Source organism: Euphorbia lathyris, chromosome 3 (assembly GCF_963576675.1).
Source record: "Euphorbia lathyris chromosome 3, ddEupLath1.1, whole genome shotgun sequence".
In the NCBI taxonomy this organism is placed as follows: Eukaryota; Viridiplantae; Streptophyta; class Magnoliopsida; order Malpighiales; family Euphorbiaceae; genus Euphorbia; species Euphorbia lathyris.
In genome coordinates this window covers 92,938,467-93,010,555 of record NC_088912.1, presented here as the reverse complement: position 1 = coordinate 93,010,555, position 72,089 = coordinate 92,938,467, and the positions used below count along the sequence as shown (strand labels likewise).

General features: G+C 35.8%; 3 protein-coding genes across 6 annotated transcripts; 2 read left to right on the top strand and 1 right to left on the bottom strand.

Moving 5' to 3' along the window:
- The first annotated feature begins 26,313 nt into the window (after positions 1 to 26,313).
- LOC136223338 (transcription elongation factor SPT6 homolog) lies at positions 26,314 to 38,166 on the top strand. Of its 2 annotated transcripts, none has more exons than XM_066011271.1 (17): positions 26,314 to 26,412; positions 26,546 to 26,620; positions 27,935 to 28,040; positions 28,127 to 28,217; positions 28,414 to 28,495; positions 28,604 to 28,721; positions 28,839 to 29,049; positions 29,148 to 29,339; positions 29,419 to 29,541; positions 29,783 to 30,166; positions 30,428 to 30,538; positions 30,624 to 31,403; positions 32,076 to 32,214; positions 32,286 to 33,430; positions 33,523 to 33,732; positions 34,629 to 35,016; positions 35,470 to 38,166. In XM_066011271.1, exons 1-17 carry the CDS (start codon positions 26,379 to 26,381, stop codon positions 37,956 to 37,958), a joined length of 6,678 nt encoding a protein of 2,225 aa, XP_065867343.1. In that variant the 5' UTR covers positions 26,314 to 26,378; the 3' UTR covers positions 37,959 to 38,166. The 2 variants fall into 2 exon arrangements, with proteins under 2 accessions (XP_065867343.1, XP_065867342.1); XM_066011270.1 differs by having other exon boundaries at positions 28,402 to 28,495.
- Positions 38,167 to 54,219: 16,053 nt separating this feature from the next.
- LOC136224433 (nascent polypeptide-associated complex subunit alpha-like protein 1) lies at positions 54,220 to 56,351 on the top strand. The gene is made up of 4 exons (XM_066012763.1): positions 54,220 to 54,350; positions 55,348 to 55,441; positions 55,535 to 55,668; positions 55,777 to 56,351. The coding sequence occupies exons 1-4, from the start codon at positions 54,291 to 54,293 to the stop codon at positions 56,107 to 56,109; spliced, it is 621 nt and encodes a 206-aa protein (XP_065868835.1). The 5' UTR covers positions 54,220 to 54,290; the 3' UTR covers positions 56,110 to 56,351.
- A 10,229-nt stretch (positions 56,352 to 66,580) lies between these two features.
- Positions 66,581 to 70,229, bottom strand: LOC136221951 (transcription termination factor MTERF8, chloroplastic-like). 3 transcript variants are annotated; one of them, XR_010685413.1, is made up of 3 exons: positions 68,958 to 70,229; positions 67,668 to 67,792; positions 66,581 to 67,550 (listed from the first exon to the last, which is right to left on the bottom strand). XR_010685413.1 is itself a non-coding variant. In XM_066009428.1 (2 exons), exons 1-2 carry the CDS (start codon positions 70,098 to 70,100, stop codon positions 67,790 to 67,792), a joined length of 1,146 nt encoding a protein of 381 aa, XP_065865500.1. In that variant the 5' UTR covers positions 70,101 to 70,229; the 3' UTR covers positions 66,581 to 67,789. The 3 variants fall into 3 exon arrangements, 1 of the variants encoding a protein (XP_065865500.1); XR_010685414.1 differs by having other exon boundaries at positions 66,581 to 67,792; positions 69,722 to 70,229; XM_066009428.1 differs by having other exon boundaries at positions 66,581 to 67,792.
- Positions 70,230 to 72,089: the final 1,860 nt, after the last annotated feature.

Here is a 72,089-nt window from a genome sequence, read left to right as displayed (position 1 = left end):
AGCGGACGCAGTCGGAGCCTCGACGCAGGATCTCTCTGAATTCGGAAGCACCATTTTGGATTGTCAACAAATTCTATTAAGTCGACCTGATTATCAAGTTTCTTTTTGTCCTAGATTAGCGAATGGAGCAGCTCATACTTTAGCTAGGAGTGCCATTTCCAATGCTAATCCGTTTGTTTCTTTAGTTTATCCGAGTTTCTTGGAGTCTGTACTTCTAAAAGACAGTTCTTCTTCTTAATAAAGCTCTGAGTTTTTTCTCTTCAAAAAAAAATTTCATAAAATTTATTATTCTATTTAAAACAATGAAGAAATAGAATAATCAAATTCATAACATATTTACAATTTTTTTTTCAAAATTTCTATTGTGGGTTCTGCCGGTAAACAATAGAGTGTACTTTCCAAAATGATACATTAAGGGACTAAGAACTAGTCTCCAAGTCGTTTTGGAACAAAAGAATTTGTTGAGAAGTTTGTGAATTTAACATTTTGGTTATTTCTAAGATTTTTGCATTGGGTGCCTACAACATTGTAAATGTCTGAATCCAAGCTAAAATAGAACAAACATATTAATAAAAATGTGTTATATTAACTAACAACATGTACATACAGTTGAAATTACTTATTGGAATTAGATCAACAAACCACAAAATCATAAACTCATGTTAATCCATCAAGATCCAAAGCATAAGCGTACCTGAATCCATAGCACATCGGATTGAAAAGAATCAGAGGCGCCTTAGTTTGATTGGTCTTCTAGGGTTAGAAGCAACTAGCACATCTACACTTAATGGGAGGGTTGTAGATTTAGAATGTTAATGCCTTAGGGACTATAACCCTCTATTTATAGTGAAAACTCAATTGTTGCAATTACTATTCTGCCCATCATAGAATAGTATACTACAATTGGATATCTACACACAAATAAGCTCATACCCATTATATATGTCGTAGGTCCATAAACTAAATTAGATCACTCAATAAACTAATATATGATAGCCCATAATTTACTATAGTATATATGTAAAGCTCATATTGTTGGATTTTAATCCAACAATGTCCCACTTGGACGAAACATGTATATACATGTAATTATGAAACCTAAAAAACGTCAAAATATGTTATCAATTTTACTATAGGCATATATCAACAATTTCATCCATTAATCATGCCAATATAGAACCAAATCAGAATTAGTCACCTTTATTGTAAACTTCGGTATTTATTTAATTATATTAATATTTTGGTTATAAATTTTTTTTTGTAACAATTTCAATACTCATTCCTTATGTTAATATTTTGGTTATAAAAAGTTTTATAACAATTTCAGTATTTATTACTCCACGTATAAAATAATACTAATATAAACTTAACGTTTACAAAATAGTACCAATTTAGGTTTGGATAACGAAACATGACACATCATTCATATTATTACATTAAGTTCTGACCTCTCTCTCCATGTAGAGTTGGTAGAACGTAATATGGTTGTTGATGGTTGATCATGTTGGTATTCATTTATAATAGCCATATTTTGACATTTATATTACTCATATACTTGGTAATAACAACAAGTAGGTTAGGCCAAAATCAAAATATACATATATAAAATTATTAAAAAAAATATGTATATAGAATCAATGGACAAGCTACTCCCTCCATTTTTTATTATATGTCTTTTTAGCCTTTTTAATTTATTCATTTTTATATATCTTTTTTGCATTGCATATGCACTTTTGGTAATCTCGAATTTATCCTTATTTGTGGTATGAGAGAGGTTTAGTATTAATGGAAATAATCTAAAGTAAGCCATAAAAATTAAGAAAAGTGAGAATTTTTGCCTAGAATGTAGAGATTTAGGAGAGATGTATCAAGAATAAATTAAGTCTTTTTTGCATAGTGTTTTCACCTATAATTAATTTTGGACTAATTGGGTAATTATATCACCTAATTTGGTCCGGATTTGAGAAGATGGGAAAGAAGGAGGTGCAAAAGCTATGTTAGAGCATGGTGGAGGGCTGATTGTGTAATTTCAAGAACTTTCCAGCCAAATAGCTGAAATCAAATTAAGGGGAAATGAGTTATTTATCTTAAAACATCTAAACTGAAAATTTCAAATACCTGAAGTGTGATGGATATTAATCAATTAGCAATTGATGTTCTCATGTTTCCATACATATATAATAAAACATCTAAAGTAAAAAATTTCAAATACCTAAAGTGAGATGGATATTAATTAATGAAATTCCAAAATTGTAATCTATTTTTTTAGGAACCAATTGTGTAGTCTATTAATATATTAAAAGATGGATACTAAGGTTGCTGACATGACTGAAGTTTAGAGCTTTTGCTTATGTGGCTTTTTTCTAAATAATTTTTTTATTTTCGTACATTTTCATTTATTATTCAATTAAATTAAAATCTTATTTTACCAATTCTGCTTATTTCCACGTTCTTCCCTCATCATTCTTTATCAACTTTTTTTGTTTTTATTTTTATTTGATATATTGGCTAACTGCTTCTGTCAGCTCTTAACTCACGATCGCTCTCTATTAACAGTTTCTAACCCACGTTCCTTTCTCTTTATCAACTCAATTCTCCACCCTTTCTCGATTGAAATTATCAGTGATCAAACTCCTCCAATGTTGAGGTTCATTCTTCCTCTACCTAGCTATTGCTCCTCTCTCCTCTCTCCTCGCTTCTTATTTGTTATTTTTCCTTAGACGATGGTACTTATGGTGCTTCTCCAATAGTGATTAATCTTACTTGGGTTCTCTTGTGATGAATTATTCTTTTTATAGATTTCATCACGTGGGTAAGAAATTTCACATCTTTTATTAATTTGCTTTAATTTTGTTCTGATATGTGATTGTTAAAAGTGTTAATTTCTCTTAACATAAAGGGTTTGCCAGTTCAGTTATAATTACTTAATTTTGCATAATCGATTTTCTAATTCTGAAACTTGTGTAAAAATTTCTACATGGTCATGATTCAGGTCGTACTAACACACAGATTACAAACAGGGTCTTGAACAATGGTGATTTATGAAGCAATGTTTGTGTTTCACTTTGATTTTTGTTGGATCGGTGTTTCAAATCACCTAAAATGCTTCATCAGAATGTAGATCCAAAGAATGGTGAAGTTACATGGTTAGGCCCCTTCATGGATTACTTTTTTTCTATTGTATTTACTTTATTCTTTCTTTTTCCTTCTATGGTCAAGGTCGTGTAAGTGATATTTGAGGTATGTGAAAAACTATCAAATGGTAGTATATTATTTTCATATCAATTATTGGATGAAAATGGATTAAAGTACAATATTTTGCATAATTAGGTTGTAGTTTTAAAGTTTTGTAGTTTTAACAATGGTCTTAGAAATGAAATATATTTTATGTGCTTTCATTTTTGTTTATATAAGCATTGTGAAAGGAAGCAAGATGTTTTTATTATTTTTTTACTGTTATTTGATTTTTAGATTGTTTCCAATACCTTTAATGTAGTTAATTAATGGTTGGATTCCATCTACGTTCCTTCAATTTTACACACTAAGATTTGCTTTTCAACTTGTAGGAGTATGGATTGTTGCTTATATTTTGAATGAATTTCATATGATGGCTTCAAGTTGCATCTTGATTTTTTCTTTTATCCACAATATGTTTATGGTCTAATTTCTTGTCTATTTTAGGTGTTGTTCAAGTTATTGATTTTTATCATTGTTTTTTATTTGGTTTGTAGATGCAATTTTAATTGGGCTCAATCTCTAAGTTTATTCCTTTCTTAGATTCTTGCATTATGTGTTAGCAGATTATTTATCAACATCAAGCACCTGTCGACATCTCGCCATTTTCCCCTATGTTTACAGAATAATTAGTAATTGCTTTTGTATGAGTTTATTTTTGTCATCTCTTATCTATGTGAGATTTTTATATTTTTGTAATATATTAAGTTCTTACTTGAACATAATCTGATTTTAATTGTGATTGGTTATGAAGATCAAAGATGAGTATTAATTGATTTCTCTTTGGTTTGATTTATTTTCTTTCTTCAAATTGAAGCACCAAATGGTAAGTCGGCGTGCAGCTAGCATTTGTATCATCATATTAGACATTCATTTAAACTCTATATTCAGTACATCATGGACTTCTATTTTCTTTTGTTGCATTTTCTGTTAATTAATTTGGAATTTAAGTTTGATTTTTAATCTTATTCGCTTTTTTATTTAGTTTTATTATATCTATATTTAATTTGTTTCAACAGCACTATCTCCATTTAGTTACGCAGTGGATGCACCTTGTGAAGATGTAATTTATTTTTGTTCACACTTATATTAGTATTTTGTTTTAACCTTTATATTGTTACTGCCATAAATACATCAGGAGTAAACATGCAACTAGATTCACAAGGGAAGAAAACTCTACTCTTTTCATACATTTTGCTTAGGATCTGATGATTTTAGTTCATTATGATGATTGAACAATTATTTATTCTGTTCAATTATAATCATTAAGCATCACCAAAGAAGTTTTCCCTCATTCCATTTTTGGCGAATATATTCTGAATTGGTTCTATTCATTTAGTGGTTCTTTCTATATAAAATTGAAGTGTGTTTGCAGGTCCAACGCTTCATATTTTTTAGTCACAAATCATGATTTTTACATAGCTTCCCACTTTAGAAGTACATAATTAACTTTGTGCCTTATTGAATTATCTGTACGCTTTTGCTCCCATTTTCATAACCTAATCTGGTGCAAGTTGGTGTTGTGTAACAAGAAATTTGTCTTCAATTTAGTAGTACTACAGAATTTGGCGATATTTATCCAAAATGTAGGGATGTCACTAGCGAAATTGGTGTGTAAATACATTATCTATATACATTTAGAAGAATAGTGTAGTAAAAAATAATTTTTTAACAATATAATGGAAATATATTTAGTAGCAAAACTGGATATGGATCATATGGTATAATAATTAAAACTATATTTGCATTTTTTTTTCTTATTTCAAGTTTAATTATGTAAGATCGTAAGTGCATATATTTTTTTCAACGGAATATTATAAAGGTACCCCGTGCATTGCACGGGGTTTCATGCAAGTGTAAGGAAAGCAAAAAAAAAAAAAACAAATTCAAATAAACTCTCATTTGCTATACAAGGTGGAATGAGTTTAAATAAAAATATTAAAACAAAAAATCTAAGTAACCAACAATCATCATCATCCAACACCATTTATATTAATTATATTATCAATATTAACTAATAATTATCTATATTTAATTCGGTCGGTTCAGTTAATTTAGGGGGGTTTGGTTGAAGCCAATGAATGTATAGAATGAGAATGGAAATAATTTTTTTCATTTGTTAATGTTTGGTTAGTTAATATTTATTAGGAATGAGTGATTCCTCCGTCGTACCTCATCAATTAACTTTGATTCCCTCCCTTATTAATTTATCATGTAACTAATTTTTTCATTATTCAAAACCCACGTCTACCCTTTTCTTTTAACAATCCATTTTCTTCTTTTTTGGATCCATTAATTTTTTTCCCAATGTGAGTTGGTATAATGGCTATTAATTTCTAAATTATATATATATATATATATATATATATATATATATATATATATATATATATAAAATATAGTCCCATAACCTTTAATTCTTTTTTAACAAAAATATTTCATTTTAATTTTTCTCAAAAAAGAAAGAAAGTAAACTTCATTTTAAATACTTATTTATATATATATGCTATATATGAAATTTGATGTTGTTTTTATTCGATTTAAATAGATTGTTTTTCGTTTTTCTTTTCCTTTTCTACCAAAAAAAAAACTATTATTATTTAATAAATTATTTTTAATGAATATTATATTCGATTCTGATAATTAGATAACCAAACACGTCCAAAAGGAATTAGATTCTGATCCAAATTGAACCAAACAGAATAAATGATTAGTCATTCTGATTCTCATTCCGTCTTATTCCGATTCCGAAATTCAAACCAAATGCCTCATTAGTACTTTTGCTATAAAAACTAAACCGACTGAAATTATCGAAATACTACAAAAATTTAAACCGAAACCAAATCTAATAGACCGATAAACCAAAATTCATCAGTTCGGTCAGTTGTTTCGGTTTGGTTCAGTTTTTTAACACCCCTAGTCTGTAGAAGGGATCTGCAAAAAAGAAGAAGAAGAAGAAGAAATCATGGTATGAAAAGACAAAAGATAATCAGTGCGGAAGTTAAAAAGCTGTTGGACTACAACCACATTGGAAGCATCCAATATTTGAAGTGGACACCCAATGTGGTACTAGTGAAAGAAGCAAACGAGAAATGACGACTATGTGTGGATTTCACATATCTAAACAAGGTGACTCCGAAGGATTCACAGCCTTTGTCATGCATAGACACTCTCATTGATTCTACACCTGGTTATGCAATCCAATCCTTTAGAGATGCGGCACATGGATATCATCAAATCCCTATGAATCCTGAGGATACGGAGAAGACGAACTTTATCACTCATGAATGTACTTACTGTTATAATGTAATGCATTTCTGTTTGAAAAATGCAGGGGAGACATACTAGAGGCTCATGAATGAAATCTTCAAAGACCTCATAGGAGACAAAGTCTAGGTATAAATTGACGATATGATCATTCAAAACTAAACTAAAAAATAGCATGCTAAGGAACTCCAGCTTGTTTTTGATACCCTCAAGCAATACAATCTGAAGCTAAACCCTAAAAAATGCACTTTGGGTGTAGAATCACGAAAATTACTGACCTTTATGATTTCTCAGAGAGGGATTGAGGCCAATCCTGATAAGACTCACACCATCATTAACATAGAGCCGCCACGAAAGCTTAATGACGTTAAAAGTTAAACAGTAAGATCAATGCGCTAGGAAGGTTCTTTTCCTATTCGGCAAAAAGATGTTTGCCCTTCTGTAAAAGTTTGAAGGACCTCCAATGGACAGCTGAAAGCCAAACATCCTTCGAAGGTTTAAAGCAATTTTTATCTAGCCCACCACTCTTAAGCAAACTGAACCGAACTGAATCAAATAATTCGGTTCGGCTCGATTCAGTTTTCAGTCTATACACATGTTTTTAATATCTTAACATAAAACATATATAAAAAATTAATTAATTTAGTTTAATCTAAAACATAAAATACAATTAGTCATAAAATTAATAGTACAGTGATTTGAATAAATATAAAGTACATTTGTATGTTTTAATATATAATTAGCTCTAGTTTGATTTGATGTTTCCATACATATATAATAAAACATCTAAAATGAAAATTTCAAATACCTAAAGTGGGATGGAAATTAATTAATTAGCAATTGATTTTCTCATGTTTTCATACATATATAATAAAACGTCTAAAGCGAAAAATTTCAAATACCTAAAGTGGGATGAACATTACAACAACAACAACAAAGCCTTAGTCCCAAAATGAACATTAATTAATGAAATTCCAAAATTATAACGTAAGAAAAGCAAAAAAAAAATCAAATAAAACTATCATTTGCTATACAAGGTGGAATGAGTTTAAATAAAAATATTAAAACAAAAAATCTAAGTAACCAACAATCATCATCCTCTAACTCCATTTATATTAATTATATTATCAATATTAACTTATAATTGATCTAATTAAATTTTATTTCGGTCGGTTCAGTTAATTTAGTACTTTTGCTATAAAAACTAAACCAGCCGAAATTACCGAAATACTACAAAAAAAATAAAACTGAAACCAAATCTAATAGACCGAAAAACCGAAATTCATCGGTTCAGTTGGTTATTTCGGTCCGACCCTATTTTTCAACACCCCTTCTGTGTAGAAGGGATCTGCAAAAAAAAGAAGGAATCATGGTCTGAAAAGACAAAAGATAATCAGTGCAAAAGTTAAAAAGCTGTTGGACTATAGCCACATTGGAAGCATTCAATATTCGAAGTGGACACCCAATGTGGTACTAGTGAAAGAAGCAAATGAGAAATGGCGACTATGTGTGGATTTCACATATCTAAACAAGGTGACTCTGAAGGATTCACAACCTTTGTCATGCATAGACACTCTCATTAATTCTACACATGGTTATGCAATCTAATCCTTTAGAGACGTGGCACATGGATATCATAAATTCCCTATGAATCCCAAGGATAAGGAGAAGACAAGCTTTATCATTCATGAAGGTACTTACTGTTATAATGTAATGCAGTTCTGTTTAAAAAATGGAGGAGCGACATACTAGAGGCTCGTGAATAGACCTGGGCATGGGCCGACGAGCCCGCCCAGGCCCAAACCCATTTAGCCAGACTTGAACACATAAAATTAGTGTCAGGTCCGGCCCGGCCCAAGCCCGTTAGAAACTGGGCGGGCTTGGGCTATATAAATTTTCAATAGGCTCGGCCCGATATATATATATATATATATATATGTAGGTTTTCAAACAGTAGCTTTGCTACTGTTTCGAAAACCTACATATATATTTTTTTTGAAAGCATATATATTAGTTTTTTAATACCAAATTAAAACCTTTTTAATTAAACTTTGGAAAATCAAAAAAAAATTATATATATATTTATATCTAGATGGGTTTGGATGGGTGGACTTGGGATTCATAGTTTAGACCCGAGCCCAGCCCGAGCCTGACTCAATTTATTACGGGCTGGGCTGGGTTTGGGCTCATCATGTTTTATTAAAAGCCCGACAGGCCCGGCCCATGCCCAGGTCTACTCGTGAATGAAATCTTCAAAGACCTCATAGGAGACAAAGTCTAGGTATATATTGACGGGATGCTAAGGATCTCCAGCTTGTCTTTGATACCCTCAAGCAATACAATCTGAAGCTAAACCCTGAAAATACACATTGGGTGTGGATTCTTAAAAATTTGTGGCTTTCATGATTTCTCAGAGAGGGATTGAGGCCAATCCTGATAAGATTCATGCCATCATTAACATAGAGCCACCATGAAATTTTAATGGTGTTCAAAGGCTAAACAGTAAGATCAACGTGTTAGGAAGGTTCATTTCCTATTCGGTAAAAAAATGCTTGCCTTTCTTTAAAAGTTTGAAGGGAGTAAATGACTTCCAACTGACATCTGAATGCCAAGCATCCTTCGAAGGATTAAAGCAATTTTTGTCTAGCCCACCATTATTGAGCAAACCGAACTAAACTGAATCAAATAATTCACTTCGGCTCGATTCGGTTTTCGGTTTATACACATGTTTTTAATATCTTAACATAAAATATATAATTTTTTTTAATTAATTTAGTTTAATCTAAAACATAAAATACATTTGGTCATAAAATTAATAGTACAATGATTTGAATAAAATATAAAGTACATATATTTTAATATATAATTAGCTTTAGTTTGATATGATTTTTCCATACATATATAATAAAACATCTAAAGTAAAAATTTCAAATACCTAAAGTGGGATGAAAATTTTCAAATAAAACATCTAAAGTGGGATGAACATTAACCAATGGGTTAATATACATATTTGTCCTTGTATTTTCACGGAAAAACAGATATGTCCTTATATCAAATAAACCTACAAAACGGTCCCTAAATTTTCCACAAACCTGCAATTATACCATAATCTACCAGATCTGTTTATTTGACCCAAACGGTGTGCCACATCATTACCAACTCAACCATATATACACCCAACTTATTCATTTCCTTTCTCCTTACTGTCTAAATTGATTAGAAAAAGGTACTGATTGAGAAATAAAATCGATTGATGCATCATGAAATTTAGCATTTGTAAGTTTAATTGATTGAATCCAGTTTAGAAATGAAAGTTAAGTTTATTCAAGTAGATGGTCTAATTGTTTGTGGATACTGATTTATAGGCTGGCGAAATTCTAAAGAAGTTGAACGAACGACAACAATGGCAGAAATTCTAAAGAAGTTGAAGGAACTATAACAATTCTTACTCCACAAAAACAGAAAAGGTTAAATGAACATCAATGGCAGAGATTCCATCTTAAATTTAAAGCAAATAAAGAAAAACATATCAATTTTTTTGGGTGAAAAAACAGGTCCCTCTTCCTCAAACTTCACCAATTTCTTCTTCACTGATCCCTAAACAACCACCTCACTCCAATCTATTTTTCAAGACTCCAATCTATTTCTCAAATGGTTTAGCATATATTAACTTAACTAATATGAGCCAATTTGTGTTGAATCTCTGCTGCAAAATGAAATCTTGGATCATTATTAAATTCTATTATCGAAAAAGATAAAACGGGATCACGAAAGAGAAGTGAGATTCAGATTAAGGATTTATTAATTTCAATGTTTTTTTCAAAATAATCGAATCAGATTACTCCAGTAGTGTTCCGACGGTAGATAATAAATGGGGAAGTGGCGGTCCCGACGAAGGAAAGCAAATGGAGAAGTAACATTTATGGCGGTGGTGTTCTTTTTCTGAAGAGAGAGATAAGTTGAGAGGAGAGAGATAAGTTGAGAGATGATATCTATTTTAGGACAGATGTAGGAAATGATGGATGATATGAGATTTTAGAAATAATTATTAAATTTACAATATTTATTTTATTTCTTTTCAGCGTTTGTTTTTTTAGTATGTGGCATAATCTTATAGGTTGTGGCATATCACAACAAACTTTCTTTGCTAGCCATAATGGCGTGGCACGCTGTTTAGGTCAAATAAATAGATCTGTTAGAATAGGGTATAATTGCAGATTTGTAGAAAATTTAGGGATAGTCTTGTGGGTTTATTTAATATAAGGGCATATCTATTTTTCCGTAAAAATATAGAGACAAATATGTGTATTAACCTTTAACTAATTAGCAATTGATTTTCTGATTTTTCCATACATATATAATAAAACATCTAAAGTGAAAGTTTTCAAATACATAAAGCGAGATGAACATTAATTAATGAAATTCCAAAATTGTAATGTAAGAAAAGAAAAAAAATCAAATAAAACTCTCATTTGCTATACAAGGTGGAATGAGTTTAAATAAAAGTCTTAAAACAAAAAATCTAAGTAACCAACAATCATCATCCTCCAACGCCATTTATATTAATTATATTATCAATATTAACTTATAATTGATCTAATTAAACTTTATTTCGGCCGGTTCGATTAATTAGTACTTTTGCTATAAAAAATGAACCAACCGAAATTACCAAAATGCTACAAAAATTAAAACCGAAATTGAATCTAATAGAATGAAAATCCAAAATTCATCGGTTGACTCAGTTATTTCGGCCTAGTTCAGTTTTTGAACACCCCTACTATGTAGAAGGGATCTGCAAAAAAAAAGAAGAAAAAATCATGGTCTGAAAAGACAAAAGATAATCAGTGTGGAAGTTAAAAAACTGTTGGACTGCAGCCATATTGGAAGCATTCAATATTCAAAGTGGACAACCAATGTGGTACTGGTGGTGAAAGAAGCAAACGAGAAATGGTGACTATGTGTGGATTTCACATATCTAAACAAGGTGACTCCGAAGGATTCACAGCCTTTGCTATGCATACACACTCTCATTGATTCTACACCTGGTTATGCAATCTAATCCTTTAGAGATGTGACACAGGGATATCATCAAATCCTTATGAATCTCGGGGATAAGGAGAAGATGAGCTTTATCACTCATGAAGGTACTTACTGTTATAATTTAATGCATTTCTGTTTGAAAAATGCAGGGGCAACGTACTAGAGGCTCGTGAATGAAATCTTCAAAGACCTCATAGGAGACAGTCTAGGTAAATATTGACGATATGGTCATTAAAAACCGAACCAAAGAGGAGCATGCTAAGAATCTCCAACTTGTCTTTGATACCCTCAAGCAATACAATCTAAAGCTAAACCCTAAAAAATACATATTGGGTGTAGAATCATGAAAATTATTAGCGTTCATGATTTCTCAAAAAGGGATTGAGGCCAATCCTGATAAGATTCAAGCCATCATTAATATGGAGCCACCATGAAAGCTTAATGACATTCAGAAGCTAAACAGTAAGATCAACACACTAGGAAGGTTCATTTCCTATTTGGCAAAACGATGCTTGCCCTTTTATAAAAGTTTGAGTGGGGCAAATGACTTCCAATAGAGAGCTGAATGCCAATCATCCTTCGAAGGATTAAAGCAATTTTTGTTTAGCCCACCACTTTTAAGCAAACAAAACCGAACTGAATCAAATAATTCGGTTCGGCTCGATTCAGTTTTTGGTTTATACACATGTTTTTAATGCCTTAACATAAAATACATAAAAAAAATTAATTAATGTAGTTTAATTTTTTTTGAACAAAATTAATGTAGTTTAATCTAAATCATAAAATACATTTGGTCATAAAATTAATAGTACAATGATTTGAATAAAATATAAAATATATTTAGGTATCTGATGTTTCCATACATATATAATAAAACATCTAAAGTGAAAATTTCAAATACCTAAAGCGGGTTGGACATTAACTAATTAGCAATTGATTTTCTGATGTTTCCATACATATACAATAAAATATCTAAAGTGAAAATTTTCAAATACCTAAAGTGGGATGGACATTAATTAATGAAATTCCAAAATTGTAATGTAAGAAAAGCAAAAAAAAAAAACAAATAAAACTCTGGTTTGCTGTACAAGGTGGAATGAGTTTAAATAAAAAAATCTTAAAACAAAAAATCTAAGTGACCAACAATTGTCATCCTCCAGCGCCATTTATATTAATTGTCTTATCAATATTAACTTATAATTGATCTAATTAAACTTTATTTCGATCGGTTTCGTTAATTTAGTACTTTTGCTATAAAAACTGAACCGGCTGAAATTACAGAAATACTACAAAAATTAAAACCGAAACCGAATTTAATAAACTAAAAAACTGAACCGAAAATATGAAATTCATCGGTTCAGTCTGTTATTTCGTTCCGATTCAGTTTTTGAACACCCCTAGTCTGTAAAAGGAATGTGCAAAAAAAAGGAATAATGGTCCGAAAAGACAAAAGATAAACAATGCGGAAGTTAAAAAGTTGTTGGAATGCAGCCACATTTCCAATATTTGAAGTGGACAGCCAATGTGGTACTGGTGAAAGAAGCAAATGAGAAATGGCGACTATATGTGGATTTCACATATCTAAACAAGGTGACTCCGAAGGATTCACAGCCTTTTCTATGCATAGACACTCTCATTGATTCTACACCTGGTTGTGCAATCTAATCCTTTAGATATGCGACACATGGTTATCATCAAATCCTTATGAATCCCGAGGATAAGGAGAAGACGAGCTTTATCACTCATGAAGGTACTTACTGTTATAATGTAATGCATTTCTGTTTGAAAAATGCAGGGGCGGCGTACTAGAGGCTCATGAATGAAATCTTCAAAGGCCTTATATGAGACAAAGTCTAGGTATATATTAACGATATGATCATTAAAAACTAAACCAAAGAGGAGCGAGCTAAGGATCTCCAGCTTGTCTTTGATACCCTCAAGCAATACAATTTGAAGTTAAACCCTGAAAAATGCACATTGGGTGTAGAATCATGAAAATTCTTGGCCTTCATGATTTCTCAAAGAGGGATTGAAGCCAATCCTGATAAGATTCAGGCCATCATTAACATGGAGCCACCACGAAAGCTTAATGACGTTCAAAAGCTAAACAGTAAGATCAACGCGCTAGGAAGGTTCATTTCCTATTCGACAAAAAGATGTTTGCCCTTCTATAAAAGTTTGAAGGGGGCAAATGACTTCCAAATGACAGCTGAATGCCAAGCATCCTTCGAAGGATTAAAGCAATTTTTGTCTAGCCCACCACTCTTACATAGACCAATCATTGGTGAAACCCTTTTCCTCTATCAACATGGCAGATGAATCCGTACGAACCGTCCTGATTGGGGAAGAGGGAGAAGAACAATTCCTAGTTTATTATGTGAGCAGAGTTCTAAAGGATGCTGAGATTCGATATCCCATATGGAGAAGCTAGCGTTCACTATAGTTATCACAGCTCAAAAGCTTTGGCATTATTTTTAAAGTAGCCCTATCATAGTATGGGCAAATTTACCATTGTGCAAAATCCTTTAGCATCTTGAAACATCCGGGAGGCTGACATGGTCGGCCTTGAAGCTAGCAGATTTCAAAATCGCTTTTGAACCAATAAGAGCCTTCAAGGCCTAGGCATTAGCAGATTTCTTGATCGAAATCTGTAACCCCCTCATCAGGATCAAATGATATCTCACACAACATCACTTACAGACATGCTTTTAAGTTTCAATCATATAAACTTGAATCTCATATAAACTTTACATATTATACATAAGAGAAAACATTTACAATTTACAATTTACAATACATGTTTAAGTCATTATCCTATATAGAGGATTTACAAAACAAAACTACATCAAAATACTCCAAAATGCCTAGGTGAGAACAGACTGACACTGTCGGTGCGACCTTAAACAAGAAGAACTTCACCTAACATGTAAAAATCTATTGGAAAGGGATGAGCTGCCTACTCAATAAACATATTACGCATATATGTATACAAAAGTAATGTTAAGAACACAGATCAAAATATATCATCATTACCAAGTTAGAATTTTCAGTAGAAAGATAATCACTTGCTTCACTTATTACAGTAATGATTATTCCAGTTAGATAATATATATAAAATGGTCATTGGGCCCAATCTGTATCTATGCTCACTAAATTTGGAATACAATCATTTGTGCTACGGAGGAGTTAAACTCAACTCACGTACTCGTATATCTCAACGCATGTGCTTCTGCACAATATTCGGATAACACTCTCAACTAGGACCATTTCACATATCCATTTAAGTAAGCTCATATTCATTTCTTATCCAACCATTATTCAGTTCAAGTATGTGCACAAGGCTCAACATGCCACATTTACTCATAACACTGCAACGTACTCAATCATATCACTTTCATATCTATCACAACATATCACAAACACTCAAACATTATTCACATCATTCACATCAGATTCAACTACATCTCACACTTAACAAGTCACAATCCACAATACATTCATACACATATATAAGCAATATGCTTACCGTCACACTCGGTTTGATCTATTTTACACGATCGTGTGTGCGTTCAATTGCACTTTGTCCTCCTAATGTCACATAACATTTATACAATTAGTATTAACATAAACTTAATGAAAATTTAAACTAATGCATGCTATATGATTTATAAGACACTAACTCCATAAATTTCATGCAATCTAATCCTTTTGTCTTAAATCCTCATATGACCTACTTGCACACATTCTGACATAACTCTCTCTATATGAATCCAAATGCCATGTTTCTTGAACTTACTAAAACTAGACATATATGAGTATAACATATCCAAAACTCACATTAATATCACTTCTACATAATATATGGCATGCAAAATGATTCTGTCATATTTCCAGCCAAGAAACAGACTACCCAACTTTGCATCTACCATAATTCACTCAACCTAACTCATAATAAACACAATGGATTTCCAAATCATTTTACAGACATATACTTCAAGTAGTTAGGAACACTTTTGTATGAATAAACTTTCCCCAATTCTAAACCTAAGGTCCTCAAAATACTTCATCAACATGCCTGCCTCATATGACATTCAATTTCGAGGCAGTTATGATCCATCTAGGTTTTCTTCATCTATATATTGAATTAAAGTCCTATATTTTACAAATAGTTTCTTAACATATATATGAACATAGTTTATTCTTTATGCATTTCCAAATTCGAACAATATCAAGATGAAAAACATGTTCCAAGATGACTGAAAGCAGTACCCTATATTTCTGTTTAGGGCACTTGATACATATCTTTCACTTAGGCAGCCTAAAACCAATTTAAACAACAACAAAACTCAACAAACTCAATAATAACTCATCCACAACAAATCCTATCACCATACCTAGGTATTTCAGAATCTCAAACTCATAGAAAAGAAGCTAAAACAATATAATAACCTTCAATTTGTGTCTATCACCTAGTATGCTTCCTAACTTGGCTTGTTTGGCTTGAAAATGGAAGAAATTGGAAGAGTTTTCTTTGGAGAGGTTTAGGGTATGTAATATGAAGGTTTGCTGAAGCTATGGTCGAAAATGTGGCTGAAAATAATAAGAATTAAGTTGTGTACATCCTTTTAAAATGAAGATGTATAATTTGTCTTACTATTGGGTGATACCTCATGCTTAGTGAGATGCTTGCTCACAAACCTCCAATTCAGCACTCCAAAAGTGTAATTTAATCAATTAAGGACATATCATTCCTTCATTTAAGTCCTAACTCAATTAACCAATTATTACATTATTCCTAACTCGTAGGATAACACCCACATCATATCCTAATGGTTCTACCTTCCCATTTATTTTCAATATAAACTCAGATGTTATGTATGAATGGGTGGATCCAGGGTCAATCAAAATAAAAGCTAAAGTATCAATGATAGAAATTGTACCGGATATAACCTCTGGTCCTATTTGAGCTTCACTCCTTGTCATATTGAAGGCTCTATTTCGTGGTAAATTTTGTGTCTGTCCACCAATAGGAGTATCGTGTCTACCCCCTCTACCTCCTCCTCTACCTCTATCCACCCCAACTACACCTCCTCCTATATCAGACTTAGGTTAAACTCTCTCTCCTTTATAAATTAATAAGGGAAATCATTACGATAATGGCCCGTTTCTCCACACTCAAAACATGTACCCTTCTTAAATGAACCATAACACTCTCATGTGTGAGATTGGCCACAACCCGCGGAAGGTACCCAACACTCACCTCAATGTACCTATCCACATGTCTGACAATCTGGAAAAGTTGTTGTCCTCGCTCCTCCTCTATACCCAGTGCTAAATCGACCACCTGAAAATATGTTACTACCAACAGATGGAGCACTACTCAAAACATCTCCAAATCTGCCTCGTGATCTAGTCATGCCATGACGGATACTACTACTACCTCTAAATTGTTGAGAATATCCTCTCGAAGAAACTGAGAAACCACCTCTCTTTGAAGGCCTGCTAGACTGTCCCTTTGTATCAAATCTAGCCCTTTTGGTTGCAAAAAGTTATTTTCTATCTTTCACAATTTCTTCAGCTCTGAGTGAAGATTCTACTAACAATCTAAAGCTAGTTTCATATGCATGAATCCCCATTCTAATTTCTCTTTGGAAATGTGTGTGTAGTGTAAAATAGTTTTTCTAGCTCTCTATAAAAATGACTTTCTTCTAAAAAACTCTTTTTTTTGTCTAAAAATGGTTGTCCCTCGTCTTAGCAGTTTTCTGCCAGTTTTGTATGGGTTTTGGCAGAAGATGGCCAAAATTCAAATAAAAGAGTTGTTGGAAACCGTCAATCGTAGCCGATTGACGACGATGGTTGCTGATCGTCTATTGAGGAGGAAGAGGCGGCGGTTTATCTTTAAAAACAACACAGTTTAACTAGAAATAATTTTCAAACTAAAATACGAGGTTCAGATGCTCGCTCGTGTTCCCGTACAACGTGACATTCGTCTCCACCTACGTAAACTGTAAACAACTAACATAGAACTAGGGTTGGAAAAAGTATATGCTCACACCAGCCTCCTGATGCGTCCCCACCTAGGTTAGAGATGGGAACTCACTAAGGGAAAAGTGTACCCCGTCGTTATCAAGTAATAAATTTCTGGTTTTAGTCCAGGTTATCGTCCACAGGATTTATTTCTGCAAGTACCGAGCTACTCGATCTCGGATGTTATCTAGGCTTAGGGGGTTTTGAGTTTGTTTGATTAAATTAGTCTACTCCTAGGTTGAATTACGCTACTCCTAGCTAAGTTATCCAATTCTAACTAAGTTATTCTACGCCTAATTAAGTTACTCTACCCCTAATTAAGTTAAACTACTCCTAAGTGATCTTTTACCAATGCAATTAACCGAAGGAACATGAAGGGATACGATGATAATGAAAATAGAATGCTTAAACAATTGAATTGAAACCTAAGTCACTTGTGTCCAAGGCGATTAACCCGACCTATCCTCCTAAAGTCCCTAGTTCGTGATTCCCTTGTAAGGCCGAAACTAGCTCTAAGGCTCAGTAATTTGGGCTTAATCTTCTATAGGGTCGTCAATCCTATAGGCACTGACTAGGTCAGATTCAGCTCGCAATACGTGCCAACCTAATTTTGGGATTATCGAATGAGTTAAACCAATCAGACAAAGCGTAAGACAGAGATTAAAACATCAAAACAATTGAATAAACAAGAACTATAATATATATCAAAGATGGAAACATTGTCACGAAGTTACAATAAACCTAGAATTCATAGCATGTATCAGAGGCTAGACAGAATGTAAAAGAAGAAAAATCCCTTTCAGGGAACCTGTCTACCAATGCAGGCGTCTTTCTAGGATTTAAGGATGAAGCTTGAGCAATCCTCGGTGAATGGAGCTTCGGAGGTGTCTTCAATGGAGGTTTGAAGGATATGGAGGAGGTGGAGAGGATTTCTCAAGGTGAAAAGCTAAGAAAATTACAAAGAAAAAAGATATCTAATTTACAATGGAAAAATCCTATTTATAGACGCGTCTCGGGCCTCGTTTTGACCTATTTTTGTGTCCTTGTTGGTGTAGGAAGACGTGGGGCCGAACGTGGCTTCATGGGGGGCGGAATTGGTCTTTTTGACCAATTCCCGCAGGGCTGCTCGCGCCGAGCAGCCCCCTGCTCGCCGAGCAGGCGCTTGGTGGCCTGCTCGGCGAGCAGAAATGGCTCGTGGGGCCCTGCTCGCCGAGCGTTTTCGCCCGAAGCGTGCTCGATTCATGCCGAGTGACTTCTATGCTCTTTTTCGTCCGAACTTACACCTGCACACGCATAAAAACTCCAGAAAACATTAGTCCAAGAGCCAAATTGATCCGTCAATCGCCTATTTTGACCAAACGCTTCGTTTGGTGTGACTTTTGACGGACCAATTAGCTTCAAAAGATAACGGAATTCTACTATGCATGCTATTTCGGCCGTATTTGCCTAAATTGATCATAAAACGAGCCTAAACGAAGAAAAGTAAATAGAACGTTTCCAATTCCTAACTAACTCACACAAAAGCATTTAAATGCGAGAATTGCTCGCTTATTAACCAAATAACTCTAAAACCCGTCCTAAAACCGTACCCAAAGATAGGGGTTTTTGACCCCTATCAAACCTCCTCGCACTTAAAACTTTACTTGTCTCCAAGTAAACTAAAAACTAAACCCGCCATCACAAGCAAGCTAGAAAACCTCCCGGTTTGACTAGGTGCTTGACACAACTTCGAGCATCTGTAATTACATGCATTCAGAAATACAAAGTAGAGACACGATATCAAAAAGCCGCATTTCAATTATCATAGGTCATAGTTTTAAGCAAAAGGACACATGTTCAATTAAACGAGCTTGAGGGGATCGCTAAGTAAAACACCTCACCATAGGTAGTTCACTCATTTCACACAATTTTGGTGGCTAAAGTGTTTACTCTCGGTTTATGTCCTTGCTTAGGATTACGTTGATTTTGCACGTTCATCCGCGTTCCTCTACTATGCTATATGATTCCGATGATATAAAAAACAGCCTCTAATCGGGGTTGTAATGTGGTTAGAGGGTTAAAGGTACAACAAGGGTTAAAAGTTCCAGCGCTACAAAAACAAAGTTAAAATGGCTTTAGCAAATACGAAGTGACTGAGCTTTTTATTCATCCCTTATTTTTTCTTTTGGGATGTTTTCTTGAGACATTTTTTATTTTTAGGAACTGGGGAATGAAGTTTTTCCCTTTTGTTTGTCTCTTTTCTTTTTCTTTTTTTTTCTGTTTTTCTCTTTTTTTTTTGAGATAGTGATGCTCATTCACTTCTTAGCCTTTTGGCTTGCTACTGTAATGCCATAAACAAAGATAGAGCGCTAGAAGAAAACAAAGGCTCAATTCAAGCTTTGCAAAAACAAAGGTTAAATAGCGAACCAAGTTGTGGTTTGCAAAAACAGGTTAGAACGAAAGAAAAATTTACAACTACAAAAATGTCGGCTCAAAGGGGCTTCCTAGAGTGGATGAAAAAGAAAAAATAAGGTAAAGAAAATGGTTAATTCTAATGAGGCTGATTCATCGTTTATCATCTCAAACCATCGCATGTAGGTTCAACACAGTATTAGGTGCAAAATCTGTAATCTTCCACAAGTCAAAGCTTTCACACAAAAATGTCAAGAAAAAGAGCTTTTTGATGTTCGCTCTTAGGCTCAAATTCAACTCACAATTCTTTGGGTTTCAATTTTGTGTTTCTAGTTTTCCCCAAACTCAAGTTTAATGTCACATGCCTTCGATTCTTAAGTTATCTACCTAAGTAATGATTTTAGCATTTCTTCAAAAGTATGGTCTAAATGCAAACCTTAGCTCATGCTTTTACAGATACAAGAGTTGTGTCCCACACCTAAACTAGTTGTCATGCAATTTTAGATTCGGTTCTCAGCCCTCAAAGAAAAATAACGAAGTTTAGATTCGAAGGAGGCTCACGGTTTTAGGTCCTAAACATGCAAAACCTAAATAAAACCCGGAAAACGCAAAACTAAACTAGACACGACGCAACAAAAATTTAAAAAATTATACAATTTTTGTAAGTTTGTCTACCCCTCCTCCTCACACTAAAAATATGCAATAAGTTCCAACATTGCATCACAAACCATAGAGTACAAGTGCAAAAAGTTAGGGTGGAGAAGACAAATTACTGATTTTAGCGCAATCGCCAAAAGCTTGACGATTTGCGGTGGCAAATTTTTTATTATTATTATTATTATTTATTTATTTATTTCAGCTTCGTTCGGGAAAAAATCCCGAACCGCTGCTTATCTCGGCCGAGCAGCGGGCTGGGTGCAGTGCCCAGCGGCGGGCTGGGCGCCAGCGCCCAGCTCGCGGCGAGCAGGGCCCTGCTCGCCGAGCTGGGCGGCAGTGCCCAGCTCGGCGAGCTGGGCCTCTTGGGGCCAATTTTTTTTTTTTTTTTTTAATTTTATTTTAAACCTGAAAACTTTAAAATAAAATAAAATAAAATAAAAGAAAACTAAACAAATAAAAAAATATTTATTTATTTATTATTTTTTTTAAACGAACACTTTTTTAAAAAAAACGTAAAAGAAAACTAAAAAGAATAAACTAAAAGATCAATATATAATCTAAATAAAACAAACCTGAAAAGTTTTATTAAAACTTGGGTTCCTCCCAAGAAGCGCTACGTTATAGTCGGTGAGCTCGACATAGAATTTCCGCCTAGGTGTATGCTTCTACTCGCGTTAGGAATTCAAATTCCTGAATAAATAATCCGTACCTGCAAAACGGATTATCAGTTTCAAAGAATTTTAATAAAAACAACGGATAAAATTTAAATAAGTTATGAAAAAATTTAGTTTGCTCCCTTTTTGATTCTCTTGGTAAATCAAAGAGAATGGAAATTTCTGGACTTGGAGCAAAACCGAACTCTTCTATTTTTGGATTCTTCTCTAGAGGCTCAATTTCAACTGATTCCTCAATTAATATTGAAACTTTCGGTTTCTCATAATTAGGGATCAGTTCTTCATTGTTAATGGGAAAAGATATTACCTTATCAACCTGACCTACCAAATTGGGTTCTTTAATTGATTCGTCCGCGGTTGAATCAACTAGGATCCCTTTTTGTATGCATAAATTTTTAATTGAGGCATACAAATCGTCAGTTTGATCTTCGTGAGTAGATAGAAAGTTAAGCAAATGCGTAATAGACTCCTTATTTCCATTGTTTCTAGCCATTTTCTCAAAAAAGAAGAATCATTAGAAATAACAATAAAAATTAGAAACAAATATTCACAAAAAGAAAAGTATAAAGGATTATATATAAACAAGTATAAACGATTATAAACAAAGGATATTCACAATGAATGCCTAAACTAACAAATCGACCTTTGGTTCGATATTGCAGAAGAAATAAATCCCCGGCAACGGCGCCAAAAACTTGATGCGTCCCCACCTAGGTTAGAGATGGGAACTCACTAAGGGATAAGTGTACCCCGTCGTTATCAAGTAATAAATTTCTGGTTTTAGTCCAGGTTATCGTCCACAGGATTTATTTCTGCAAGTACCGAGCTACTCGATCTCGGATGTTATCTAGGCTTAGGGGGTTTTGAGTTTGTTTGATTAAATTAGTCTACTCCTAGGTTGAATTACGCTACTCCTAGCTAAGTTATCCAATTCTAACTAAGTTATTCTACGCCTAATTAAGTTACTCTACCCCTAATTAAGTTAAACTACTCCTAAGTGATCTTTTACCAATGCAATTAACCGAAGGAACATGAAGGGATACGATGATAATGAAAATAGAATGCTTAAACAATTGAATTGAAACCTAAGTCACTTGTGTCCAAGGCGATTAACCCGACCTATCCTCCTAAAGTCCCTAGTTCGTGATTCCCTTGTAAGGTCGAAACTAGCTCTAAGGCTCAGTAATTTGGGCTTAATCTTCTATAGGGTCGTCAATCCTATAGGCACTGACTAGGTCAGATTCAGCTCGCAATATGTGCCAACCTAATTTTGGGATTATCGAATGAGTTAAACCAATCAGACAAAGCGTAAGACAAAGATTAAAACATCAAAACAATTGAATAAACAAGAACTATAATATATATCAAAGATGGAAACATTGTCACGAAGTTACAATAAACCTAGAATTCATAGCATGTATCAGAGGCTAGACAGAATGTAAAAGAAGAAAAATCCCTTTCAGGGAACCTGTCTACCAATGCAGGCGTCTTTCTAGGATTTAAGGATGAAGCTTGAGCAATCCTCGGTGAATGGAGCTTCGGAGGTGTCTTCAATGGAGGTTTGAAGGATATGGAGGAGGTGGAGAGGATTTCTCAAGGTGAAAAGCTAAGAAAATTACAAAGGAAAAAGATATCTAATTTACAATGGAAAAATCCTATTTATAGACGCGTCTCGGGCCTCGTTTTGACCTATTTTCGTGTCCTTGTTGGTGTAGGAAGACGTGGGGCCGAACGTGGCTTCGTGGGGGGCGGAATTGGTCTTTTTGACGAATTCCCGCAGGGCTGCTCGCCGAGCAGGGAAGGCTGCTCGCGCCGAGCAGCCCCCTTCTCGCCGAGCAGGCGCCTGGCGCCCTGCTCGGCGAGCAGGCCTCTGGCGCCCTGCTCGGCGAGCAGGCCACCAGGGGCCTGCTCGGCGAGCAGAAATGGCCCGTGGGGCCCTGCTCGCCGAGCGTTTTCGCTCGAAGCGTGCTTGATTCATGCCGAGTGACTTCTATGCCCTTTTTCGTCCGAACTTACACCTGCACACGCATAAAAACTCCAGAAAACATTAGTCCAAGAGCCAAATTGATCCGTCAATCGCCTATTTTGAGCAAACGCTTCGTTTGGTGCGACTTTTGACGGACCAATTAGCTTCAAAAGATAACGGAATTCTACTATGCATGCTATTTCGGCCGTATTTGCCTAAATTGATCATAAAACGAGCCTAAACGACGAAAAGTAAATAGAACGTTTCCAATTCCTAACTAACTCACACAAAAACATTTAAATGCGAGAATTGCTCGCTTATTAACCAAATAACTCTAAAACCCGTCCTAAAACCGTACCCAAAGATAGGGGTTTTTGACCCCTATCACCTCCTCCTCAGCACGTCTCGCCGTAGCCTCGGCCTTCTCCTTAGCACGTCTCTGCACAACCAATTAGCGAGCTAGCAATTTGAGCCACACATTACTCATGTTAGAACTTGTACACATATGGATAAAAAATCAAAACAACTAAAAAAATGGAAGTGTTCACTTCTAACCTGTAAAGCTACGATTATATATTAGGGCTCCTCCGAATGAACTCTCTTATCCTCATCCACCATAAAAAATGATATATCCTCAGGCAAATGGCTCAATAATTGATCCCTTGTAAAAGTAAGACGTAGATTGGTCAGACAATCGTACATATCTTGATCATCATCGGTAAGGGGAGCCATGTCACGAAATTGCCCTTTTCCATAACAGCCCAATCCTAAGAGCAAAGACAGGGAAAGCCGATGGGATAAAGTGAATCTCGTAAAATTTCACCACTCTCGTCTTTAGGAAGACAAATCCAGAACCAACAAGGTTTAAATTTTTTATTGTTGGAGGATTTATCATTCACAGAGGATGGAAAATTGGTTGGAGGCTTTGAAATCCACAAAAAAACCACTAGTTTTCCTTCGGTAGAGAGTCTAGATGTGTCAAAGGAGAGGCCCTATCAACACGAATTTCAGATCCTCACAGACCTTAACCAAACCTAAAAGGTCCAGCCAATCATTTGTGGATAGTTGGGCAGGACATATCTCCAGCTCCCTCAAGACGTTCAAAATAGTATCGGAGAAGGGGAGATGAACCTCGTTTTCAAAAAAGATCTTATAAAAACCCAAATAACCCTCAGACGCCTTGGTTATCACTTGGTCAGAGGTAGGAACCCTAGCTTTTGGATGAGCAAATTTATGGAACCTGGACACCAGCGTACCCATCGTAAGGTCATCGAAGGTCGATGGTTGCTAGGGAATTCTCGATTTCTCAGGCTCTTCAGCCTCTTCATTCTTGTTGCTTCGAGACTTGCTCTTCTTGCTTATCTTATTACCCTTACCATGGGATGAGCCCGTTCGAACCATTGGATGATGAAAAAGAGGAAATGAAAGATAAAAGGAAAAAGAACTTACTTTAGAGAAGCATCGACTTTTTGAAATCAAAACTAGAAGAAAATAGACAACAACTTGAAACTCCAAAGAAAAAGAGAAATATCGAAAAGAAAGAAGTGAAAAAAGCAGTTAACATGAAAAGGAAGAGATTGAGAAAATGAAAAGACCCAAAAGGAAAATAAATATTTTCTCATCGTTAAACGAATGTTCTCATAAATGAGCCACAAAGACGAGATTCTAGGTCAGTCCTTAGTTAGGCATGTCAGTTTAACGAGAGCCTAAGATAGGCGTCATGATCATGATTTTAAAATCATAAGGATCAAAATTTCAAAGAGGTCCTCCTACAAAGCCACTTTTGCAAAATATATCCTGAAAAAAATGTCTAAAGGCTAATATCATGGAAAATGACATCACAAGCATGATGTCAGCTCTGTCCTCCTCAAAGCTTAAAAGCACATATGGAATTAGCAGCCCAAATCCAACAATATTGGCCCACGTCCATGGAGGCCCAGCTCCAATAATAGCAGCCCACTTATATGACGGTCCAAGTCCAATGATGGCAGCCTAAATACGACTAACAGAGATATAACCTCTTAATACAAAGGAACCTTCCGGAATCCTATGAGATAAATGATTCCTCCTATAATTCAGACTCATTGAAGGATAAGGAATCCTAATTTCATAAGGATTCTGGAAGAGGTGACAAGCCTTAAACCTAAACAAACACTATAAATAAACAAGTATTGACACAAGGTTCGGTACGTTAACTACTATCTCTCAATTAGTTCACACCCTTCGATTCGATCCAATCATAAACTAACTTAGTTATCAGGTTTGCCGTACTCTGGTCCCGTCTGATCTAAGTTCTGTTTTAAAGGTTCATTACGACGTCAGATTGTTCCAACGGTTTGGACATGTCATTACTTAAGTACACAGTTATCACACATGTTAATAACTTAAGTCTTTCTTAAAACGTAAGAATATTTTTTATTAATACATAAAATTTAAAGAAGAAATAACGATTTAATATAAATACTGATATATATTCAAGTGAACAAAATAATACTTGAAAATTTAGTAAAAGAAAAACTATTTAATTTTTGATACAAACTATTCAAATTAAATCTCTAAAAAATGTCCAAAAAATCAATTTTCAGTAAAATTCAATTCAACTGATTTCAATTTATTTAAATTTCTAATAATAATAATAATAAAAATAAAAATAAATTCTCTCATATTTAATACATAATTAATTAATTAATAATAGTAATTAGAGATAGAAAAAGTTTTTAATCATCTAATTCCTAAAACCTAAATTATCAATAAACACTACTCTTCAAACCTCTAAAATTATTAAAAAAAAAATACTAAAAAAAACTTTCAAACGTGAATCAAATTTTCTTTTTTTAGGAATGAACCCAATATTAAATAGGTAACTTTTTTTTTTACCAAAAACCAAAATATGTAAAAGTGACGTTGTGAATTTGAACCTGTCCCAAAAATGAATTATTACTTATTATGGTGCGTGGCATATTCGTAAATAAATAAAAAACGCCGCCGTGTTTGAAGCACTGTACTTTTCCGGTATATAGCTTTGCCAGTCGCACACTGTCATTTTCAGAGCTCTCATTGAGCGGAGAGGAAGAGAAAGGAAAAAAGAGGAAACCAAAACGTTTTGTAAATTGTTACACACAATGAATCGCAGAAAGAAGAAGCTCTACGATGAGGGTAATGTCTTAAAGCATTTTCTTCCATTTTCCTATTTCTGTGTTTCTACAGACAAGTGAAATTGTGCTGCAGATATGTAATTGGAGCACAAACGGCTCAGTTTTTGCTTGATTTATTTCGATTGTTTTCACAGGCGTGTCTGGAGTGAAGAAAAACGCAAATGCAGAGGATGTTGATGTTGACCATGGAGATGAAGACGAAGACGATGGTAAGATAAATAGTGAAACTGATGCATTTTTTTATATGTTATTGGATTTCTAGGGTTTTAGCTTGGCGTGCATGTCTAAGTTCTGTTTTTCTGATACTTCAAAAGTTTCTGTTCCAAATGGGTTTTCACTGATAGGTTTTGGATTTCAGCCTTAGTTTTTCGAAATTCGGGCCCTTTTGTTTTTGGTTGAGTACTCTCATCTTTTAATTTGCAAGAGCAAGTTTCTGGTCGGCGAAATGGTTTTATGTCCCGCGATTACTCGCCGGTGGAGCCTTTTTATATTGTCTCGCCGTGTTTTTCAGTTCGCACGTTTGCTTCTGTATGTACTAAAAAAGAGGAATTCAGAGACTTTGAAGTTTCTCCTCCATTTACTTGGCTATTCAATGGGCGTCAGTCTTCATAAACTGCTTCAACTATTTTTTTTATGTGGGTTTAATCCATGTACTTTTTTTTATATGAAAATTGTTTTTGAAGTTTGATTTCAATTTCGGTGTCAGTATTTATATTTTTTTCTGTTCCTTCTACATACTGTTTTTACAATTTCATTAAATTGTGCTTCCATTGACACTCACTTTCGTATTACAGAATGGGTATAATAAAATTTCTCAACACATAAAATTTTAAATTTTTAACAATAACAAGAACTCTCTAATTATTATTATTCAGAAAATATTTATGTAAAGTTGTTTGACACATTGATTTAGTTTTTATATTTGCTACTAAATCTTTGAACTTGCGAGTAATTAGTAACTCACTTGCATGAATACCTTCTTCTTGAATCCAAAATGTTTCTAACCTTTCAAGAATATTGAAAGCTTCTTGGCATGTAACATTTTCTATTTCTACACTATCATCACCTGCATGATTATCTTCTTGCAAGTTTGAATTCTTAATATATATATATACACACACATATATATACATCTAAAAATATAATTATTCCTATATAGAATATTCCTATATAGAGGTTTAACTGTATTTCTCTTTGATACATATATATTCCATTTTTCCTCCCTGAAAGTAGCTTGATTTTGCTATAAAAATATTGTAAGCTTATTATTCTTCAGTTTGCTGCGGCAAACAGTGTTATGAGCTATGAAAACATCCTAACCATAACTTTCTCATTTTTCTCTTGGTCTTTCTCATAACCTCTGTTGTTAGAGTATGCATGTTTCGGGGTTATTGGTTCATTGTTTATATCCTTAACAGAGCTATTATTTTGGTGTTGTGAAGAGCTGGTTTTGTTATTCTTTATTCACTAGATCATATAATGAAATGTTCACACTGATGATTGGAATTGGCCTGGATGATTAGATGATAGCTTGGACGAATTTGAAAGTGATGGGTTTATTGTCAGCGATAATGAGGAGGAAGAGGATCAAGATGGGAAAAACAAATGGAAAAGGAAGAAAAAGTACAGGTGATTTAATAATTTATTCCTAAATGTAGCTTGATAAATATGTAATACAATTAAAAATTCCAATTATTTCTAATTCCATTCTGTAGTAATCTATTCGAGGATTTTGTTCTTGATGATGATGATTTGGAGTTGCTCCAAGAAAACAAAAATTCAGGCATAGGCCAGAGCAGTAATGATGTAAGTGTTATTCCCTTTTTCGACTTTGTTGAATCTTTCCTTTTATTTGTGAAAGGAAATATGAAATTTTGTGCACTAAAGGTGCATATGTTTGTTTTTTGTTTTAAAGTTAATCATTTCTAGTTATTTTGCTACCTTTAATCATCAAAAGCCAGCTGCCCTTGTGATATTGCTTTCTTCATAGAAATTGTCTCAGGGATATGCAAAGTTCAAACGGCTAAAGAAAACGGATACTAGCAGTAGGAGCAAAGCCAACTCAGACATTTCGGATGATGATGGTAGATTACCTTTTACTTTAGTCAGGTGTCTTTTGAAGTGTTTATAATTTGTGGCCCTGTCTGACTGTTTTTATTGGTTAATTTCCATTAATTTTTTTTTTCTTTTAGAATTGTTATGTGATGATGGCTCTAAAGATGGAGAAGTCATGTCTGATGCTGAGGAGGATGAAATGGCTGATTTTATTGTTTATGATGAAATTGGACATGAGGCTGAAGTTCAAACAAGGTACATATTGTCTATTTCTGATCCCTTGATTTCAATATTTTCTTTTTTGAAAGTTTAGATTGCACTCTAGATATATGCCATTCAAAGTATGATTGTTGTTGTGGACTTTTTTCTTAGGCAACTTAAGCAGGGATCAAAGAGAGTAACGGTTGCTTCTTCATCTGTCCCAGAGGAAGCTAGCAACATGTTTGGTAACATGGCTGAAATTCTAAACAGTCATGTAGTTAAGGTTGTCCAGTCGGATGACATTAATGGGTACGAGTTAGATAAGTATGCAACTGAGAGGAATGACCGGATGAACAAGAGTGATGTCCCAGAGAGGATGCAGGTCCACAATTTTTCCATTAATGATATCTGTTTCAGTCCACTTACCAAACTGTTGTCAAATTCTTACACTGTGATGAGGACTAATAAATGTTTCTTTAGATGTCCGAGGAAATTGCTGGGCCTGCACCAGTTGATGAAAAGAGCAGGGAAGAAGAAAGCTCCTGGATTCTTAATCAGCTTTCATCGAACACATGTTTGTTAAGTTCAATTAAAGACACAGATCTAGTAAAGAGAATTAGCAAGGAAGATATCATGACATTTTTGAAGTTGCGTCATGTGGAGAAGTATGATGTGAGTAGCATAGGCAAACATCATTTTTCTCTTTTTTCAAATATTTGATCATGCTTTGATTTCCCTCCTATTTTTCTAGATACCATTTATTGCAATGTATCGAAAAGAGAGGTGTCGCAGTCTATTGGAAGATCAGGAGGATGGCCTGGAAAGTGAAAATGATAATCAGGGTGGAGTAAAGCTGAGATTGAAGTGGCACAAGGTATCTTTTCTTGTGATTGCTAACAATTAATGTTAGCAGGCTTGCTCTCTGCCTTTTAGTCATGTACATCCTTCTCTCCTCATTTTTTCTTACCTTGATTGAGTAAAAACTAAGAAGTTTTTATGATAGAAGAGGAGAACGCTCACATAAATGAACAGTTGTGACTACTAAAAGAAGAATAAGTTGCATGAAAATAGGCTGATATATTTTGTAAGTAGATAATTTATTCCATATTTTGCAGGTTCTCTGGGCCATTGATGAACTAGACAAAAAGTATTTGCTCATTCAGAAGCGCAAGAATGCCCTCCAGATATATTACAACAGGCGGTACGAAGATGAACGTTGCAATGTTGATGATGTTGCAAAGCTATCTTCACTTGAGCAGCAGTTTGATAGAATGATCAAGTCTCTTAAGTCTGCTGAAACAGAGAGAGATATTGATGATGTGGATGCTAAGTTTAACATGTATTTTCCTCCATCTGCGGAGGGCAAGATAAGAAAATCAAAGCAGTCTAGTAGGATATTTGAATACAGTAACTGCAGTGAGGCTGGCTTATCGAAGCTTGCAGGGAAATTTGGATATAGTGCTGAGCAATTTGGATCGCTTCTTACTCTAGGCAAACCGGTAACTTCACTTTGTGCATAACTTCGTTTTATTGGAACTAGTCTCACATCACTTTGAGTTGAGAGGGAGAATAAAAGTTTTGAGCCAAGGAGATACAAGAACTAATTGTGCTTAAGACTCTCAGAAGTGTATATAAATTAAAAGTAACAAGAGCTCAGCTTTCCAAATGCGCTGACTACTGCCTACAAATTTCACAGCTTTACTTCAATGTCTATATTCTTATTTTGTTCTTGGCTTAACCATCGGATGCATCTGTTACAGGGACTGGACTCGTGGGAAGCTCCTACTGAATCTCCAGAGACTATAGCTTTAAATTTTCTATCTCCAACATTTGGAACTCCAGAAGCAGCACTTAAAGGTGCTCGGCTCATGGTATGTTGTTAAGTTTGTGTTTCATCTACCTAATGGGCATCTTTTTCTTTCTTCTAATCGTATCTTGTCTTTGTGGTTGTTTTAGGCTGCAATAGAGATCAGTAGTGAGCCTTGTGTCAGAAAACATTTCAGTAGAATTTTTATGGAAAAAGCCTTGGTCTCCACATGCCCAACTCCTGAAGGAGACAGAGCAATAGATTCTTTTCATCTCTTTTATGGGGTTAAATGGCTGTCGGACAAGCCTGTTGATAAATTTGAGGAAGTGCAATGGCTTCTCATTCAGAAAGCTGAGGAGGAGAAACTCCTCCAGGTCACCATAAATATACCAGAAATAGCTCTGAATAAGTTAATCACTGACTCACATGAATTTCTTGTTCCAAGTAGTGACGGGGTTTCTGCTCAACTGTGGAATGAACAGAGAAAACTAATAATGCAGGATGTGTTTTTGAATTTTCTTCTTCCTTCATTCGAGAAAGAAACTCGAGACTTGTTGGCTGCCAGAGCAAAGAACTGGTTGCTTGAGGAATATCGGAAGCAGTTGTGGAAAAGAGCTTCTGTTGCACCTTATCAGCAGAACGAAAATCCCTCTGACCAGGAGAAAGTTGCTGCACCAAGGATTATGGCTTGCTGTTGGGGTCCTGGAAAGCCGCCAATTACATTTGTAATGTTGGGTCCTTCAGGACAGTTGGTTGATGTGTTGGAAACTGGGTCCCTTGGCCTGCGTTCACAAAATGTTATTGATCAACAAAGAAAGAAATATGACCAGCAACGTGTCCTTAAATTCATAAGCAATCATAAGCCAAGTGTAATTGTTCTTGGCGCTCTTAACATATCTTGCACTTGGTTAAAGGATGATATGGATGAGGTATCAAGCTCTAAACTTCATGCATGTGTTATTTTAAGTTATTTCTGTTCATAAGCTTGGGTTTGTATCTGGTCTTTGATTAATAACTCTTGCATCATATCTTGCACGCTATGGATTTCTACTTGAACTAGTATTATAGGTTTTTCTGGTCTTATGAAATATGTCGAAAATGCTACTGCATGTGGCCTCGCATGATTTTAGTTGATGTTGAAATTTTTATTCTAAAATGTTACCATTATTTTAATTTTTGCAACTTTGTTTCTTTTAGTATTCGATACTATTGTCTATTTTTCTTGATTAACGGCTGGCTGATTAGTCAAGAACAAGTGTCTGGGACTTCTGTGATAATTTTAGATTGGATAGAATTATACTAAGTTATGTTGATTAATTTGAATTTTAGTTCTTTATGGTACAAGCCTGCTGTGATAGTAAGCAGTTGCCTGATGGCAAATATTATGTTTAGGCATGTATATGATTGAAATGATTAAGTTCTTTGGGTTGGCATGAAAATGATGATGGTTTGCATTACTTCCTGCATTGATTTGTTCTTATCGGGCAAACCATGTAAACCTATATATAGTGTGTTTTTCATTTCCTGCTTTATCGTGGACTTTAGTAATTTTTGTTGGATGATCAATTTGTGAAATATGATACATTTGTTGTTGCATTCAGCTTATTCGTAACATAAATGAAGATCCTGGGGAAGTTGATAAAACAATAGGCAACGTCAGCATTGTTTATGGGGATCTATCATTGCCTGAGATTTATGAAACCTCAGAGGTTTCATCATGCCAATTACCTGGACAACAAGGTATAGCGAGATCACTTGATGTTTTAATGTTCTTAGTTCTCACCTGTTCTGATGCCTTGTGTAATTTGTAGGCATTGTCAGACGAGCTGTGGCTCTTGGCCGTTACCTCCAAAATCCTTTGGCTATGATTGCAACACTATGTAGTCCTCAGAAAGAGATTGTTACTTGGAAGCTTAGTTCCTTGGATCATTTTCTGACCCCTGATGAGAAGTATGGGATGATTGAACGGGTATTGCTTGATATAACCAACCAGGTAGGAATTGATGTAGATTTCGCTCAGAGCCATGACTGGCTTTTAGCTCCTCTCCAGTTTGTCTCTGGGCTTGGTCCCCAGAAGGCTGCCTTTATTCAGAGGGAGCTGCTTGGGGGTAAAACGTTCAATAGTCGTTATGATATGGCAAGCTGTGGATTGATGGGAAAGAAGATTTTCTATAATGCAGTGGGCTTTTTAAGAGTGCATAGTAATTACCTGCTTTCTGCTTCCAGTGAGCTTGCATTATTTGATGATACAAGAGTTCACCCCGAGTCATATGTTCTTGCAGAAAAATTTGTTAAGGCTGTAGTTAATGACGATTCTCAGGAACAGCCTCTATTGTCTGTTAAAGACAACCCTGAGCTGCTGGACAACTTCAATGTTGATGATTATGCAGAAAAATACGAAATAGAGCATGGGGAAAGCAAACGAGAGACTCTTCATGCTATAAAAGATGAACTGCTTCACGGATTTCTTGATCCTCGCATTCCTTATGAAAATCTGACACAGGATGAGCTTTTCATTCTGATATCAGGCAAGAATGAGGATGCATTTGCAGAAGGAAGAATCATTCAGGTTACTGTTCGACGAGTTCTATCACAGCGAGCATTCTGTGGTCTTGACTCTGGATTGACGGGTGTCATAGCGAAGGAGGATTATTTGGATGGAGGGGATGACTTTTCTTTGCCAGAAAAGCTACATGAAGGTGATTTGCTTACTTGCAAGATAAAATATCTTGACAAGACTAAATACCAAGTGTTCTTAACCTGTAAAGAAAGTGAGCTTAGGGGTTGCAGAAACCAGAATCCAAGTGAGCTTGATCAGTATTATTCTGAAAGCAAGAAAAGTTTGTTAGTACAGCAAAATGAAGCCCAGAAGGATGAGCTTGCAAAGAAACATTTCAAGCAGAGGAATATTAATCATCCGCACTTCAAAAATATAACAAGTGGCCAGGCAATGGAGGTATATTAGTTTGTATATTATGATTTATTGTTGTAAAATTATCAACTTTCTATATAAACTGATGGTATTTATTGCTGCTGATGTTTGAGCAGTTCCTTTCTGACAAGGATGTTGGTGAAAGTATTTTCCATCCAAGTTCAAGGGGCCCTAGTTATCTTACACTAACACTGAAAGTCTATGATGGACTCTTTGTTCACAAAGACATAATTGAAGGAGAGAAAGACTGCACAACCATCACAAGTTTGCTCCATATAGGGAAGTCGTTGAAGATAGGGGATTCCATTTTTAATGATCTAGATGAGGTTAGTGCTTTGATCTCTACTTCCTCTGGTACGCTCTACTACTTAAGGTCTAACATCCAGATCAGGAATTTTGTGGCAGGTTTTCAATACAAAATTTGATAAAATGTCATTTTCAAGATTTAGAGAATATGTTGAATGCATTAAATTACTTGCGATCTTTCGATATATCCCTTATTTGGATCAAATTCCAAGCCAAATTTAAATTGATTTCACTTACTAGAATTCATTTCAATTTAATTACTAACCATTTATTTTGTTTGGGATTTTTTTAACAGGGATTAAATTCAGTTAGTAATCAATTCATTTCACATATTTTCGTTAATACTCCTATGAAGAAGAATAAGAAGAAATCGATTGGGATGTTTTAGTAACTGTATAACAAACAAACCAAGTTGAATTGAATTCCCATGATCATTTTGGCATGATTTCCAATTTTCACAATTCACCTTGATTTATATTACGAAAGAATTCAATTCTTTCAGAGAAGTTTTTCCAAATAGAAGAATAGAGAAAAAAAGTCCATTTGAATTGAACTACTTCCAAAATAGACTTTCCAAACAGTTCCCAGAAGAATTTTCACACGTGGATATCGTGCATTCCATCTATATATGTAGAAAATCAAGTTTAAGATGTATAACTAAGCTGGTAATATTGGTGCACCAAGAAGGGATCCACTTGAATCCCAACCTAAAAGAAACTGTCTGCTCGGATGTGCTTAACCTCTTTTTAGCTCACATGCCTGTCTTTTCTGTTTACAGTGATATGATATTTATAGATTTTTCTTTCTGAATCTTTGCTGAAGTTTCTGAACTTTTCTCTTTTCAAGTAGCAATTTTTCACATGGTTTTGCTTCTTTTTCAGCGATTCTTGATGCTTTTCCTTGTTTTCACGAATAGGTTTTGGACCGGTTTGTGAACCCATTGGTGAGCCACCTGAAAGCAATGATAAGCTTCCGAAAGTTCAAGAAGGGTTCAAAAGCAGAGATTGACGGACTGTTAAAAGCTGAGAAAGCTGAATACCCAATGAGGATTCCTTACTGTTTTGGTCTTTCTTATGAGCATCCTGGTACCTTCATCTTGTCTTATATAAGAACAAACCTTCACCATGAGTATGTTGGTGTATATCCTGAAGGATTCAAATATAGGAAGCAGATATTTGCAATGGTTGAACAGGTTGTGGCATATTTCCAAAAACACATTGATGATCCAATACCAAAACGTAATCTTTCATCTTCTTCCACCGAAGGATCCAATGATGGTGGTTGGCAAAGCCAGTTTGGTTCAGGTGAATTTTGTACATTTGTGAATTAGTTTCATACTGCACAAGATTATTCCTTTCTTCTCTTGTCTTTGCAATTGAATCATGACGAACCGTTTCTATCCAGAATTAAAAACATATTTTTAGCCTCTTGTCAAAATTTTGACATTTTGCTTTTCGATTTCAATTTGGTAACGTTAAGTTCATGTGGTTTTATTCATTGTTGAAATACAGCTCCTATAGTTAAGTGTGCATCACACGTTCCATGATTCACCTAACATTTCATGCAGCTTGTGTTATGTGCCGCTTGATGGCAGATGCATGTTGGACTGTGCAAACTGATTTCAGCAATATACAGGCGCTAAATGTCACTGAATTAAAGTTCAGTGGCTGAAGTTGATTTGACAATGGCAAAATGCCAAAAGTATGTTAATATCAATTTACTCAGTATGCTAATACAGGTGTTTTGTTTTTTTGGAGGTGGAGGAGAAGGTCATCCAAGTGGATTGCCTAGGCCAAATGGTGACCGAGGACGCGGCCGTGGCCGTGGCCGTCGTGGACGTGGCCGTCGAGATGATTCCGATAACAACGGAAATGATTATTCCCAAAAGGATGATTTTTCGGGTGGATGGAGTGGTGGTGGAAGTGGTAATTCTGATGATTTTAGCTCTGGTGGTAGAGGCAGGGGCAATCGAGGTGGGCGAGGAGGAAGGCGGGGGCGGGGGCGGTTTAATAGTGACAGTGACTCAGGTTATAATACCTCCAACTGGGGCTCAAATGATAATGATAATGATAAAGGCGAAGACGATAATAGGATGAACACTTCTTCCGGTGGTGGAAATTGGGGTGCTGGCGCCAGCGGCAGCTGGGGTGGCAACAATTCAAATGGGAATTCTTCAGGTGGGAATGCTGGCGGTGGCTGGAGCAGCAGCTTTGGTAGTGAATCAAAAGGTATTCTTGGAAGTGGTCCTGCTTCACCTCCAGGTGATAGCAAGAAAAATTGGGGAAGTGAAGACAGTGGTGGAGGCGGAAGCGGATGGGGCGGTGGTGGCAAGAAAAATAAGGGAAGTGAAGACAGTGATGGAGGTGGAAGCGGATGGGGTGGTGGTGACAAGAAAAATTGGGGAAATGAAGATAGTGGTGGAGGTGGAGGAAGCGGATGGGGCGGTGGTGGCAAGAAAAATAAGGGAAGTGAAGACAGTGATGGAGGTGGAAGTGGATGGGGTGGTGGTGACAAGAAAAATTGGGGAAATGAAGATAGTGGTGGAGGTGGAGGAAGCGGATGGGGTGGAGGTGGCAAGAAAAATTTGGGAAGTGAAGACAGTGGTGGAGGAAGCGGATGGGGTGGTGGTGGCAAGAAAAATTGGGGAAGTGAAGGCACTGGTGGAGGTGGTGGAGAAAGCGGATGGGGTGGTGGTGGCAAGAAAAATTGGGGAAGTGAAGACACTGGTGGTGGCAAGAAAAATTGGGGAAGTGAAGATAGTGGTGGAGGCGGAAGTGGATGGGGTGGTGGTGGCAAGAAAAATTGGGGAAGTGAAGGCAGTGGTGGAGGCGGATGGGGTGGTGGTGACAAAAATGAAGACAGAAGTGCTACAGCTGGTGAATGGGGTGGCAGGGAAAGGGGAAGGGGAAGGGATAATCAAGGTGGAAGAAATGGCCGTGGGAGGCAAGGGTATGGAGGAAGGCAGGGAAGTGAAGGCACTGGTGGAGAAAGTGGATGGGGTGGTGGTGGCAAGAAAAATTGGGGAAGTGAAGACACTGGCGGTGGTGGAGAAAGCACATGGGGTGGAGGCAAGAAAAATTGGGGAAGTGAAGATAGTGGTGGAGGCGGAAGTGGATGGGGTGGTGGTGGCAAGAAAAATTGGGGAAGTGAAGACACTGGCGGTGGTGGAGAAAGCACATGGGGTGGAGGCAAGAAAAATTGGGGAAGTGAAGACAGTGGTGGTGGCAAGAAAAATTGGGGAAGTGAAGATAGTGGTGGTGGAGAAAGCACATGGGGTGGAGGCAAGAAAAATTGGGGAAGTGAAGACAGTGGTGGTGGCAAGAAAAATTGGGGAAGTGAAGATAGTGGTGGAGGTGGAAGTGGATGGAGTGGTGGTGGCAAGAAAAATTGGGGAAGTGAAGATAGTGGTGGAGGCGGAAGTGGATGGGGTGGTGGTGGCAAGAAAAATTGGGGAAGTGAAGACAGTGGTGGAGGCGGATGGGGTGGTGGTGACAAAAATGAAGACAGAAGTAATACAGCTGGTGAATGGAGTGGCAGGGGAAGGGGCCGTGGGAGGCAAGGGTATGGAGGAAGGCGGGGACGTGGGCGTGGGTTCAACAGTGGCAGTGATTCAGGTGATAATAACTCCAGCTGGGGTGGCAACAATTCAGGTGGAAATTCTTGGGGCGGTGATGCCAGTGGTGGCGGAGGCAGCAATAGCTCTGGGAAGAAAGGTGGTTGGGGAAGTGAAGACAATGGAGGCCAAACTGGTTGGGGTGGGGGTGGCAGCAGTAACTCCGGGAAGAAAGATTGGGGAAGTAAAGACAGTGGCGGCCAAAGTGGATGGGGTGGGGGTGGCAACAGTAACTCCGAGAAGAAAGATGGTTGGGGAAGTGGAGCCAGTGGTGGTGGAAGCACTTCTGAGAAGAAAGTTGGTTGGGGAAGTGAAGCCAGTGGTGGCGGTGGTCAAAGTGGTTGGGGTGGGGGTGGCAACAGTAACTCCGAGAAGAAAGATGGTTGGGGAAGTGGAGCCAGTGGTGGTGGAAGCACCTTTGAGAAGAAAGATGGTTGGGGAAGTGGAGCCAGTGGTGGCGGTGGCGACAGTAACTCCGGGAAGAAAGATGGTTGGGGAAGTGGAGCTGGTGGTGGTGGCGGCGACAGTAACTCTGGGAAGAAAGATGGTTGGGGAAGTGAAGGAAGTGGTGGCGGCCAAAGTGGATGGGGTGGGGGTGGAAACAGTAACTCCGGGAAGAAAGATGGGTGGTGAAACTTGTGCAGCTACAAGTATGGTAAGTTATTTTTGGTAAGAACACAAGTAGTACAGTAATGAAATAGAGAAAGCTATTTAGGTTTGTTTTGTTATTCAGGAAAATGTATCATTTTGAGCATTTTAAACGATGTCTAACTTTTGATGTACATATACCATCTTACGATGAAGTAGTTTCTTTTGGCTAATGCTGTTTCTTTTTAATTCCTATCTGCATAGCTTTCTTTACTTTTGAATGGAATTATTCCCAACTTTAATAGTTTTATGGATGAAAGAAGCCCCTGATCTTTCATTTTCATACATTATTGCGCCTCTCACTAACGGAACCTCCAACCGTTAGTGGAGGACTCAATGCATATGAAATTAAAGATCATGGATATTCAATTACTTTTAGTTTGCATATATTATATGAGCAATGAAATTTAGTAGTCATGAAATCATTGATGAAAAACAAATATAAGATTTTAATGGGCAAGAATGCTAATTATTTGTATTATAATAAATAAGAATATAGAACTAAATAAAAAGATAACGTTAAGTTTAAATTCGTATTATTTTGTAAACGTTAAGCCTATATTGGTGTTATTTTGTATGTGAAGTCTAAATTGATGTTATATTGTAAACGTTAAGCGTAAATTAATAGGCCTAATGCATACCCGGCCCCCTAAAGTTGTCCGTTTTGTTCATTTAACCCCATCACCTTACGGGACAACCCTTTAACCCCCTAAACTCCCAAAAAATGCTACTTTTAACCCCATATCGTCCGACGTGGCATTGATCTAGTCAACGTTTGTGTCTCAAACACATGAGGCGCGTGGGAGGATTTTGTCCTTGCCTCCAACGGTAAAAAAAATGCATACCCAGCCCCTTAAAGTTGTCCATTTTGTTCATTTAACCCCCTCACCTCACGGGACAACCCTTTAACCCCTAAACTCCAAAAAAACTCCTAGTTCCAACTCAAGTACTGGCATTGGAGATAAAGAAGATTTAATTGTTGTCTTTCTAATTTTTAATTGGTGCTTTTTTTGGTCTCAATCCACGTTGCAATTGTAAAAAATGCTTTAACTTTGTATGAATTATGACCACAGTGTATATAGATATAGTGGAAGACAATACAAAGGAAGAGTTAAAATCTGATTTGACATGAAGTACAGAATACAGTGGAAGAGAAGTGATGACTAAATGATATTTATAGCAAATTTTCAATATTAAGGACTTTCCCATATGGGGTTAAAAGTAGCGTTTTTTTGGAGTTTAGGGGGTTAAAGGGTTGTCCCGTAAGGTGAAGGGGTTAAATGAACAAAACGGACAACTTTAGGGGGCTGGGTATGCATTAGGCCAAATTAATATTATGTTGTAAAGGTTAAGTTTATATTAGCGCTATTTTGAACGTTGAGTCTAAATTAATACTTTCTAAAAGCCTTAGGCCTATTTTGGTAACTTATCCCTTTTAAAAAAACAGTTTAGTTTAAAAAAATTCTAACTGTAATGCTCTGTCAGGTCTGATAGAGTTAAATGACACCGGTTTCATTTTGGTTAGAAAACCAGTGTTTATACACGGGTTTCATTCTATTTGCTGCAGCAGGAAATCTGTCTATTTTTTTTAGGAGAAAAACAAATCTGTTTGTATCTTTTAATAGGAAAAAAACCTGCATGTTTTTATATAACTAAATATAAACATTCATTGCATCTTATACTCCAACATGCATTTGATACTTTTATATCTGATATTCGTATGTTTTTATATATGAATAAATATGTCAATTATTATTATTATTTTGATGAAACAATCTTTAATAAAATGGACAGATCAATTAGAAAGAGATGAAACCTATTTTTAATTGATTTGTTGAGTAATAACGATAAGAATAGATGAAAGTGATGCTTAAATTAATTAGAGGATCAAATTTGACCATAACATTTATGTAGATTTAGTCATAATTTATAAAATGATTTAAAATTAACTTTAATATTTTCAAATAAGATTAATTTTAATAGTATATTATTAAAAATGTGAAAAAATTTAAATAACATTCAAAACAGTTTTTTCAAATTTTTGGTAATATAGGACTAAAATTGATCTTGTTTAAAAATATTAAGATTAAATTTATAATATTTAATACATTAAGATTAAATTTGTACTTCTTAAAAAATTAGGTTCAAATTTGATTTTATCCCATTAATTAGTGTATAGCAGTATTCTTAAATAAGAAACTAAACAATTTTTTTTGGGTTTTGCTATTTACTACTCCTAAATTACTTATCACCGTTCCTATTGGATAATTTTGTCCTTGGCATAATTTTTTTTTTCAAAATTGGAAATTTTTTTTTTTGAGAGAAAATTCAAAATTTGGCTTAAACGGATGCGGCATACCGCCCGACCCATGGCGGGAACGGATGCCGCATCCGTTCCCGCCATGGGTAGGCGGGATGCCGCATCCGTTTAGGCCAAATTTTGAAATATGTAAAATCATAAAAATTTTAGTGACGAAAAATACTAAATCGCTCAATTTTTTGTGACGAAAAATGCAAAATCATCATGAAAAATATGTATTATTTTCATGAGTTCTTTGATAAAAAGATGTAAATCTTAATGTTTCCGACTCGTAATCATTCATTTTCGGAGTTCAGATTGTCAAGCATCAATTATTTTCATAATTTCAATTATTGTTGTTCGGGGTTATGATTTTGGAGAGAGAATTTTCATTTTTTTGATCAAAATTATAAGAAGGGCAAAAAAAATCCAAAAAGAGCGGTGATAAGTAATTTGGAGACGGTATTTAACAGTTAACTTTTTTAAGGAAGGAAAACTTCAATAAATTTAATTAATAGGAGCAACAGAAGTGCATCTGGTTATTTAATTAATATCTACATATTATTTTTTTAATTGAATCTAACAGACACCGGTGGTGTCAAAATTAATTTGCTGTTGCAATGCAACCGCTAAAAAACATTGAACCGGTATTTAGTATACCGGATTCTTTAGGACCGGTGAATTATTCACCGGTTCCATTTAACTATGGTAGAGTAAAAAGAATATAAGTTTATATAAAAACATTATTATGTTAATGTAAGTATAAAAAGTAAAATTATTTATAATATTATATTATTATTTAATATATTTTAATTAAAAATATATAATCAAATTTATAATATAATATTTAACTATTTTTTACTAAATTAATTAATGTTGGTTTGAGTGATTAAGAACCTTAAATCCCTTAAATTTGTGAAATATAAATCAGAATTGATGATTATTTTCGTAAAGTTTCGAACATTGGTTGAAAATCACTTTAACATCATATTGTTGAAATGAGTCTCTCACTTTTACATCATGCTAAAATACCAATTGAGTGTTTGGACTTATGGTTTGAATGTGCATTAACAATCGATTACCGGTTCCCATAAGTGATTATAAAACCCATAAGAAAAAGGGTAAATTTCAAAAAAAAACCATGTGGTTTCACTTTTTTGCCAAAAAAGGACTGTGGTTTTTTTCGTTTCAAATACAGGACCGTGGTTTATTCCGTTACACTATTTACAGATTTGGTGAAGATGCCGTTAATTTGCTGACGTGGCTGAAGGGCAATTATGGGTTTTTAAAAAAATTAGGGTAAATTTTAAAAAAAAAACCTGTGGTTTCACTTTTTTGCAGAAAAAGGACTATGGTTTTTTTTCTTTTCAAATACAGGACTGTGATTTATTCTTTACACTATTTAGGGATTTGGTGAAGATGTCGTTTATTTGCTAACGTGGCTGAAGAGTAAATATGGATTTTTAAAAAAATTGATCAATAAATTTTTTATAACTATTTTGGGTCTACAATATTTACCGATGAATTTTTTATAACTATTTTGTGGCTACAATATTGACTATAAAATCTCACATGAGCGCAATCTCACATGGTTGTTCAAGACCTTTTATAGTCAATTTTTTTAAAAAACTCATATTTGCCCTTCAGCCACGTCTGCAAATAAACGACATCTTCACCAAATCCGTAAATAGTGTAATGGAATAAATCACAGTCCTGTATTTGAAAAGAAAAAAACCACAATCATTTTTCTGCAAAAAAGTGAAACCACAAGGTTTTTTTTTAAAAAATTTATCCCAATTTTTTAAAAACCCATAATTGCCCTTCAGCCACGTCAGCAAATTAACGGCATCTTCACCAAATCCGTAAATAGTGTAACGGAATAAACCACAGTCCTGTATTTGAAACGAAAAAAACCACAGTCCTTTTTTGGCAAAAAAGTGAAACCACAGGGGTTTTTTTTGAAATTTACCCTAAGAAAAATTATTCGACGTGCTTCCTAATTATAACGTGTTTTGTCCTTTTGGATGTTTATGTTATCCTTAGCTTCATCTGTATGATTCAAATAAGTTGAGTCCTCGATCTTGTAAATGCATTTTCTTGGATTTGGTAAATTTGATTGTTTTGATTTACTTACCAATAACTTTTTCATCTCTAAGTAATTTTGCTTTTAATGAAAATGAGTTTCCCTTTCCAAAGTTAGATCGCGAGGCTCGCTCGTTGTCAACAAGAAGTTAATCAAGTGATAATGTAACCGTCGCGTTTCCTGCACTCAAATGGCCCTTCACAACTATTCCTCCACGATATGAAATTTTTAAATAACATGCCAAATACACCACCTCAACCTAATGTGCCAAATTTCTAAGCTCAGTTTTTTTTTATGCTCTAAGGCTGATTCGTCTCTTTATTGTTTACAATCCAATGGTACTCGACTGTTTGTTTATTGTATGTCGACGACATACTTGTTACCGGTACTAAATGAACGTGCCACCAGTCGTCTTGTTACTCAACTGCAGTTTCATTTTTCCATTTGGGATCTTAGCAAATTAAGTTATTTTCTTAGCTTAAAAGCTTCTTGGACTCCTAAGACGCTTCACTTGACTTAGCATAAATATATTAATGATCTTTTTGATTGTGTAAAAATGGGAGGTGCAAACAGTATCTCGACACCATCTTATACTTATGGCAAATTGGCTCTTGAAAGTAGTGAATTGTTTGATGATCCCGGTATGTATAAAAATATAGTTGGGGGGGGGGTTCTTCAATATGTTGTTATTACCCGTCCTTATATCAGTTACTCAGTTGATAAAGTGAGTCAATTTTTGCATTATCCAACAATTGATCAGAAGGTGGCTAAACATATATTATGATATCTTCACTCCACACGTACACATGAAATTTTTATTTATCGGGATCATTCACTTAATCTTTTTGGGTATATTGATGCTGACTGCTGTAGTGATCTTGACGACTGCAAGTCCACATTAGGTTTTGCTATCTGTCTTGGACCAAATCTTGTTTATTGGCGCATACACAAACAACGCATCATCTCCCGACATTGATTGAAGCAAAATATGGTGTGACAACTTAAGCGCCACATATCTCACTACAAATATGATCTTTCATAATCACTCCAAACATTTGGAAATTGACTTTTATTTTTTCGTGATAAGGTGCCTAAAAAGGAGCTTCGAGTTTAGGGATGCAAACGGAGCAGGAATGCATTTTCCATCCCCATCCTCGACTAGTCGGGGATTCCCCATCCCATCCCCGCGAGTTAGATGAGGAAAGATTTGTCCCCCACGGGGAATCCCCGTCCCCGTTTAAAAACACTTTTTCCTATTCCACATCCCCGTCCCCATGGGGAATCACCATTTATATTTTAAAAACAATCAGTATATATTTCCTTTCTCATCTCTTTCCTAATTCTAGGTTTTTGTTCGAAAGAATGAGAGAGATACCATGCCTTTAATTTAGTCTAGGTTAGGAAAAATATCCATTTAGTCATGGTTAATATTTTATTTGAAAATAAGTCTATTTAGTTTAAGTTAAATGTTATAAATTATAATATTTAAAGTATAATTTTAATTATAATGTGGAATAATTGGGGGATCCGCCGGGGATTCCCCATTGGGGATTAATGGGGCGGAGATACCATTCCTCATACCCGTCCCATCCCCGTCGCGAGGGATAAAATTATCCCCATCCCCATCCCATGGGGATTCTTATCAGTAATTCCCCATCCCCGTCGGGATGGGTCACCGACAGGGATGAGGAATCCCCGCCCCACTTGCATCCCTATTCGAGTTAGTTATATCAATATTCTTGATCACCCAGTAGATATCTTCACCGAACCCATGTCCAAGGCATGATTCGTTCAACTCCGTGACAAGATGAGAGTACATCCACCATCAATTTGAGGGGAACTACTAGGGTTCGAATTATGTGTAATTAGTTAGGATTCTTGGATGATTTTTAATGTGAATTACTACACCCAGCCCCAATTTCCCACCCTCAGCCCCATAAAAAGACGAAATCGCCCCTTTAGCAAAAATTCAAAATTTCTAAACTCTCTCAAACTCTTCCAAACTCATTTCTTTCCGAAATCAAAGATTACACGTACAATGACGAGCAATCCGTTATCACTGGGAAGAGACGAGAATGACCTAGCCGCTGAAGTCGATGTATTTTTCCGATTGAGTATATAATGATTTCTATCAAAAAATTTTAAAAAATTCGGATTGCTGTTATCGGACGTGTGAGCATGACGCACCACCTTATGGTGGGACGTGTGAACATCACGCCCCACTATAAGGTGGGGCGTGTGAGCATCACACCCGCCCCACCTTGTGGTGGTGTGTGATGTTCACACGCCCCAGTACCCTGAACTTTGGATTTTAGGGATTTAGGCACCAAAAAATTTATGAAATTGACCGTAATGGAATTTAATGTTCGTTAGTTATCATTTGCAGGTTCCGTTAGAAGATTTTGGCGGCAACGGTGTTGATTACAGTGCATAACTTTTTTGTGTACAAACATTTGAAACAAACAGGAAGTTGTTAACTGGGCAAAATAGACGGCGATTGGGCTCGGCTTCGAGTTAACTATAACGTCTCACAAGACAGGGGCTAAGTTAAAATGGATATTGGTTAAATGTGCCCGTGGTATAAAGAATACTCAAAGGAAAAAGGATATGGATATGGAGGAAGTAGTACAGAGGAATACGAAAACAAAATACTGTGGTTGCAAATTCCAGGTAAAGGTTATAAAAATCGTTGAATTAGCGGGTTGGGTGGTGAATGGGGTTGCTGGAGAGAGAGGACAGCACAATCATCCCTTGGTTGTATATCATCAGGGCTATAGACAGATGGGCGGACTAAGTCCCGGTTAAAAAAAAATTGTTCGTCAAATGAGTGCAGCTCAAGCAAAGCCTTGTGCTATTTTTGCAGCAATTAAAGAAAAACACCCGGAGGATTGCCCGACATAAAGACATGTGTATACCTACAGGGAAAAAATAAGGATTGAGAGCTTTGAGGGTCAGGATGTAATCAGTCAGTTTTATCGGCTTGCTATAGATAAGGATTACATACATTGGACGCAAGCGGAGCCGGGCAGCAATATTGTGACTCACCTCTTTATGGCACATCCTACTTCGATCACACTGTTCCGATCATATTACTTGTTTGTTAGTATGGATTCAACATATAAAACAAACAAGTATAAAATGCCATTTTTTGAGATCATTGGAATGACGCCTTCAAACAAGAACTTCTTGATTGCCTATGCAATTATGAAGGATGAGACTGAGGGTAGTTATATGTGGATTTTAGAAAAATTGAGGCTTTTGCTTGGAGCTGATGTGCATCCGACAGCCATTGCTATAGACCGGGAGTTAGGGTTGATAAGACCGGTTCGTGAGGTATTTCCTGAAACTCATCATTTGTTGTGTACATGGCATACTAATAAAGATGTGGAGGATAGAGTAGGCAAGTTGTGTGGGTTGAAGGTTTTTGGAGAAATTTTTAAGAATTCCAAATGGAAAAATATAATTGAAGCGCCGACAGTAGCCGAATATGAGAAGGCAGTGGTAAGCATGAAGAATACTTCTGCCAAATGGCTTAGTGTGATACAGTATGTGGAGACCACATGGCTAGTGTATAAGGAGAAGTTCTGTCGAGCGTGGACGAACAAAGTGTTGCACTTAGGAAACACAACAACCTGTCGAGTGGAGAGTTCACATGCACAATTGAAGCAATGGTTGAATTCATCTACTGGTGCACTCGATACAGTATGGGCGAAGGTGCACAAGGACATTGAGGCTCAGATCGATACGATCAAGTAAGACATTTTTTCTGTTCTTAAATTTAAAATTTAAAATTGTAATAAATTAGTTTTGTAATTCTTTACTGTATATAACCAGATACTCACTTGAGGACTCGAGAAGAAGATCTACGGTGTCTCACTGTGTAGCTCCTTTCGCTTACCTCGACTTACATGTTTCACTTTACTGTTTGCGTGTACTTAATGATGAGATAGTGTGTATGTGCAGATTGAGCGTGGATGTGTTAAGCGAATGTAGATGTGTGTTGCCCATGACTCATGGCATTCCTTGTGCATGTGAACTTAAACGCTATATTGATTCGGGTACATCGGTTAGTGTGGAGCGCATCCATCCTTTTTGGAGATCTCTTGCATTTGATTGTTTGAGTGACATACCAGTTATTGCTCCCGTATATGGTGACGGGTCCAAGGATCACCGGTTTTTTCACTCTCTTGTGGAAAAGGTTGACAAATTAGATCTTACAATGGTGCGTAGCATACATGTCTACATCCATGATCAGATTAACCCAGATCAAAGTAGTTACAAAGAACCTGAAGTCAAAGACACAGTTAGGGGTAGACCAAAGGGGAATTCATCTACGAAGCGGAATCCGAGTGCATGGGAGTACAGTTAGGGACCATGAGGTCATGCTCGGTCTTCTACTTCGAGGAGTAGTCGTAGTCAAGGCCAAAGCTCATCGTCCTCTGTACATAACAACGAGATCCCGGGTATATTTTATTTTCATAATATATAAGTTCATGTTAAAGTAAATATATTATCACTGACGAACTTCATATGTTCATATTTGCAGCCGGATTTGATGCGGATATCAACGGATATCAATATTTACTGATAACATTGGGATATTATCCAAAGGATCAAAGGAGATATTCACCTAGATCAGCCGTGTATTGATCACCTGATACCGGAATACCATGGCGTATCAAGCGAGGAGATCCGACGGACGGATCACCAAGACTCCGCCACGTGAGATCCGCAATCAAACCTATGTGGAGATCCGCCATAACCCCTCGGTTCGCCAGCTGAGCAGCGGAGCCGATTCCACAATAAAGGCCATTAATGAGCTATTAATAAGCTAACGGACATACCTAAAGGAAACCAGTAACCGCCAATAACCGCCAGTAACCGCCATTGATGAAGCATTAATGGAGACTTTCTAGTTACTAAAGGTTACAACTTCACAACTATATATAGTTTGCATCTCAAGCTATCAAGGTACACATTCACACAATCCTAGAAATCCTACTTTGTCAATTCAGTTTACTCTTCCATACTTTATACTGACTTTGGCATCGGAGCTTCCCCCCGTCGAACCCAATGACGCCCCCACAGGGACGGAAGCTGATCGAAAATTCTCCACAAGTCATCAATTGGTGCGGTAAAGGTGGAACCTTAGCCAAATAAAAGGGTTTTTCGTTCACAATAAGACATGACGAGTGGAGAGCAGAATCCCTCATCGGGGATTGAAACACCATTGGTAACACCATCAAGTCAACATGTAACTAACGTTGGTCGCGTTGATACAAATGCACCTATGACGCATGGTGAAAGGAGTATGTCGCCAGATTCATTCATCGAAATATGTGCGAGATCCATAAGAAGAGAGTATGGACTTGAGATGGAGAACCGCCTAAGGCCGTTCATGATAATTCCAGAGCTTCGACGCACGGCACCCACTCCTACAACATCTCAATGGCCACAGGCAGCTATAGGATCGAACGCCCATGATTCTTCATTTTTTCAAACTCAACCTACGGATTCCATGGTGGTTACTACCGTCGCAGCTGGTAACCCGCCACTCAATCGGCACCTATTTTTTGATGGAGCAGAAGGGAGTCGAAGGAATGACCAAACTCTCCCAGGGGGACCAATAAACCATAGGGTGAATCTGGGCGGATCAGGTGCCCCAAGTCGCCCGCGGTCGAATCTCCTAGAAGGCGGATCAGGAGGCCGAAGACACAAAAAGAGAAAGAAGGGAAGCAGCAGGTGATCAAAGTCACCTTCACCTCCAAGGTAGAGGTCATCCCGACGGGGTAGGTCACCCCCGTCCTCAGGTCGGAGACCAGGTAAGAGGCCAGTAGAGACACCTCATCCGGATAGGCCACAACCACCACCGAACCAAGGGGAAGATAGACAAGCTCCTTCTGGAGGACAAGCAGGTGGAGGTGGGCGTTCGCCATCAGATCCGTCGTCTGGATCTAGCTCCTCATCATCTCCGAGTCGATCTCCAAGCAGGCGACCTCTGAGTAGATCTCCAAATAGGAGATGCCCCAGGGCGGATCCAGGCAATCTAGCAGATCTAGTTAGAGCTACGGTGCTACGCATAAATGAAGAAAATGTCAGGCATAACCCATTCGCCAATCGTGACTCGCCATTCACGGCGTGGATCGAAGCTGAGGAGACAGATAGGCATTTCAAAATACCTAATATCCCGGTTTACATGGGTGCTGACAACCCCGAGGCCCATGCTAGAAAGTATCGGATGTTTCTTGGCCTTAATCGCGCCAGTAAAGCGGTATTATGTCGGATGTTTATCACCACGCTAGGAGGACCTGCTTATGATTGGTTCCAATCTTTGCCTCCCGGATTGATAGACAGCTGGGATAAGTTGAGTAGAGAGTTCTGCGCCAAATTCGCCAAAATGTATCCCTCCAGTGGTCAAATCACGAAAGCTTTTTGAGTTGAAACAGAAAGCAAGTGAACCCCTTCGAGAATATGTAGACAATTTCAACAAATTGTGTATACGAATTGTTGATGTAGATGTCTCCATGGCGGTGGAAGCTCTAGTGAAAAACACCACATGTAAAAGCTTGCAGGAAGATCTGATCAGAAAGAAGCCCAGAGATATGGCAGAGTTGATAGAACGGTGCAAGGATTTTATGGAGGTGGATGATATCCGTCGGGAGTCAGTGTCTCCGCCCAAAAAAGACAAAGGCGAATCTCGACGACGGGATAAAGAGAAGGACAAGAATCCCGATTCGTCATCCCGAGGCAGGCGTAGAGGCTCTAAGAACAAATCGGCATACATGTCGTCGTTTACACCATTAAATGCCTCCAAAAGCGAAGTGCTGATGTGGATAGAGAACAGCCAGCACAATCGGAGCATTTCATACCCCGAACCAAAAGGGGGGGGAGCATACCAACATCGGGAAAAATCCCAAAAATTATTGCAAATACCATAGGAGGAATGGTCATGACACGGACGCATGCTGGGAGTTGGCCAGAGAGATAGAAAGGCTTATCGAAAGGGGAAAGCTAGACAGGTTCGTCCAAAATGATAACAAGAAAGGAGATGGTGATAGATCAAGAGACGATCAGAAAAAGAAGGCGAAAGGCACTATCAATGTCATAGTGGGCGGACCAGGATATCAACCTGTGCTGAAAAAGGCAAAGACCACTGCCCTGGATAGGGCATCACTTAATCGCCCTTTTGCGGACGTAGGCCCGGAGATTCCTCCTCACGCAGATGCACTGGTCATTACCGTGATGATAGAAGGATGGAAGATGAAAAGAGTGATGATTGACACCGGAAGTTCATGCAACGTCATCATAAGAGGAGCATTCGCCAAGGTTATGGTCGATCCCATCCAAGTGGAAACCACCATAGTAGACATCTTGGGAGTAACAGGGCACACCATCCAAACAAAAGGCCAGGTAACACTAGATTGTGAATTGGCAGATGAAGATCAAATATGGAAGGGAGATCTGGAATTCTCCATCTTAGATGTCCAGTTGGCTTACAATATCATCCTTGGGCGACCCTTTATCTCTGAAGCCGCAGCTCTCATCTCCATACGCCACTTAACCATTTACATCCCCACGGTCAAGGGAGGTGTAATAATCCGAGGAAATCAGAAAGTTGCACAGGAGATGTATTCGGCATCCTTAATGATTCGTCCACAGGCCCGGAGATTCCTCGTCACTGTTTGTCAATATACGCATATCTCCCGCCATATGCAAAGGTTTGGCATTCCAAACCGACAGAAAGCCTAGAGACTCGCCCTCCCTTATCTTTACATAGAAAAATTTCTCATCCCAGAGATGGACATTGGACATCTTGCCAGAGAATGGCGAATAGGTACCAAATTTAGCAAAGGTGTAAAAGGACTCGGCCTTTCGTTTCGTCGGTTTGTGAAGTGTTCGGAAGACTCGAGGGTTACAAACTATCCCTAAGTTTGAAGCTAAATAACAATCCAGGACCAGGTCTAACCACCCATTAGGATGCAGCTGGCTGACAGTGATGTCAAAGTAAGCTAAGATATCCGCCATCATCTTAGGAAGAGGAAGCCGGAACCCTCTTTCAACGTGACAACTGTACACCGACAAATATCCAGTTGGCGGACAGGCGGGTCGCTGATGAGCTTCCGCCAATTAAGTCTCGTATTCCTTTATCCAAGGAAAGCGATCCGCCAGATTCGCTAGATCTACGACGCTCATACGGGAGGAAGTGGATTCTGCACGAGGCGCCTTTTTGCTAGACGAGGCTGAAGAAGATGCCTCCATCCCCGAAAGCCGCCTAGAATCTATTGCCGGAGAAAAACAAGTAACGGCGCCGGGAAAGTTCTGAATCCTACCTGAATGAGTTAGATTGCTATTACACGCCGAGTTACGCAACTCAGCTAAGTCACAACTGACAATACCTTCGGAAGAATCAGAATTTTCCGAAGAAGAAGAAGTCCAGCTAGGGATGTAAACGGGGCGGGGCGGGGCGGGGATTTGGTTTCCCATCCCCGTCCCCGCCTAAATGGGGATTCCCCGTCCCCGTCCCCGCCAACTAAATGGGGACAAAAACTGTCCCCGTCCTCGCCCCACGGGGATCCCCGTAGGTACGGGGAATCCCCGTTTATTCTTCCAATTCTCTCTTTCTCTCTCAATTTTCATTTTGTTCTTTCTGATTGATTCCTCTTCTTCACCTTCTCTCTTGAATCTCTCGTCAAAACCGAAACAGAAACTGAGTTTTTCTTTCTATTCTGATTCTGAATCTTTAGTTTCTTCTTTGCAATTTCTCATTTTCTTTAATCTCTGATTACTGCATTTGCTGAATCGGAAACAATTGCAAATGGCGGTTCCTCCGACGGCGTTGTCGGCGGCTCCGGATATGGAAGCCATGGATATGGATGTTTCTGAGAAGAAGATCCAAGAATTTGAATTAAATATTTGGAATTGGAAATGGAAATCGGCAAAGACGCAGAGACTGGCCGGAAAGACTTCATTGGCGGCTTTGACTACTGCTCTGCTGTTATTTTCACATTAGTGAATGGTTGATAAGAAATGGAATTGGTTCAGATGGTTAAGTTGTTTAGTTGTGTATCAACTGGTCAGAGGTTCGATCCTCCTTATTCACATTTTAAGTATATATTTTTCAATTTCATATCTAAACGGGGAATCCCCGTCGGGGCATTAATGGTATGGGTACGGGGATCCCCGTGGGGCGGGGATACCATTTCCTGTCCCCGCCCCGTACCCGCCTACGGGGACCATATTGGTCCCCGTCCCCGTCCCTGCCAAAAAACGGGGCGGGGCCCCGACGGGTACCGGTATTCCCCGCCCCATTTACATCCCTAAGACTCTGGGCAAAAAACTCGAAGGAAGATGGAAGAGGAAACCAAATAGAGTGGAAAGAGAAAGAGAGGAAGGAAGAAGATGTTTTCTCTTTCCTCGAGCGGCGCGCCTACGACACGTGTCACCCATCGATTGGCATCGAATAGAGTGACCATCAATGCAAGTCATTATGACGGCGCGCGAAGAAGCTCAAAAGCCCTAAAGGACTTTAAAGGAACTTTAGGGGGGCTTCTGATAACATTGGGATATTATCCAAAGGATCAAAGGAGATATTCGCCTAGATCAGCCGTGTATTGATCACCTAATACCGGAATACCATGACGTATCAGGCGAGGAGATCCGACAGGCGGATCACCAAGACTCCGCCACGTGAGATCCACAGTCAAATCTATGTGGAGATCCGCCATAACCCCTCGGTTCGCCAGCTGAGCAGCGGAGCCGATTCCACAATAAAGGCCATTAATGAGCTATTAATAAGCTAACGGACATACCTAAAGGAAACCAGTAACCGCCATGAAGCATTAATGGAGACTTTCTATTTACTAAAGGTTACAACTTCACGACTATATATAGCTTGCATCTCAAGCTATCAAGGTACACATTCACACAATCCTAGAAACCCTACTTTGTCAATTCAGTTTACTCTTCCATACTTTATACTGACTTTGGCATCAGAGCTTCCCCCCGTCGAACCCAACGACGCCCCACAGGGACGGAAGCCGATCGGAATTTCTCCACAAGTCATCATTTACATAGGGTTCAGGGACTGATCGTACCATATATTACTGGATACATAGATGTTGTATAAGATGGTAACTGTGGATTTCGTGTTTTAGCCAATGCTGTCACAAATAATCAGGAGGAGTGGAAACTGATGAGAGTGCTTATAGAAAATAAGGTGTGAGCCCACCGTGATCTGTATGTGCCAGTGTTCTGGAACGGACTAGATGATGTCCTCACGCATATTAGATGGACAGGAGCGGGGTGTGGTCAATCACACTGGATGGTGAGTCCGGATGACTTATATGCTGCTGCATCTATGTTGAATGCAGTGATATTCCTTTTTACTACGCCACAGTTAGGATGTTGTACCATACTGCCGATGCGTTCGGACGATGGAAGACCACCGAAGCGAGAGATTGTCATTTGTCATTTGGGAGATTTTGAATACTACATACGTCTTTATTTAAGATCTGGATTTCCAGTGCCTCCCATTGCCACCCAATGGCATACATTTCGTGATCCGAGTGTCCGTCACTTGGACAATATATATGCTGACAGGAGAGCGACTTGGAATAGATTACATTGATTGATGTATATTAGTTTATGTGTTTTAATTAATAATATTTATTCATGAACTTATATTATTGTTACATGTTTTAATTAAAATTGTATGATATTTATAGATTTTAAGTAAAATTGTGTGTTTGAATAGGTAACAGGTATTTACGGGTTTAATCGGATCACGTGCCCTTTTTTTTGCCTTCCCGACATGCGGACGTGAGGCTATCACGCCCCACCTTGCGGTCGAGCGTGATAGCCACACGCCTCACCGCATGGTCGGGCGTGCGGTGAGTCGTGTGGCTATCACGCCCGCGTGTCGGGAAGGTTAAAAAAAAAGCTTTTAACACCCATAATCCTTTAAAGGGCATTTTCGTCATTTTACGAGGCTAGGGATGGAAATTTGAGGCTGGGTATGACAACATCCTTTTTAATTGAAGGAGAACAAAATTGAAAAATATTATAATGTAAGCTTAATATGTTTTTTCCTACCTTAACTTATCCAAACAAATTGATTGGCTCCTTGAACTTTTAAAATGTCCGGATAACATCTTGTATGAAATGTCGGGATAGCCCTTCAACTTGTGTAAAATATAGTCAATTAATCATTTGGTTACAAAAAGTAAGTTACAAGCGGAAGATATGTTGTACGCACCTCAAAAAAGTAAAATGACAAAGGTCGGGATATGAGGTTTTAATATGAGAGAGAACAAGTTTTACTGTTAAACAAGTAAGAACTTATTTTTTAATATGTTTTAATCTATTTTGTGAATTGTATAATATAATTCTAAGAGATGTACAATACACATTCTGCATGCAATTTATTTTTTTTAGAACCAAGTTATTAATTGATTACATTTTAACCAAGTTGAGAAGGCTATCGAAACACTTTAAAATTTATAGGATCAATCAAGTTTTTTGGACAAATTCAGAACATAATGTATTAAGTTTATAATACATTTTTGATAATAGGAAACAAAAAGTTAGTAACTAATAAATTATTTATTCTATATATAATAATAGAAATAATAAAATTTTAAAATAGTAGAAAATAAACTAACATAATAATAATAATAATAAATAATAATAATAATAATAATAATAATGTGAACATTTTGTGTAATTTCTTAAAAAAGAAAAAGGAACGAGACGCAGTAGGGCTTTGGCAGTGTAGGCCCATGAGGAGCCCAAGTGTACCAGTGTCATTCTTGTAATTTCCAATAGCTAGAAAGGACTATTTAAAGGCGTCTCTTGCTCAATGTATCTTTTGGGGTTTTAGGGTTTTTGTTTCACACTTCCAAGTCGCACTCTTTCTCGATAATCAAAACCAGAAGCCATGACTGCTCAGACTCAGGAAGAGCTTATTGCTCAGCTTGAAGCTCAAAAGATCCTCGAAGTAAGCTTTTCACTCCTTTTTCTACTGTGTATTTCTTCTTATTGCTTAATCGTTTTCTGGTTGGATCTAGGTTCATCCTTATTCGTTTGCTTTTTTTGGAGCTTCGTTGGTGTTCGTTACTGGATTTTTTATTTTATTTTATTTTTATGGCGACTTTGTTTTGTTCAGATCTGATGTGGTGTGATAATGCCCCTTTTGCTCCCACTTTGTTAGCACAGATTCTTATTAGCATGAAACGAATTGAAATTTTTCGAATTTGGCATTTCTAGGTATTGTGAAATACCGTAGAATGTTGTGAGAACAAAACAAAGGCACTGGCCTTTTCTAGTTAGCCTTCTTTTGATTTGGTTTTTTATTGGTTAATTTTTGTTGTGTGAATGTTTTGGCTATAAAAACATTTAATAAATAACTATTTTTTGTTGGAAGATACTGGAATTTTTTGCACCTGAGTTCAAATTAATATCCATTTTCATCGTTCATGGATCTTATTTCGGGAGACAGGAATTCATTTGAAGCTAGGGTTAATTAGTGAGACCTGCATAGGCTTAATCTTGAAAATGGTTGAGTAGCCAGCCATACTATGCTTTATGTTTCTGTAGTTCTCTTAATATTTTGGTTATATTGGGAATGTCAATTTCTGACATAATAGCATGATTTAAAGAGATAACCAGCGCTCATACAACCTGTTTGATATGATTATCGTTTATGTTGCATATACATAATACATCATATATAATCACTTGGTAGATAACCTGTTTTGATAACCCTATTTTATCCTACTAATTCTGATGATATCAAAATGTTCAATCTTGTGGATTATAATCTTCTGATAAATGATAATTCTTGTTATTATCTCCCTTTTGTCTTGTTTCGGCCTTGAGGAAATCATTGTAGTAGAATGGCTGGTGTGATAATAATCAATGTTTTACTGCTTTCTATATCACTCTTGCACCCATTTGCTACTAACTGCAATCTTTGTATTGTTGTTTGTGTTAAGTCTGATAAGCCTGTAGTAGAGGATGATGAGGACGACGAAGACGAGGATGATGAGGACGACGATGATGACAAGGATGATGATGATGATGCTGAGGGTAAAACTTTAAACTTAATCAGTACTAGCTTATTTATGCTGGAGTTTTAATTAACACAATTATTTCTTTCTTTTTTTATTTGTTAAATCACAGGACAACATGATGGAGATGGTACTGGTAGGTCTAAGCAAAGCAGAAGTGAAAAGAAGAGCCGGAAAGCTATGTTAAAGCTCGGAATGAAGCCTATTCCTGGTGTTAGCCGGGTTACAGTCAAGAAGAGCAAGAATGTATGTTCTTCCTACTTATGACTAAAACTGTATTTCTGTAGTCACATAATTGTTTCTATCAAGTATTTTGATTCTGTCGCCTAACACAATGTGTTGGTTACCACTCAGATATTGTTTGTCATCTCAAAACCGGATGTTTTCAAGAGTCCAACATCAGATACCTACGTGATCTTCGGTGAGGCTAAGATTGAGGACTTGAGCTCACAACTACAAACTCAGGCGGCAGAGCAGTTCAAGGCTCCCGATCTCAGCCATGTGATCTCCAAACCTGAGACTTCAGCTATGGCTCAAGAAGATGAAGATGTAGATGAAACTGGAGTCGAACCAAAGGATATCGAATTGGTGATGACTCAAGCTGGAGTTACCCGGTCAAAGGCTGTGAGGGCTTTGAAGGCGGCAGATGGAGATATAGTATCTGCCATCATGGAGCTTACCAATTGATAGGAGTATTATCTAAATTGTCTTGTGACTTAGTGAGCTTTTTTTTTATCTATAAAATATTTATGGATGAATTCTATACACTCTGTGTGCTTTTTCAATTCAGGGATTTTGTTTTCTCCAAATTTTGCAATTTTCAAATCCTGCCCTTCTGTGTTGTACTACTAAACAAAGATGGATTATCTTGGTGATAAACTGGAGCTGATTCTTCTTTAGTCAATATATATTCATTTTATTTTTGCTCATTCAAGTATAGGGTTGCAAATGGACCGGGTGGTGATCGGAATTGCTCTCCACATCTGTCTAGATGGGGAATCCTCATCCTTGTCCTTGAGGAAAAAAACATTCCCTTTCCTGTCCTTGTGACGATTCGGGTCCTTGTAGGGATTTTCATTCATCATTACTAAAGGTATAGATGTGTATTTTTTTAAGAATCCCTCTGGAAATATAGTGGGGATGGGGATGGGGATGTGTAATCTTTTGGAGTGGGAGTGAGGTCTCCATCTCTTTCACATCCCCACCTATCAGGTAGAGTATTTGTGGGTAGTGTTAATCTCAAATTCTTATCCGTTTATTTTTTAATTATCCGTATCCATCGCATTATTTTTGCATCTCATATTTATCTCATTTAGTTTACACAAATTTAATAAAGTATAAATTTAATAAATGGTTCTTTTAAAAATTGAATTTTAATCGATAAGAATAAAGTAGTTTAATGGTATCAATCAATAGTTTAAGAACATAAAGCTATTGAACAAAAGGTTGAGGTTTGAATCTCATATTTTACATCTAAAAAACAATAATATTTTTTAGGCTTGATACCTTTCAAGCCCTCTTAAGTTGTTCTAATACTGCAACTGACCCTCTGAATTTAGACTTGTGACAACTAACTCACTCAACTTGCTTATTTGAAACAAAGAACCTTTTGATAGGTTATTTTGAGAGTTTTTTTTGCCTTTTAGTTAATGTATCGATATATTAGTTAGATGTAGTATCTAATATTTTGAAATTTTTTATTTCTGATCTAATATTATGTTGAATGTTTTTTTGGGTTTAGGAGTTATTTAGTCTAAATAAGCAACTTAAAGAGTTATTTGTTCCAATTGAGCAATTTGAGGGGTTATGTCTTCCAAATAAGCAAGTTGAGGGATTTCGCTGTCACAAGTCTAAGTTCAGGGAGTCAGTCGCAGTATTGAACAACTTGAGGAGACTGAGAAGATATTAAATCTATTTTTTAATATAAAGAATTATAACGAATATCAGAAACTTTAATGGTTTTGATTAGGCAAAAAGCATCCCGAGGCTCCTGATCTTTCATTGTTTGGTGCATTAAGCCCTCGATCTTTTATTTAGACACATTGAGCCCCTAATCTTTCACCATTTGGTGCATTAAGCCCTCGATCTTTCATTTAGACACATTGAGCCCTTGATCTTTCATATATGGGTATATTAGGTCCTTCCATAAATCAATTAATATATAGATTTATTAAGGGCATGTTTGGTTAGGTTTATATAACTGCAGCGTTTGGCATTTTTTCTGGAATCTGCAACATTTTGGAGCTTTTCACGAAAAGCTCTTTTCATGAACAGTTGTTTGTAGTTACTTGTTATCGATAAAATTACCCTTCTTATTTCCACAAAATGTGCTTCAATTTTAACATTATTTTTATTTTTAGAACATAATTATCGAAAAACAAGATTTTATTGTGTTCAATAAATTTTTTATTTTTTATTTAAATTATTTTTATTAATTTGTATAATATATTTTTTATTTTAGAATTTGTTATTTTTGGAACATCATTTGTTGTCACACCAAACATGCCCTTAATAAACCTATATATTAATTGATTTATGGAAGGACCTAATACACCCATATATGAAAGATCAAGGGCTCAATGTGTCTAAATGAAAGATCGAGGGCTTAATGCACCAAATGGTGAAAGATCAAAGGCTCAATGTGTTTAAATAAAAGATCGAAGGATTAATGCACCAAACAATGAAAGATCAGGAACTCAAGATGCTTTTTGCCTTTTGATTATATACCTGCTCCATACATTTTTATATAGGGAACGGTAGTCCCATTTCCCATCATCAAGCAAGTTAATAGAAATTCTCTATTTCCACTCCATTGGCTGCTTTCAAAGGCTGAGTGTCAGCCTTTGACCGGTAACTCCAACTTGAGTCATAATCAATTCGATATCTTTGGTTCTACTCCAGTCTAGTGTCCCCACCCTCAATTGCAAACCTTATTCGGTTCCTGTTTTTCTTCATACCATATCCAGTATTGATATTTATTACAAAGAATAAGTATGAATTGAGAAATGACACAATGAAAATTCAAATGTTAATTTCAATTCCTGTTATGTAATGAAAAACTGAAATGAGAATTTACTTCTTAAGAACTAGAGGTATTTTGTTGGATTGATATAAAATTCATGATTAGTTCTCTTTAAAAAAATAAATAAAAACTAGCAAAAATTACATAACTCTACATTTGTTCTTCAGAATACTATTAACGGATAATTTGTTGGTCAGGATACTATTACAGATATTGAAATTGTGTATTTTCTTACACTATAGTTTATAATAGAACAATTATACAATAATTTTGACTGGTTACATATCTTTAAGCAGACTGCACTGCATATATAGTATCCCGACCCATACAAATTTTAAATAGATATACCACTAACGTAAAAAAAAAAAAAAAAAATAGTAAATTTGTATGGGTGAGATTTTAGCCCGCAGATCAAGATGGAGCGGTGGTCAGGGCGAAAACACCTTTAAGGGATGATTTGTGAAGGTTAGGCTGGCACCCCGTGCCTTCTGCGGGTAGGAGTCGTGTTTTAGAGGTTCTGTTATTGAAACCTAAATTGCTCAAAGTAAAAAACGTCAAAGGGTAAAACTTTTTACCATTTTTTTAATGTTAAAGGTATACAGTGGCGGAACCAGGACCCCGGATGACCCGGGGCTCAAACATATCAGTAAAAAAAAATTTCAAAACATAAAAAAAAAATCAAAATTAATGTACAAATATTATCATTTTTTTTAGAAACTAGCATTGAAATAATAGAAAATTAAACATGTTTACTTTTGTTTAATTCAAAAGACATAATAAGACATAATAAAATGAATATTAAATATTTCTACTTTTTTTTAATGGATAAAGAGTCCATTTAAATTAATTAATAATGGTAACATGTTTTTATAATTATTGAAAAATAAAATAAAAATAAATAAAAACTTTTTAAAAGAAAAAGAGGTTGAAGGGAGTCGAACATAGGACCTCTCAAATATAAGTAAGCATTCTCTCCAAAATATTACCGGACACCATTACTAAAAAAAAAAAAAAAAATTCTCAATTCTCCGGCCGCCTGCCGGGGCTCGAGCCCCCCTAACCCCCCCTTGGTTCCACCTGAAGGTATACCAACATTTCGTTGAAAACATGAGAGACAAATTTGAACCGTATCCATAGATAAACTATTTGCTTTCAATGAGAAAATATTGCTTGTACTGCCAGTGGTGATGGCTAGGAAATCCTCTCCTGTTTCAATAAGAAATAACTGCAGCTAGATCTTAGGCTGCCATGAGAGAAACTCTTTATAAAAATCGGGAATAAAATATAGATTATTCCCAATTCTTATATAGATTATCTTAGGCTGTCATGGTGAGTTCTTTTTCCTAAATGCAGTTTTAAATGCATCCTTGATGCCCGGAGGTTTCGCGTTTGTTACAGGAATGCTCATATCCCAATTGAAAACAGAATCAGAAATCGGCCGATTGACCTGTCAGGTGTTTTACTAAAGTAGCAGAGAATGAGCAAACTATTGATTCTCAGTGATACATGCATTAAGATGATAATAGCATAATCAGGCATTATGAAATCTAAAACTGTAAGATGTGCATAAATCAACAATATAATGCAGAAATGCTACTTGTTGCCTTTCAGAACTATGTGTTCTAACAGAAACGGAAACAGAATGGAAACGGACACCGGGAAACGTTATTTCTAAGAAATTTTAGCTAGAAAACGGCAATGGAAACGGACACGAAACACAGAAACGCCAGTGAAGAAGAGTTTCCGTGCAACATAGATAAGATGTTATTATACGCATAGCACTTCAGAGGTTTTTATAAGTGCTGATGTTTAAATTCTTTTCAATGCTCTCAGTAGATGTATTAAGAACCAGACGACAATAAACATGCATCAAAGAAACCGAAACCAGACAACTACTAGAATAACTCAGGATAAGAAAAAAAATCTCAGAAATAATATGTAGTGAATTCATTACTTGTGCAATTCGGGAAACAAATACCCATTAAAACATACAGTGCAAAGACTAAAGTATTTCTAACTCATGAAAAACAGCCGTACATTACTGTAAAGACTTAAAAAATATTCCTAATTCACGCATAAAAGCCGCTAGAGTTTCTCATAGCTGTGTAGAAGTGACCTTAAGAACTCAAAACATTGTTTAATTTAGAATTTAAAGACCTAAGCATAGCAAAGGGAGTTGAAACTATAATCTGAGGAAGAAGCTCACCTGCAAAAAAAAAATTCTAAGTACTCCAAGCTTGGGGCTAGAGTTTGTTTTTGTAACTTTGAAATAGAGAATTCAAGGGCTTTTGATGATCATTTTGGCTATCTGAAAAATGATGAGATTTCAGGAGTTCAATCACAGATTGAGGCTTTGTGGATTCCACTCAACAAGCTGAAATTCGTTTGAGATAGGAAGAGGAGATTTGCAGATATCCCACTAGGGCCTTCAGAACTGCTCCTCAACATACTTAAAGCTAATAAAATGTTAATGAATATGCATTTCCTGATGGCTTTCTATCATCATCAAGTATTACAGGTCATAGCAGTGCAGCCTCAAACTTTTCTTGATGTGGAAATACTTCCATCATCATAAACCTCTACTGTGAATTCACAGGTGTGTCGGCCTTCTAAAGTTTGTTATCCTCAAATTGTCACGACTCTTCGTTTTCATAATATTCCTAGAGGTCCTATGATTTACAGAAGCTACAATATGAAAGTGAAAGGTTCGTCGGTCCTCCCAAAGATTGACATAGCAACAAACAACAACAACAACATCAAAGCCTTAGTCCCGAAATGATTCGGGGTCGGCTAACATGAACCATCATATAAAACCGTGAAATCAAGTCGTGTCAGTCACACAAATTCGCTCCCTCCACTCCGTCCTATCCACTACCATATTTTCCTCAATTCCCAGTAAACTCATATCACTCTCGATCACGCTCCTCCAAGTTTGCTTAGGTCTTCCCCTACCCCTCACCACTACATCCCTTTGCCACTCTCCGGTCCTCCTAACCGGCGCATCAAGCGCTCTACGTCTCACATGGCCAAACCACCTTAGTCGGTTTTCTCTCATTTTATTCTCAATAGATGTAACCCCTACTTTTGTCCTAATTATTTCATTACTCATAGCAACAAAGTAAGCAAAATTTTCTTGTTAGTGTCATTTGTGAGCTTTGTGAAACGCTTATGCTGCAGTTCCAATATAATTAATGCTTTCAGTGTATATATTGTTTACGACCAAAAGGCGACTATAGGCAAATGGTGAAAAGGCAAAAGAATGATCTAGGATAGAAGCAAAAATAAATGTATCACAAATGATACACCACAACTGAGCTCCTAAATTAAAATCCAGAATAACATACATTGAACTACATTTATAGCCTTTGCATTTCAAAATTAGCCACCGAAAACCATGAAACTATAAATAACTTCTGGTTTGTCAAATTAGAAGCAACACTAACTACTAATGTATGTTAATTGGCATGAATAAACTTACTTCTGTTGTATCACATTCACATGCTAATCTTTTTGGGTTCCTTGTACATGTCTGGTAAACCTGGTATCTTATGTATGTATTGATCAACATATTTCTTCTGAAACTCCTCCTGACTTATCAAAAAGGGCTTTTTCTTCTTGATCCCTTCTATCAGCTTCTTTGATTCTAATATCTTCAGAACATTATACCTAGGACGAACCCGTTTTTCAATTGAAAGCCCAAGTAATACAGGGAGTTCAATTAAATTTTGAGGCTTCAACTCCAATGTATTCAGGTAGAATTCCATGGCATTCTTGATTTTCTTCTCTGAAAAAGCTAGACAACATGGCTGTCGCTTGAAAACCGATAAAATAATATACTGCGGAAGAAGCTCACCGGCGAAGCCATTTTTGACCAAGTAATCAAATTTGGGCTGGAGAGTGTCTTTAACTTTCGAGTGAAGAATTCTAGGGTACTTAATGATCAATCTGGTTACCTGACTATCGCTGAACTGATGAGATTTGAGGAATTGCAGCACAGAATGAAGCTTTTGCGGATTCCTATCAAGCTGAAATTTGTCGGAGATAGAAACAGCAGATCTCAGAGGAAGTCCACATTCATTGACGAGGAATTCAACTGTAAATGAAGAAGTTACGGGTTTAGGTGACGTAGTAGAAGTGAGAGAAAATTTTGGAAGCTGTAAGAATTGAAATGTGAAGATGCGACCGTAGATGTAATGGAGTCTGGATTGCCGCCCTCAGCATAGAGTTTGAGCTACAACCGTTCATACCCGCCCCGGATCGTCTCCAATAAGTCGGGTTATAATCGGAGAAAATAACCCGTTTAGATCCGTTTGTTTTTTGGGCTGTTTACATGAATATCATAATTGACTATAAAATTACAACTAAATCATATTATCAAACTTAATTCTCAATAGGTTAATTGTTTCTATATTCATCAAATAAAATATGTTTTTACATTTAATTTAAAAAGTTTAAATCCCAATTCATAAATGCCAAACTCTTAGCATTATATTATAGACCCTTAATTTATAAATTTTAATTTTTTAAAAGTAATAATTTTATTAGTTTGATATAATTCAAAATTATGATTTGATATAGTTGTAAATAGTTTTTCAAATGTGAATTTCTGTGTAAATTTCCATTGTTTTTTTCTAAGCAAGATTCAGGACCTAAAATAGCATTAATAGGTCTGTTTATTAGTAGTAATTATTAGGGATAAGGTGTAAAAACATCCGTAATATTTACGGTCAGGAGCAATTTTATTCTTAATGTGTAAAATGGTATAATTTTTGCCTCTAAAGTTGGCGGTCAAGAGCAATTTTACTTTGACGTTGTCAAGCTGGATCAATTTGTGAAATAATTCATCAAACTGTCTTTTTTTGCCATGAATCTTGTCATCCGAGCCATTTTATCACCATTAGCCACAGATAATAAACATATGATTACACATAAAAAATTAAAAATTATACTATCGTTGAACAAAGAAATTTCAAAATATTTCACCGAATTTATAAATATTAATCTCACATTCTATTAATATGATTTTTTTTAATGATATTAATATGATTTTTTTAAACAAAATATATGTATTTTATAATAATGTCTAAAATTAACCCAACTTGCCAAAGTTAGGGGTGAAATTGCACAATTTCAGACTTTATATGTAAAATTGCTACTGACTACAAACATTAGAAATATTTTTGCACCTTATCTCTAATTATTAAATATAGGTGCCTTCTATGATTACTTTGTTTTTGACAAAGTACCAAGTAATGTGTTTTCACCATTGGATGATGGAGCATAAAATTAATCCAATGGTGAAAACACACAAAATAAGGCTTACTTTGTAAAAAACAAAGTAACCATAGCCTTTACCATTAAATATAATTTATATAAAAGGAATAAGGTCCAAATTTTTCACTTAATGTTTTTGGGGAAGTTTAGATGTACCCCTAACGTTGCTAAGTAAGAAAAAATTTGAACTGACTGATTTGACGATTATTCGACTATCAGATCGAATCTCCAAATAAGTTTGTTTATACATATTTTAATAACATAGTAAGTATTTTATACATTTTTTTTTGTAATTAACTTGTATCTGACATATTTAAATATTGTCATTTCGACAAGGTATTTGTAACTATGTTAGTAACAGAATAATTTTTTTTATACATAATCGTTTAAAATGTCTAATGTGATAATTAAATAACAATAAAACAGTCTATTTAAATTTTCTGTTAGGTAAGTTAAAATTAAATCTTGTTTGACAACGTTGGGGTAAAATTGATATTGTATGTCAACAGAAAGGGTAAAATTGCACGATTTCATACGTTAGAGGTAAATTTGCACTTCCTTAAATACGTTAGGGGAATATTTTCACCTTATCCCTAAGTATAAAAATAAAATTTTAAGCTATATAATATTTATGATAAAAAATAATGGGCTTTTTACATGAATATTTTATTATTGGTTACAAAATTACAGCTAAATCATATCATCAAAATTAATTCTCAATATTTTATTATTTTCTCTATATAACAACTAAAATATGCTTTTATACTTTAATTTAAAAGTTATAGATTCCAATTCATAAATTCTAAACCTTAAAAATTTTATTCTAGACCCTTAATTTATAAACATCAAATCTTAAAATATATGAAAAACAATAATTTTATTAGTTTGACATAATTGAAACTATCACTAGGGATGGCAACGGGTAGGGTACCCGCGGGTAGTGCCAATCCCAAACCCTTACCCGTTTATTTTTTAATTACCTGTACCCTTTCCATTACCCTAACGGGTATAGGTTTTGCATCCCATACCCGTCCCATTTAATTCACAGGTACCCGCGGGGTACCCTTACCCGTTAAGAATCAATAAATAAAACAAAAAAATTATAAATTTAACAAAGTATAAATTTAATAAATCATCCATCTAAAAATTAAACAAATTGAACCTTAATCCATAAAAATAAAGTAGTTTAGTGGTATCACTTAATGGTCGAAAAACAAAAATTTGGTGTTCAAATCTCACATTTTACATCTAAAATACAATAATATTTTTTAATATATACAAAAGTTATGACGGGTAACGGGTACCGGGTACCCTGGGGGGTCTTTCCATACACCTCCCATTACCCTAACGGGTAATGGTTTTGATCCCATACCCGTCCCATACCCTTTTATATAGGGTACGTGTAGTCCCATTAGGGTCGGCTAGTGCCGGGTACCCGCGGGTAGAGTACCCGTTGCCATCCCTAACTATCACTCGACATAATTGTAGATAAGTTTTTAAAAGTGAATTTCCATATAAATTTTCCAATAACAATAATTTATTAGTCCATATGTTTTTACTTAAATCACTGTTCAGTTTTTGTATTTTAATAATATACAATTTAGTCCTTAACTTTTGTTTTATTCAACATTTTAATCGAATTTAACTGTTTAATAATTTAAATATTTAAAAAACTATTGAATATAACAAAATTTGAGAACTAAATGATGTATTACTAAAATACAAGGATTAAATAATGTGTTGAGTAAAAATGTAGTGACTAATAAATTATTTATCTTAATATTTAAAGTAAAATAATTTATAAGTTCCTATATTTTTATATATTACACTAATCAATCCTTATATTTTTAGAAATAATTATATAGTACCGAATTTTATTTTCGTCGAACTCTATAGTCTTTTTGTTAGTGAACAATCAAATTAGAATAAAATTAAAAATGACAACTATGTTTTTATATTTTATAATGATACTCCAAAATATATAATAATTGATTAATTAATTTTTATTTAATTATGATTTTTAAGTTAGGACAATTATTTCATTAAAAAATAATAAATAAAATTAAGAGAGGTATATAAAATTAGTTCAAAAAAAAAAAGAGAGGAATATAAAATTGTAAGTTTGAAATTTTTATTTTTAATAAATAGGATAAGATGCAAAACTCCTCTAATTTTGAAGAGCTAAAAGCAAATTTACCTCTAACGTTGAAATAGTACAATTTTACCGTTAATATTGGGAATCAAAAACAATTTTACTACTAAAATTAACAAGTTGAATTAATTTTAGACATTATTAAAATATTTTATTTCTCTATTATATATCAATTGCATATAAAACAAATTTTTATTCTTTTTTATAATTTCATAATAAATTGAAACTTAATATTTTTAAATTCGACCAAAATATTTAGAGTTATTAAGTCCAACTTATATGGAACCCCTATTCAAAACCAAGACCGTCTGGACCGTTTAAGCCTTACCTGGCTAGCACCTATCGTTATATTACTTGTGAACATTATATTTTATTTGTTTGAGTTGTTTCAATGATATTACGTTGATGTTTCCATATTTTTAAAAATATATGTTTTAAATATACGTATTTTTCTATATTAATAATTTAAATTTATTATTTTTAAATAGTATAATACATATTTTAATTGAATTCATATAAAAATTTGTTGATTAACAAAAAAAAAAAGACCCTATAAAAATACAAATCCAATTAATCCTCTAGAATCCTATCCACCCGACCAACGCCTATCGTTTTTTACAATCTTTTAGGGGACAATATTTTTTTTAGGTGTAATTTTCACAAAAAAAAAAAAAAAAAAAAAAGCTTAGCTTAAGTTAAGGGCTCCAAAACTAATTTTATCATCTATCTAACACTTCTCCCATACAAAATGTCCTTTATGCATAAAATGTGTATAAGTAATATGACACGGTTTTGTTTTTCTTGTGTTTACATCATATATATGGTTATAGGTAAAAGAAACCACTGGCCTAGTCACAACTGTCCTCAAAAGCCACAATCTACTACTGGACAATTACGGGGCGTTTGTTAGAAGGGATATATGAGGTGGGATAGGGATAAAAAACACGAGATAAGTTATCCCGTGTTTGTTTGGGAGTGAGACAAATGGATGATAAGACTCTTATCCCTCAAATCCTATACCCAAGAGGGGAGGGTGTATAAGGAGGTGGGATAAGCTCCTGCGATTTTAATAGGATGGAAAAGTCCATCTTATCCCTTAAATTAATGTTATGTAGTTTAAATAAGGTTAAAATAGTAAAATGTATTATTTTATCCCTATCCCTATCCCACGTACCAAACATTGAATAATAATTCCCGACTATCATATTTTTATCCTTATCCCAATCATTTATCCTTGTCCCTATCCCAACCTTTATCCTTATCCCTATCTCAATAGAATACCAAACGCCCCGTTAAGGATGTCAATTTTTTAACACGGAGAGATCAACCGGTTTGTCATGATATATAGATCATGTAACACACGATTATGACAGTTAAAGATTTCGAGTACAAAGAAGAAAGTCAAGAACTCATCTCGTTTGCTGACATAAAAACTTCACCTTGGGAACATTTAGCTATGCCAAAAACACGGAATAGCTGATGTTCTTACCACTTTCTTACCACTATTTGCAGAAGTATGGTTTTATCCTAGGAGAATCACCAAGTTTATGACATAAACTCACCCGAGCGTAGCAACCTTGGCCAATATCTTGCATTTCTGAGCGAGTAATGGCGTCGATCAGACAAAACAGTCTTCTAAACCCAATTATCACCCTCGCCATAACCAACTAAGCATAATCCCTGCAAAACACTGTTAACTGTATCATGTCTATCCCACTTCAGATTTCTCACATACTCCAAAAACTGCTCTTCTTCACAGGTGAGCAGATGAGAAGTTATCCAGTCTGATTACATCACCTCGTTATTCATGAACTCAATTTTCTTCCTCTGCTTCAACTAGCGCATTGGCACCATTACTCTAAGAGCTCGTGTGCATAGACGAGCTGTTGGTTCAATGCTCAGATTCTTAACAGCAACCATCACTGCAAAACCATCATTTCAGGCTTTGGAAATATAACTGTAGACCGCAATATAAACATTCTTAGACCTTGACTAGGAAAGAAATCAACATTTGATTGCATTTTACACTCAAATTAATGTTAAGGAAACATAGATAAAGCATAATATTTGCTATACTTTTCTCATCACTATGAAGAAGTGACCTTGAGAACTCAAAACATAGTTCAGTTTTACAATCTACAGAGCTAAGCATACCAAAGGAATTTGAAACTATAATCTGAGCAAGATGATCACCCATAAAGCCATTTTTACAATTTGAGTTAAGAAATTGTTTTTAAATTTGAAGTGGAGAATTTTAGGGAACTTCATGATAAGTACTTGAAGCACATATGGGGCCTTTTGTATATTCTCGTCAAGCTGAAATTTGATGGAGACTGAAAGAGCAGATTCATATATACCCAATCTTAGAGGTACCATAGGATTCAAGAGCTGCTCTTCTCCACATATCTAAAGCTGAACAAACATTTAGGAAAGTGCATGCCCTTATGGATGCATTTAAACACACGGTTTCTGTTCACAAGAAGCATAACACGTCATAGCAGTCCAATCTCGGACTCTTTTTTGACGCGGAAGTCCTGCAATTATAGGTTTATCTACTGTGAATTCTCAACAGGGGACTTCTCTAAAGTTTGTTATCATCAAATTCTCACAACAACTCTTCTTTTTTCTAATATTCTTAGAGATCCTAGAATTTAACATAAGCTGCAATATGAAAGTGAAAGGTAAACAGTCCTCCTAAAGATTGACAGAGCATCGAAACAACAAAAGTTTCATCTTAGCATCATTTGTGAACTTTCAGGAATGATTATGCTTAAGTTCAAACATCATTGCTTCCAGTAAATATATTTGTAAAAAAAGGCGATATAGGCAAGTGAAAAAATAAAGGAAACGGTAAAAACGAAAAAGAATGATCAAGGATAAAGAAATGCAAATATCACAAATGACTCACCGAAGCTGAACTCCTAAACTAATATAAAAGATAACATACATAGAACTAAAATTCACAGTATTTATATTTCAAACTAAGCCACTGAAGTGGAGCATAAACTACAAATAACTTTTGATTTCCCAAATTAGAAGCAACATTTAACTACTAATGTAATTTACTTTGTATATACATTCACTTACTTTTCTTGTATCAATCTTGTTGGATTCTTTGCTACCAAGATACATCTCCAGTAAACCTGGGACTTTAGGTATGTATTGATCAACAAACTTCTTCTTGAAATCCTTCTCACTTATAAATAAGGACTGTATCTTACTTTCTATCAGCTTCTTTGACTCTAATAAGTTCAAAACATTATACCTAGGGCGAATCCGCTTTTCAATTGAAAACCCAAGTAATGCAGGCTTTGCAACTAGAGTTTTAGTGTCCAACTTCATAGTATTCAAGTAGAAATGGAATGCATTCTTGATTTTCGCCTCTGAAAAAGCTAAACAATAAGGATACCGATTGAAAGCTTTTAAAATCTCCTCTTCATTCCATCCTATACTCTTCATAAACCCAATTTTCTTTTGCCAAATCAATGGCGGCATTGATACCATCACTCTAAGAGCATGTATGAACATAGGGGCATTTGGTTCAAGACCCAGATTCTTAACAGCATTCACTGCGTAAATCACGGTTTCAGGGTTTTGAGATAACACTCTACCGAACAATATAATTTTTCCTATACCATGAGAAGGAACTCCCTCTTTCATCAAAAAATTAACATTTGATCGCACTATTCGATCAACATCAAGCAACCATCGAGTACGCATAATAGCAGTTGCAATTTTCTCATTACTGTGAAGAAATGACCTTAAGAACTCAACACATGGTTTAATTTTAGAATCTAAAGACCAAAAAATAGCAGAGGGGTTTGAAACAATGATCTGCGGAAGAAGCTCACCTGCAAAGCCATTTTCTACGAAGTACTCAAGTTTGGGCTGAAGGTTGCTTTTGACTTTGACGTTGAGAATTCTAGGGTGACTGACAATCAATTTAGCCACCTGCGTATCGCTGAAATGATGCGATTTAAGGAGTTGAATCACAGATTGAGGCTTTTGTGGATTCGTTTCGTCAAGTTGAATTTTGTTGGAGACAGAAATAGCAGATTTTAAAGGAAGCCCGCACGCATTGACGAGGAATTGAACTGTAAATGATGATGAAGAAGTTGCGGTATTGGGTAATGGAGGAGTGGAGGAAAGGGTTGCAGAAGATTGAAGAAAACGTTTTTGAATTTGAGAAAACACATTTCTGATTAAATTGTTGCCCAATTTGGAAGCCATATGAAAGGAAAATGTGAAGTAGAGAATTGGAAGTGAAAATGGAATAGCTATGGAGTCTTCGGTTTACGAATAGCAATGGAGTCTGAAAAGACAGAGAAAGGGAAGAGATTGAGAGGGAAGGAGGCCTCGTAAGAGCCAATATTTAGGTTTTGTCAAATACTGATGTTTAAAATAAATAAATAATAATACAGTCAAACCTCTACATAGGAATACGTTTGGGACTGGACAATTTGTATAACAATTGGGAGGTTATAGTACCCAAAAAAAAAATCAACACTTAAAGTTTATAAATTTAATGTTTAGCATATCAAGTCTACGAGTTTTATTTCCAATACTTAAAGAATTGGAAGAGTTTTGAGTTTAGTTTCCAATACATAAGAAAAGAGTTTTATGGGAAAATGGTAAGAATTTATAGTTAAAGTTGGAATTTGTGTGTCAACTCATATTTAATCTCAATAATTTTTAAATTTTTTAATAAATTTTGTTTAAATCCTTAATACATATATACATTATTTACATAATTATTCCTATACAGAGGTATAGTTTCTAAAGGTGGGACTTGGATTATGTATAACAATTAACATTTGGAAGGTTATTCTTATTTATAACCGGTCCAAGTTGGGACCGAATTTTTTTATAACAAATTGGAGATTATTCTTATATAGAGTATTCCTATATAGAGGTTTTACTGTAACAATTTTAAAAAGGAAAATTATAAAAAATAATACTGATTTTTTTTATTTTCCCATTAAAATTAATTTCTAATAAAATACATTTTCTCAATTTTTTTTTTTTTTGTGAATTTTCTTCAATGTTTTTAAAACAGATTGGAAGACCGATAACAATATAAATATATATATATATATATATATATATATATATATATATATATATATATATAATTATCTTTAATTAAATATAAAAATTCATATATCAAAAAATAAGATATAATATCCAAAGGAGTGGTCTTCCAAATGCATCCGGACAAAGCACCAGGATCAGATGGACTGAATCCGAAATTCTATCCGCATTTTTGGAAGTATATCGGTCAAGAGGTGTTTGAGGCGTGCATAGGATGGTTGGAGAGGATGGAATTCCTTGTTGGGGTGAATGATACGGTGATTATGTTAATACCAAAGGGTGAAGTACCTAAGTCTGTGGCAAATTACCGACCTATTTCCTTATGTAATGTAATTTATAAGGTTATATCAAAAGTATTGTCAAATAGGCTAAAAATTATTTTTCCAAAGGTTATTAGTGAATATCAGTCTGTTTTTGTCTTTGGAAGGTCAATAATTGACAGTGTGCATATAGCGTTTGAAATCTTACATTATATGAAAAGAAAAAGCAGGGGAGTGGAGGGTAATGTTGCTTTTAAGATTGATATAAGCAAGGCCTATGATAGAGTTGATTGAAAATTTCTGGAGAATGTGCTGTTGAGATTGGGGTTTGATGTAAAATGGAGAAATTGGATCTCTTTATGTGTTACAACAGTCACGTATTTAGTTTCAGTTAACAAGGAATTGATAGAACCAATCATTCCAGAAAATGGGATCCTCTGTCACTGTACCTGTTCATACTATGCGCTAAGGTTCTTTCTCAGTTAATTTTACAGGCAAAAAGACCAGGACTAATCCAAGGCTGTCAAATTTGTAGAGGTGCGCTTGTATTTTCTCACATGTTCTTTGTTGATGACAGTTTCTTGTTCTTCGGAGCATCGGAGGAGAAGACATGAGTAATATTGGAAATCCTGACTACGTACGAGCAGGCATCGGGCAAGCAATTAATGTGAACAAATCAGGTATATTCTTTAGTTCTAATGTGAAACAAGATGTATAGGATGGGGTGTGTCAATTACTTGGAGTGTGGGCCCCATTGAATATAGGTAGATATCTTGGGCTACTTCTTTGATTGGCTGGTAAAAAAGAAGTGTATTTACCTTCCTTTTAGATAGATTACGGAAAAAATTTGGTTGTTGGAGTTTTACAT

Coding starts and splice junctions, on each gene's coding strand:
- LOC136223338 (XM_066011270.1), top strand. CDS start 26,379: ATGAATCGCAGAAAGAAGAAGCTCTACGATGAGG. Junction 28,041..28,126: donor AAAAGGAAGAAAAAGTACAG/GTGATTTAATAA, acceptor TCCATTCTGTAG/TAATCTATTCGAGGATTTTG. Junction 28,218..28,401: donor TAGGCCAGAGCAGTAATGAT/GTAAGTGTTATT, acceptor CTTTCTTCATAG/AAATTGTCTCAGGGATATGC.
- LOC136224433 (XM_066012763.1), top strand. CDS start 54,291: ATGACTGCTCAGACTCAGGAAGAGCTTATTGCTCAGCTTGAAGCTCAA. Junction 55,442..55,534: donor TGATGATGATGATGCTGAGG/GTAAAACTTTAA, acceptor GTTAAATCACAG/GACAACATGATGGAGATGGT. Junction 55,669..55,776: donor CAGTCAAGAAGAGCAAGAAT/GTATGTTCTTCC, acceptor GTTACCACTCAG/ATATTGTTTGTCATCTCAAA.
- LOC136221951 (XM_066009428.1), bottom strand. CDS start 70,100: ATGGCTTCCAAATTGGGCAACAATTTAATCAGAAATGTGTTTTCTCAA.